At 42.0% G+C, this 54,182-nt stretch overlaps 2 protein-coding genes and 1 long non-coding RNA gene across 3 annotated transcripts; 1 reads left to right on the top strand and 2 right to left on the bottom strand.

Moving 5' to 3' along the window:
- Window positions 1-16,359: 16,359 nt before the first annotated feature.
- Window positions 16,360-22,813, bottom strand: LOC137093157 (fructose-bisphosphate aldolase B-like). Its single transcript, XM_067457901.1, has 7 exons — window positions 22,550-22,813; window positions 22,327-22,381; window positions 19,631-19,791; window positions 19,383-19,466; window positions 19,122-19,296; window positions 18,839-19,038; window positions 16,360-16,745 (listed from the first exon to the last, which is right to left on the bottom strand). The coding sequence occupies exons 1-7, from the start codon at window positions 22,796-22,798 to the stop codon at window positions 16,650-16,652; spliced, it is 1,020 nt and encodes a 339-aa protein (XP_067314002.1). The 5' UTR covers window positions 22,799-22,813; the 3' UTR covers window positions 16,360-16,649.
- Window positions 22,814-27,357: 4,544 nt separating this feature from the next.
- Window positions 27,358-28,927, bottom strand: LOC137092409 (uncharacterized). The gene is made up of 4 exons (XR_010908272.1): window positions 28,793-28,927; window positions 27,936-28,041; window positions 27,665-27,789; window positions 27,358-27,544 (listed from the first exon to the last, which is right to left on the bottom strand). It is a non-coding gene; the product is annotated as an uncharacterized lncRNA (long non-coding RNA).
- A 6,725-nt stretch (window positions 28,928-35,652) lies between these two features.
- On the top strand, window positions 35,653-39,935 carry LOC137092093 (uncharacterized). The gene is made up of 7 exons (XM_067456367.1): window positions 35,653-35,769; window positions 35,859-35,933; window positions 36,020-36,094; window positions 36,211-36,279; window positions 36,387-36,446; window positions 36,706-37,078; window positions 39,922-39,935. The coding sequence occupies exons 1-7, from the start codon at window positions 35,767-35,769 to the stop codon at window positions 39,933-39,935; spliced, it is 669 nt and encodes a 222-aa protein (XP_067312468.1). The 5' UTR covers window positions 35,653-35,766.
- The last annotated feature ends 14,247 nt before the right edge of the window (window positions 39,936-54,182 follow it).

The raw sequence follows: 54,182 nt of genomic DNA, 5'->3' as shown, positions 1-54,182 counted from the left end.
TGTTGCCTATGTCGCGCATTTCCTATGTCGCGCGCATTATGCGCGAGCTCAGTTTTGAATCGACTCCTGACAGAAGAACTTCACGATGAGTGTATCTCTTGTAGCACAGGGTAAAATCAGTATGTACATGGAGGATTTGAGGGAAATATAATATAAATGTAATACATCGTGCAGCTCTTCTGTCAGAAGTCGATTCAAAACTGAGCTTGCGCGTATGTGAGCGTCCAGTGTGAGATCCTGAGACGCGCCCATGAGCTTCAGTCCGGTGTGCGGCTACGTTACTATGCTCACTATATGTTTAGACGCGCAGTGAAGAGACTGAAGAAAGCGGCGCGCAAAACAGAGGCTGAATCAGAAATTGGCCCCTTAACCCTCATCCACTATTCCCTACGTTAGTCCACTATTACAGTTCACTTGAAGGAGTGAATGAAAACGAGTGCGTGAAGTCGGACAGCTGTTGTGTGTATGTAACGCACGTTAGATAGCACTAACCTCACAGAATTGTTCTTTTTTCGCACCACAACTATAGGAGATGAGAATGGGGATTCTGACTCTCTAATAACCCCAGCTTGAAGCAGCTCTTGTAGATGCTTCCTGACTGCATCCACATCTTGGGGGTGAATTGGTCGGGCTCGGTGCTTGGATGGCGTCTCATCACTGAGCTTGATTCTGTGCTTTACTTTGTCAGTTTGACCATAGTCCAGATCATGTAACGCAAAGACGTCAGGCATGGATTTCAACAGGGATGTTATTCTCTTTTTCCACTCTGGCGACAGAGGAGAATCTCCAAAGTCAATTGGAATATTTGATGGAATATCTTTCATCCTCTCACTTTCAGCATGAACTTTGGATAACGGTTTCTCCATCACTTGCTGTACTGCATGGACTTCAGCTATCACAGTTTTTGGGAAAATCACTAGATCAGTTTGAGTATCATTCCTCACTACAACTGGTAACTGAGCAAAGCGTTGGCCTGAAGGTAGACTGTGCAGAGAGCTTGCCACTAATAGACCACCAGGTAAAGATGTTGTGGTAGGCTGTTCCACTGACACCCACTTATCAAGGAAAGGGCCTTTCAATTGAATAAGTCCATTCAGTACTACAGTGTGCCCTGCTGGTATAACTTCTTGTTGGTTTCCCTTCAGCTTCACACATGCCACAGTTCCACTGGAAGCTTGTAGTTTCCTCTTCTTCAGTACATTTATCACAGCTTGATAACCATAGCAAGTTGACTTGAGAGGGGTTGTGTTCTCTTGAATGCAGTTGGTGTATAACACATCAAGTGAATTGGTACCGATTAGGATCTGTGGTATGTTCGTCAAGTCAGGGACTACCAGAGCTAAGGTTGGGACTTCTGCTTCCACCCCAAGAAAATTTTTGGGAAACTTCAGGTTAAGCTCGACATACCCCATATATGGCACGACTTGTCCGTTAGCTCCCTCAACTTCTAGAAGATGATCCAAGGATTTCATGGGATGCTTGCACAAGTATTTATCATAGTAGGACTTAGGAATGGTTGTCACCTGTGATCCGGTGTCTAGGAGGCAGTTCACTTCTCTCCCTTCAATTTGGATTTTGGCGGTGCACCTTGTTCCTATTAATCCGGTAAGTAATACACAACATGGAGACTCGTGAGCATGCTGGTGAAACAGATATCCATTCTTCTTAGGGCATTGTTCTCTTCTAGTCTCCGTCCGCCCCGCAACAGAGACCGACTTCAGTTTAAAGGCTTCGAGTTGAAAGCATTCTGAAGGTCCCACTGGGCTTGTCGCTCTCTCAACTCACAGCGTTTCTCATTCACTTTGCGAGGGTTTGCATCATTCTCACAGTTAACAGCGAGATGTCCATCCTCTCCACAATGGAAGCAATAACCAGGACGGGGTCGGTTGTGCGATTGCCAGGTGGATCTTGGGTTCTTGTTCAGCTCAGGTTCTCTAGATTTGGGGTGGTATTCCACAGGGAAAGTGCTCAAAGCTGGAGGCTTCTTTTGATATTCTCCCTGAAATCTTGGGACAAGATGAACTTGGAGCTCAGCAATCTTCTGTCTTAGTTCAGAAATTTCATCCACCTTGGGGCTACTTTCTTTGCAAACAGGCTCAGTCTTCATCCTGGTTATCTGTGCTTGAAGTTTTGCAACTTCTTTCTTCAGACTTTCTACTTCAGACTTTTCAACTTTGCTTTTAGGCTTGACTGACTTCAGCTTTGCACTTAACTGACATGGTAATTCATCATTGGGCTCACCAGGTATGTCGCTGCAGTATACAGACTGTTGGTGAGTTGCTGGCCGTAACTTAAGTGGAATTGAAGCATGTCTGTTTAATCCAAGATGCTTCCTCATCCTTTCTTCTTTCAGTGACTGCTTGTCTTCTGCAGTACGAATAAGTACTACAAGTTCGGCAAAAGAAGGGGGTGCATCTTTCTTTCCTTCAAGATGCAAATCAGCGATCAAGCTGTTGTCCTAGCAACCCCTGCAAAATTGCTTGAGGAGACAACGGTTCCGTTCAGCTTCAGCAATACCATCTCGTCTAATCGCAGTGCTCAGCATCACATGAAGACGGTGCAGGAAAGTGGAAGGTTTTTCACCTTGATTTTGCAGGGCACCAATGAACTTTGCAAACAGTTCATCTCCGTCCTCCACTGAACCATAGACAGACTCCAACAGCTCCAAACTCTCTGATGGCAAGGCGTATGAACCGATGTGCCTAACAACATCTGAGGCTGGAGGCAGCAGACTGTCGAGGTCTTCCCAGTCTTGTGTAGATCAGAGAGGGACTTATCGTTCAATAGGAAGTCCACACTCGCACGCCAGGTGTCAAAATCGGGTTCATGGCTGGGGCGAGGGCTTCTTCCAGAGAAGACTTTGAGACGAAAGGCAACATGCGAAGAGGACATAGAATCACTGGACCTTACTACATGCTCCATGACTACTCGCTGAATTCCTGGTGGATTCAAAGCACTGGTTGGTATGTTCAATGACATGGTTTCAGAAACACTGGCATCAGGACTCCTCATATGATAATGTGACGTTGTCTGTGCGCTCTCCTTGGCAGGGTTTTCGACTTCTCTTGTATGCATGTTACTGTCATTCACAGGCTGTTCCAATTCTGGCTCAGTTCCAGAGGTTTCTTTTTCTGGAAACATCAACGTGGAAATCTTTTGCAGCTCACATTGAAGCACTTCCTGAAGTGTTTTTCCACTGGCTCGGGCAATGGCCTTCAGATTCTCCAAATAACCTTCCGTAACACTGCCACCTGCTACAGGTGTGTACACGCTTTCCAGGCTGCGCACATGAAAGACAATGTTAGCATCAACAGTGCTTGTGAGGGTCATAGGCAGTGAGGACTCCAAATTGTGGATGGCAGAGTCATAAGAAAATTCCACAATGGCGCTTTTGTGGTGTTCTGAGCTGGGATCATCAATAATAACATTGCGCTTAATGGATCCATATTTCATTAAGCAGGCTTCTAATTCTTGATCTGGCTCAGAGAGAGTTAAGCCACTTACGATGACTGATTTCTTGACATCAATGTTTTCACGTTTCACAACTTCCATCTCTGCTTGTAGAGCGGATTCTAAGCATAATAGTATAATCTAATAGTCTCTGTTAATCACACAGGATAAAGCAGAATAAATAATAGAGTCAATCAATTTGAGGGGGAAAAAATTATATTATAATGTTTTGGCTGATTCTCTTTCTCTGACGTCCGTCAGTGTTTTTTTCTTAGTTGGCAAAGAATTAACAGAACTAAAACACAAAATGACAATAAATGGTTTGAATAATAAAGACCCAAAATAACAAATAATATTACAATTCAAAAACCCAAATAAAAGTTCAGAATCAAAATAATAAAACTGAATTTCACATACAGAGTTCAAAATCAGTGTCTCAGTTTGGTTTCAGTTTCACAAAATCTATTACAGTTTTGTGTTCAAACTCAGTCTCAATGTCCAGTTGAGTTTCAGTTTGAGTTCAGTGACTCAATTTCAAGTTCAAAAATATAGAACAATGTTCATCAATAGTGAGAAGAAAAAAATTGAATCCAGGAAGGACAAAAATTCCACTGAAGATCCAGGTAGAAAAAAAATAATAATTTGATCCTACCAGTTCAGAAGATTTCAAACTCTGTTTTTCTCTGTTTCCAGGCACGAAACGATGGGATGGCTCGCCAGTCCAAAACGGAATACGAATATTCAGCGAGGACACGGTTCAGGAACACAGTTCTCAGCAAAGGAAACACACACACAAAAAAAAAACCCGGCCTTGCAACAACAAAGCCAAAATTAAACATTAATGTCATTGTCCAAATAAATGATTTACAATTAAATCAAACTCTCTCTCTCAATCATTTGCACATACGTGAGGACACACACGCTAATCAACATGTGCTCAATCGAACACTGTGGCCTATGCACAGAGTTAGCAAAGCTAGCACCGCATGGCGCATAGTTCACTTTAAGAGATGATCTCTGCCCAACACGTAAAACATTTTACAAACCTTTAAACATGACTATATATACACTGAAACACATTTAAAGCATTTTTGAAAACGTTTACATCGCTTATTACCCTTTCAAATTCCTTTTCCACATTACAATTCACAGTGTTTACAAGCAAAACGACTAAATACACTTCTTATAACAAAAATTGTACTCACCAAGGAGATAATGTAACTCAGACACAAAAAATACAGTTGTTTCTCCCCAGAAAAAGACGTTGGTTACATCTTATTGCATCCGTCTCGTTACTCCTGTTCAAACTGCGTCACTCACTCTACTACTCGCAAACGTCAGCTTTTAAAAGTGTCGTTTCACAGATTTAGGTTTCAATGGTTTCAATTAGCTAATAATCCATTGCTGGATTACTAAACCGAGAATTCGCGTCATGTATTGCGCAACTGCAGCTGTGTCCCAAAGTGAAGGGTGCGCACTTCGAAGGCCATGCACTTCGAAGGCCAGACCAGGCCACGCCTTCAAAGTGCACGAAGTGCACGAAGGGCGAACCGAGAGGCAGGGTTGCCAGGTCTGAATAATAAACCCCTCCAATTGTTATTCAAAAGTATCGGAATCACGGTCAGAATGGACCAAAATATCCCAAAATGCGGGGCGCGGGCAGTAGAAATATTGCTTAAGTAAAGACAACTTAACCTGTGGACTATAGGCCACAAACACCCCAAAGCAACAGTAGCCTAAATGCAACCCCATTCCAGACTTGGCAACAATGAACCAAAGCGCCGTTAATGGACTAGTAGGTTCTGACAACTGACAGCGGACGTTCGTGAGGAGATTTTAAAAAGAGAAATGGAGCATATACTACTACTTAGATTATATATGATCAGATAAATGAAGCATGTCAAAACCCAATAGAAAGTTTATTATATATATATATATATATATATATATATATATATATATATATATATATATATATATATATATATATATATATATATATATATATATATATATACTTTTTTTGAGCTTTCTATTGGGTTTTGACATGCTTCAAAGCCTGCGACGATGGGCTGGACCATAAGCATGTAAATCTGTAGCCGGTTAAATATTGTCAAATTGCAAATATTATTTAACAGTTTATTTCTTATGTTAAATGTAACTGTTACAATATATTTTAAACATTTAGCCTATATACGTCCAAGTTTTTTTTTTTTTTAAGTAGGCCTACTTATTTTTATTCAACTCATCATCTCAGATGCATTTTTTATGGCATGCCATGCAGTCGTCGACCGATTCCGCCCCGCAAAGCTGCGGACAGTGGAAATATGCACTCATCCCAGAAGATGATGTCCCGCTCAGGCCTTACCAGAGTCTCTGTGCATTATTCCCCATCCCGGTCCAGCTCCAGCTTCTCCCGCTCAGCGCAATGAAAGTGTTGAAAAGTGTTTTCTTGTGGTTTGGCTGATAATAAAAATGTGTTGTTTCTAATGTTAAACTTAAGTTATTTTATTGGTCTATAAATAGGCTATAGTTGTAAAAAGCCTACGTAGGCTAATAGACCAATTTATTTTCATTTACACATTTTAAATTACATGACAAGAAAATATATGTATAAACATTTAATGTCTACAAATTATAACGTGCATTACAAAAATAAACAATAGCTAGGCTATAGAAAAACCACTTCTCTTTAATTTAGCCTACGTTTGAAGTTAACGAAAATGAACAATAGACAGCAGTTCGTTTAATTTACAAATAACTTGCATAAAAAAATAATAAGCTAGCCATTTAAATTGTTCTGTGTCGGCCACGCATTCAGCCTTTGGAGGATCGATGTTTCGTTGACAGTCGTCAGTGAACATTCATTCAATCATTCATTCATATATAAAAAAAAAAACAACAACTTTATTTTAGCATCTAAGTCAGCAGTTTTCGTTTGTTTGTATTTTTTCTTATAATTCTGAGTGACAAATGTCACATTTGATTTAGCCTATTTTTCTGTGATATTTGTTTTAGTTACGGTGTTGACATAGGCTAGCCTGCTGTAAGAAAAATAAATGATTGCACGGACAATTCCTATCCAGTGTCTCTCTTTCTGTAAGGGAAATTTAAAAGATAGATTCTGGAAACAACATCTAAATTTAGCTGGATCAGTCGGGTCGGGAATAAAATAATTTATAGCGGGTGAGCACGGAGTGAATTTTGCGCGAGCTGAATGGTGCGGAATAGCGGGAGCGGGACGAAAATACAGCGCTGCGCAGATTATATTTTGAAGGCTATTTAAAGAAAGTGTATGGGGGAAAAAAGAAACAGCGAAAAGGGTGATAATGGACTGATTCCTCTTCTAGATAATGGTTGAGAAATAAATAGCATTTAAAATTGGGAAATTAAAGTTTATCTTGCTCGGGGCAGGGAACTGGGAACTGTGTGAATGCACTAACGTTGAACGTTTTATTTACTTCAAGCGCTTGCGCTGTTGTGTTCAATAGTACCCAGGCTACACTTGAGTTACCGACCGCTGATCGGAATCTGATCGAGTGCCGCGGGAATGCGGACCAGTCAAATCCTGTAGTCACCAGTGTGCTATGAATTCTGGGATAGGGAAGGCTGCGAAGTTATGGGAAGGTCCCATCTGCTGTACCCTTCCTTTGCCTGAGAACCGAAGGGCGCATTTTGAAGTCGCTCATGAATTGCGGCAGCCTTCGTCGCACCGCTGTGACGCAATCGCACTTCAAATGCGGCCTTCAGAGCGCTTCAGAGGTGCAGCTTTCACTTTGGGACAGCCTACGTAGTGCCGCTGTGACGTAATCGCACTTCAAATGCGGCCTTCAGAGGGTGCAGCCTTCACATTGGGACAGTCTTCGTAGTGCAGGTATGACGTAATCGCACTTGAAATGCGGCCTTCGAAGTGCGCGCACTTCACTTTGGGACACAGCTTGCGTCTTCTTTCCTTCAAGTTCACTCTAGTGATGTGTCGTTCATGAACGATTCGTTCATTTTGAACGAATCTTTATTATGACTCGGGACTACCGAGTTGTCTCAGATAGTGATTCGTTCATTTTGTGTTGAACGCGCATGCGCATTACGCAACATATGGCCTCTGAATGAGCTATGAATCTCCGAATTATTAGTTCTTTTGAGTCTCGGGTTTGAGTCTTTCGTTCTTCCTGTTAGTCCCATAGAGTGTATGCTGTCAGTAACGGAAACAGAAAAGATTAGTTCTTTTGATCGAGTCTCGGGTTTGAGTCTTTCGTTCTTCCTGTTAGTCCCATAGAGTCTATGCTGTCAGTAACGGAAACAGAAAAGATTAGTTCTTTTGATCGAGTCTCGGGTTTGAGTCTTTCGTTCTTCCTGTTAGTCCCATAGAGTCTATGCTGTCAGTAACGGAAACAGAAAAGATTAGTTCTTTTGAGTCTCGAGTTTGAGTCTTTCGTTCTTGCTGTCAGTCACATGCTGTGTGTGTGTGTGTGTGTGTGTGTGTATATATATATATATATATATATATATATATATATACACACACACACAGTTGATTCAAAATTAGTCTAATTGAATTTGTGATGTTAGACTTGAATAGTCAATATTCCCATATTTGTATATGTCTGATATTAACTGAGAATAATAAAAAAAATAAAATAAATAACTACGTGCTTTTTACTAAAAAGGTTGTGAACTTGTGTTCTATACGGTGACAAGTCACGTGACAAAAGAACGAACGACTCAAACCCGAGACTCGATCAAAAGAACTAATCTTTTCTGTTTCCGTTATTGAAAGCATAGACTCTATGGGACTAACAGGAAGAACGAAAGACTCAAACCCGAAAGACTCGTAAGAACTAATCATTTTTGTTTCCGGTGTTACGAGATTTTCGGTTTCTGAGCTTTTCGGTTTCAGTGGGCGGGGCTTACATGAATATTCATGAGTTTCCCGGACGTGAAACTGAGAATTTTAGTTCACGCACATTTGTTACTCAGCATATTTAATGGATTATCTCAAAAAAGGTAAATAATTTCGGCGCGAGATTATGGCTAAACTATTTATTGTTTCAGAACAGTTCATTATTATTATTTGCACGTTTTGTGCAATTGTCCCTGATGAATGCAGTCATTCACGTGTAATGTTAGGAGAAGCAAACTTCAGGCAGCCTAGTCGAATACATTTAGAAATTTCATTTCGTTGTTATTTTCCTTTGTGCTCTAGTGTCTTTTATCAGATTATGAACTGCCTGTAACAACTGAAATAAACCTATTATATTGTATCTGTGGACATTATATTTTTTGTAACATATAGCCTACTGATGATGTGTTACCTTTACCTTTTCATGAGCATAACAATTGAACATTCTCCATGTTCTCTGATTGTGAACTGTCTGCTGTGTGGTTAGTCACAGTCCTGAAAAATGTTGCTGATTTGTTTTTTTCATGTTTCCAATTAAAAAATGTATGAATAAAATAATTTTAAAGTTTGAAATTAATTGTTTTACAAACAAATATAAATTTACAAATAAAAATTATGACACTGTTTAAGGTTCCACAATATACCAAATATTCCAGAACACATATCCGATTTCCAATAGAAGAACAGATAAATAATATGCTTATGAACAGATTATAATTTTATTTATTGTTATACACTTCTGTTAGCTTTAAAACTGTTATCCCTCTGCAAATGATTGAAATAACACCCACAACCATGTCAGTGGCCTAATAAAGATTTTGCAACCTATACTGATATTACTCTCTGTCATCTGCTCTTTCTTTGACCATTTCATTTAATCTTTCTTTCAGTTGCACTGCCTGGATGATACACATTGATGATCATTTATATCTGATCTGTTTTGATGCACAACAAACACTAATTTATCAGTCATAAAGTCATAAAGGCCTGGTTTCACAGACAGGGTTTAGATTAACTAGAATTAGGCCTAGTTAAATTAGGAGGACATTTAGCTTTAACATTAAACATGCCTTAGAAAAAAAAACATTAATGGGTGCATCTTGAGACAAAATAATGGAACTGATATATATTTAAAGATATGCTTTCAGTTAAAACAGCTAGACTTTTCTGTGAAACCGGATGTGTTTCATAAACATGTAGGTTCTTAATTGGGCTTCATAGAAACACTTTTGACTTTAAATCTTGAAAAATTAAACATCTTTAAACTATTGAATCTATGTTAAAACATTTAGGACATTCTGTCATCTTGACTTTTTTTAATCACTCTTAAGATTTGCAAGGCAAAAGTTTGGAATCACTATGATTTAAATGTTAACTTTTATTCAGCAAGAATGGATTCTATTGGTAAACAACAACAACAAAAATACAGTAAAGACAAAATGTTACAAATAATTTATATTTCAAATAAATGCTGCTCTTCTAAACTACCTATTCATAAAGAATCCGGAAAAAAGCAGCAAAAGCAGCACAACCATTTTCAACTGTGATACATGTTTCTGGAGCAGAAAATCCCCATATTAGAATGATTTCTGAAGGGTCATGACTCATGTGACACTGAAGACTGGAGCTCTGCCATCACAAGATAAAAAAATAAAATAAATATAAAGAATACATTTGGTAAAAATAGTTTTTAATTTTATTAATCAGATAAATGCAGCCTTGGTGAACATAAAAAAGAAAGACCTTTGAACAGTATTATTAGCCTAAAGAAAAACAGGCAGACTTTTCTCATGACACTTTTAATTCAAATTGTACTTCTGTAGACCTATTAAAGCAACACATTCATGCTTGTGTGTGGTTTTAAGTTATTTGATAAATAAAAATGAACAAGAATTTAAGAACAAATCACACCAGGATAGATTAACTTTTTAGTCCACATAAACAAATACAGGTTTATGAAAAATTATGACAATTATTAAAATACCGTTTTAAAGCATCATGGTACAAAGAAAGGAAAATCACAACGAAATGAAATCAGTAGGCTACGACTAGTTGAAGTTTGCTTAAAGCCTGCAATCTTTTATTCAGGTATAGCTACTACCACTGCACAAAACATGCTAACTAATAAATATTTCGTAAACGCAATAAACAATTGAAGTTTAGGCATAAATTCGCGCGACATTGAAACGATTTACCTTTTTTTGAAACAATAGATTTTATCTGCTGAGATACAAGGAGGAGCAAGCTAAAATTCTCAGTTTCACGCGCATGTGCGGGAAACTCATGATTATTCATGTAAGCTCCGCCCACTGAAACCGAAAATCTCAGAAACCAAAAATCTCGTAACACCGGACCTGTGTCACGCACGGTCCGGGCGGCCCAGCCCCCAGATCTGATCAGAGTCAGACACAGACGAGTCGACAGCTAACGTCTCGAGGAGCTCGAAGACACAACCGGAGGCTGCAGTTTCAGGACCCCAGTTCTAAGACCGCAGTTCTAGGACCCTAGTTTTTTGTGACAGCACCACCTACCGAATTTAATCACCAAAACACTAATTTAAGATGGACTATGGACACCGATCAGACTGTGAGTACTGATATTCAATCAAATTTTATTTTATAACTTTTACATGAAACAAAATGTACGTAAGTGAACTGCTATGAATTAAGAATTAATTCACACGAATTAAGAATTTGTGTGCTAGTTTTATTAATTAGGCTAGGATGTTCTTGATCGTGGTGTGGCTGAGATTTATTAAATCCTTTTTGATTTTTAATGACTATAATGCATCTAGCCAGCTGCCAGCACATTAATTAAACTTAAAAAGATGACAAAAGCATGTTGCTAAGGGTGTGTACGATTACCTGTAGCTTACTGTATTAGAGGGCAGACTTGCTGAATACTCATTGTTTTACCATAGTTAAGAATAAAATATAACTGCGCTGACTGCCTGGTTGCACTACAATATTAGTCTGTCTAAATGATGCATAATGTTTGACAAGTTTAGCCATTTATACTTTGGCTACGTTCTTATAGCCTGTACTGATATCTGTGAAGGATTAAAAAGTTGAAAATGAATCCTTTAATTTTTTTTAAATAATTTTTCTGTATGAATCTTGCACAAATGTTTTTTTGTTATCCTTGGAGCTAGACTGAAAAGACTGGGCATAACATTGCAGTAATTAATAAATGCATATTTAGCCTCTCCAAATAAATATTATTATATTCCATTCTGCATATCATGTAAATTTCATAATGTAACCGAGATGGCAATGGCTTTTGACGTGTTACCTTTTTTTTTTTTTTGCTTTTAGGGATTGCCACGCCATCACTGTAGAAATGACTGCGGGATAAAGTCTCATCAGTGTTTTTTTGTTGTTTTTGTTTTGCCAAGCATATGCTAATATAGTATCTGTCAATGTCACACATCTTTCAGATGGACATGCCTTTCATTAGAAACTGGTGGTGTCTTCTTCTGATGGAGCGCTTCAAAATAGGATGGTTATAACAATATATATTTGTATATTCATCTCTGTAACACTTGCTGGTTTTTATAACTTGTGCAGTTTTTTATTAATTTTATCTACAGTTCATTTTGTGCCTTGGCTCATTTATCAAAATTACCATGTTCACCAGATTAGTATAAGGACTGTCAGTCATCATCCAGCTTAGTAAAATGTATAGGAAATGTTTACAGTTGTGAGTTGCCTCACATTGTATGCAGCTTCAACTGTATAGCACCATGGTCTCAATTGGTGGATATAGCTCTTATATACTTACACATTTGGAGTTTGGAATTAGACATGAGTAACATTAATATTCTGTTTGGCTTTCTCTCTCTACAACTCCAACAGTGCAGTGCAAAAGTGTTAACTTAACTCATATATATATATATATATATATATATATATATATATATATATATATATATATATATATATATATATATATATATATATATATATATATCATTCTGTCTGTGCAGCAACTGATGAAAAAGGGGTCTTTTTGGTGCTGTTGTTATTGCAAAAATGACAAATATATATTCTTCAATCATTCTTGAGTCTTGCCTTGCCTCTCTACAAACTTTAAAATATCTGACTGTAATTTAGTGACTGCATATACTGATTCCATCTTTATTTTCCCTGATAATGAACTAATTAGTTAAACTTAAGGAGGTTAATCAATACAGAGTATAATTCAAGAAATTAAGATTTAAGGTACTCAACTTTTTTTTAAAGATTGATATACATTTTTTATTTATATTTTGTGTTAATTAATTTGTTTAAATTTAAAATTGTGCATCAAAGCAGGTATTACACACTTTGTAATTAACCTCTGATGCATTTTGAATTTAAAAAATCACATAAAATATACTCCTGAGATTAAATATCTTGATACTATGTAGGCTACTAACTAAACCACCTGGGTCGTAGAACTGAGGTCCTGAAACTGCAGCACACCGCTATATCATCCAGTTCTGTAGGTGGCGCTGTCACAAAAAACGAGGGTCCTAGAATTGGGGTCCTGAAACTGGGGTCCTGAAACTGCAGCCTCCGGTTGTGCAGGAATATACTACTGGATAAATATGAAGTTGCAAGAGAAAGAATGTTTTGGATCAGGAGGTGAGGTGAACTAACAGTGAAACTGCAATAGCCTGACCCAACAACTAATCAATTAATTAAACATTTCGGTTTCTTATAATTTGGCTTTGGTTGCTGTAGCCTACCCTATAGTTTATTCGTATGTAGTTTTAAAATGTAATCAACATTTTCATAAGTACTAGATGTGTTGGGCTATTTAACATGTCATTTTGGTGAAATGAACGAAATGACTCGAAAAAAGATTCGTTCATTTTGCTGAACGAAACTCAAAGATCCGAGTCAGTAAAATGATCCGAACTTCCCACTACTAGTTCACTCTCGTTCTCCTGCTTATGCACGAACTTTTTGAGGGGGTGGGACTAACCTTTGACTTCACCAATAGGTGATTGGTTCAAGAGCATTTATAATTTTAATTTACAGAGCAATATTTCTGTAATTGTTTCTCTTTATTTCATATATATATATATATATATATATATATATATATATATATATATATATATATATATATATATATATATATATATATATATATATATATATATATAACAATAATAGTTATATAAGATTGTCAAAAAAAATACTAAATGACCTAGGTTAATGACCTGGGTTACATGTACATCGGCTGTATACTCGTTATTGCGGTGCAACATGTGAGTACACTCAAACATGTCCACTGTGACATGTCCACGCCACTACAAATGGCTGTCCCCTCAAATAATGCCCTATTTAGGGTATAGGGGCGATTTCTGATTCAGCCATACACATTTTAAAGACCCCTTTATCCTCAGCAGTCTGAGGTAAGGACGCAGAAAATAAATGAGCCAATTTCTCACATGCACTGAAGTTCAGACAATGTAGCTATATTCACTTTTTTATTATTATTATTATTTTATTTTTTTGGAACAAGGAATGTTTATGCTTCCATTCCATCTTTAAGTTCAACTCAGCTCAGCCTTTTGAGAGGTTATTTACGTTTTTCTGGATTTAAAGGAACAGTTGAAATAAAGAGATAAAATATTTTGTGGACTTTTTCATTTTTCCAACACTGGTGGCACCTTATTTTTGCCTGTTTGTGTTTCTGGATGATATTGCAAATGATTTTTTACCAGTGCAATTTGAAGCACAGAGAGAGCAGTGCTGAAGATAGTCTCTACCTAACTAAATGTAGGCTATACATGTGAATGAACATAACATTATGTTATGAGATTTCTGTTTTGTTTTTTTAACCAGGAGGGTTTGTGTTCATTGATTGTTACTGTTTATCTCAGTTCAGCAGAAAAAGCACTTTAGTTGCTAGTAATGTTGAAATTAATGTATTTTCAGTGCAGATTTAGAGATGAAGGCATTTTTTCATTCATCATATTTTTGTCAGACATGGCTACTGGTTGAATTAGATATTTTGTACCAAAGCAAACAGAATAACCTCAAAATTAAATACATTTTTTGAAGGATTACCTATGTTTGCTTTAAAAAAATGAAAAGACATACTTTATCTATATGAGAACATATTATATTTTGTTCAATAAAGACATTTTAATCTACACTGATTTCTTTAGTCTGGCAAAAAGACATCGATTCATGTTTTTAGGTATATAACTGTCCGGACCTCGGCCGGTGAGAAGGTTTTTTTTCTGGACCCCAAGCTATTTTAGTTGAAGACCCCTGCTGTAGAGGCTTGTTTCGTCGCACGATCACGTTAGGATGAAGCACATGATCGTTTTCTGGGCCTGGTGTCTATAGAAGCTTTTCTTTGACTAACAAGGATGTTTTTTCAGCTCTGTAACTTACAGGATATTCTTATATTACCATGACCTTTTATATATCAAAGCTCAAGCGAAAGTAGATTTCTCAATTCATCACCCCTTTAAGTTAGAAAATAGGAAGAAATTCTCAGTTAAGAAGAAATTTATTCTTAAGAATTTTTTGTGAATCCGGCCTCTGGTCTACAGTCAAAAGTGCAGTATTTGTGTCTTATATGTGCAGTAATATGCACCTATTTGCGCTGCGGTGCACACCACACATACACTCTGCACTGCACAACTAGCTTTTAAAGGGAATGGGTGATAAGACTCTGATTGGGTTATTGCACGGTATGCCCAAAACACACCCATGACTCATTAAGAGACTAGGTACAACCCTTCTGGACCATATGCCTGGACTACACAGACCATTTTTCCCATCGTTAAACTAACGTGTGTTAGTTGTGTATTCAGTACTCGGAAGTGTATTCGGACACACGTCCTAAGTGCACCTGCGTCATGCACTTCAGATCATGCACTCAGTTCGTTAAAATAGGGCCCTGGGTGTCACTGCCAACCCCTTGTGGAAAAAACATATAACATGATATTGACTTCTGCCACTAGATTGCTTTATAGCTCTATATGGAGCTAACAAACTGTTCCTCTGTGTCCTGAAGTCAGTTTTTTTTCTTCATTATGCATCTAAAAATAAAAATAGACTAATTATATTTGACTACCCCATTACAATAGTCACTTTAAAAGTAAATGCTATCATACAAATACACTTGTTGTAGGTTTACAAATCTACTTATGGCACATGTCCAACAACAAATATTTTATTATGTATATTGACAAAGTTCTGCATTGTAAACGTGTTAAAATCTAACCTCTTCATATTTGTAGTCTGCAATGTGATTGATTTTTATTAGAAAAAAAAAAAGAAAAAGCTTTGCCCCAGTTATATGACCCCCCCAATTAATTGTAATGGGAATTCCTCGGTGTGCATGTATGCATGTGCATGTCTCATGTCTTCATTTGTGGTGTGTGGAGTTTACTTTTTTTGACAACTCTATTTCACATTCATACCTATTTTGGTCCAAATGATGGGATGGGAGTGCTACTATTTTTATTACAACCACATAAACTCCTCGAATCCAGTAAAAATGTTTGTGTATTTCGAGATTAAGTGTAACAATAGTCCTAAGGTATTGGACCACTCCGATTAAAAGCATTTTTTTAAACATTTTTTAAAGAAAATTTAAAGAGAGCATAAGACTGTCAACATCCAACATGTATAATTTGTCTTTTCCCTACCAGATTGCTGATATTTGGGGAAGGACAGCAGCAAGTGAAGCAAGAAAGAATAACCTGCATGACATATTGGTGCTCTTCAACCTTCCTATTTGAAACTCACCCTTCAGCATCTCTTTTCAGTCTGCTGTGTAGAAACTCAAGTCGGACCAGTTGACATCAGGTGCAAAAGCACAATCAGTTCAATCCCCCCTTAATGATTAAACAAAAAACAACTCAAACAAAATGTATCATTTATTTAAAATGCAATAAAGCTCAAACTAATTCAGAGTCTGTTTGAGTCTGGTAGAACATTCTTTCTTGTACAATTAAGTGTACACATTGAGTGGTCAGTAGGGGTTGAACGACTTCAGATGTTTCTTAAGTGGACATTTATTTGAGTAAAGTCAAGTCAATGTCGACTAGTCGCTGATGACATCATTAATGAACAAAATTGTGCACAGTTACTTATTTGTAATTTTGTTGGAAACAGGAGCAATCAGCGACAAGTCGATGTCAAGCTTAAAGCGTCATGGCAGAGCATTAAAGTCGACTAGTGAACTGTGCAACCCCTAGTTGTAAGATCATCTTTAATATCTTTTGGTATCTTTGCATGTACATTTTGTATTATCCAGAACAAGTTGCTGTTTTTTGTTGTTGAGTTTAGTAGACATAGCTGGCGGTAAAGAGGGACTGTGTCGATGCTTGGTCAGCCTGGCCTGAGGGTTTGTATTCGCCTTTTGATGCAAGACTAATAATCTGAAAAAGAAACAAAGAAGCATGAACATTTGGCACTTTATTTGATATGGTAGACCTATAAACTGACAACACGATAGCTGCGTTTCTACTTTTGGGCGAAAGGCGGTGTGCTAGTGCGTGCCAGGGCCAGTCGTGTTTCCACTGCCACTTCAGGGGCTTGATCGGGCCTCTTCCGGGCCAATGGCCAGGGTTTTTTGGCCTGTAGGATACCTTGGTCCAAAGTGGGCCAGCTCGGTGTTGAGGTGTGTTTAAAAACAAAGCTCATCTGTTTATCTGAGACGGCAGCACTGCAGATAATTTCATTCAGCTCAACTCATTTTCAGACAGCAGTGAGTGTTAATAACTTCTGTTTGTAATCTGATGTGATTCTGATCACTGTAATATTTATATGCGATGCAAAAGACTGCACAATTATAGTCCATTTCTATAGTAAATATTCCTATAGCTACCATTCCTATAGTAAATATAATAAATACGACTGCTTGCAGAAAGCAGACAAGCTGTTTCTCTGACTGATAATATAACTATTGGGGTTGTCACTGGAGAGAGTGGCCCTCATTTATCAATCTTGCGTAGAAACTGGTGTATATGTTGGCGTAAGATTATGCTTACACTCCTCTCACCGCCTGATTTATGAAGCTGTGCGTACCTCTGCAATCCAGGTGTACGCAATACCTGCCCTTGATAAATGCGGCGGCTGAAAACGATCGTCATTAGAATAACACGCCCCTATATATTCAAGTCTCCGCCTCCCCCACACCCTCATTTTACACCATGGACAAACAGAAGACGGCAAAGAAGCGAAACTTCTCCGACGTGGAGATCGGGCGCGCTCAATCATCTCACTAGTCCACTAGTCAGGGCACTGATTAGGACATAAGTCAATGGGCTGACTCCCTGATCAGTGCTCTGACTACTGAACTATTGAGATGATTGAGACGCGCCCATCGAGATCACCAGGGAAGTGGAAAAAAAACCCGAAATTGTTTTATTTGGGAGTTTAAAGAGTGGAATTAAAGGCACCAACAAAAACAAAATATGGACCCAAATTACGAGAACTCTTAATAATGTGGGGGTTGAGAAGCGCACTCCAGCAGTTTAAAGCTGTTTGGATGATAAATTACCATCACAATGCATTATTTTACAGCACGTTTTGAAAAAATTAGCATTTAATTTCGTATCACGGCACATGTATTGGGGTGTACAATAGTGATGATGATGTGGAGTAAGATTCATTCACAGATTAATAATTACATGACAATTTGTAAGATTCTTATTCTTATTATTATGATTATTATTCTTAATGACGCTTGTTATTTAGAAGAAGAATGTCGTTTTTATTGGTTTTATTATTATTTAAAAGAAGGAGGTCATTTTTATTATTTTGTCAGTCTGAATTATTTTAGTCCCAGTCCGTGCGCAGCTGCCGGGCCAGGCGGGCCTGAAACGTCAGATAAAGCGGACAGGCTCGCGACTGGAGGAAGCATAAGCCTACAAATCAAACGCTTTGGTAAAGTCACAAAAATTAAACATTGACGTTCATGTTGCACAAAAATAAACACTGAATGTTGTTGTTGTGGTTTTTAACAGTGGGTCAAATTATAGCATATCTTGCAAGTGCGTTTTGTGGTGTTAGGAATTGTTTTTCTGCGCATTTTCCCACTAACTCAAACGTGCGTACACCACCTCCTGAGCTGGCGTAGGATTTGAGCGTGCCGTACGCCAACGTCCATATTGATAAATCTCAAAGTCACCGTGGGTTTGGGTGTACGCAAGGTGTACGCTGGAAATTTGGTGTACGCACTTTTGATAAATGAGGGCCAGTGTACTTTTGGTGGGAAATTTGTTGAAATGATAATTTCGCTAGTTTCCAGTGATATCTTTCTGATTCGTTCCATTTGTTGGTGAAACGATGGATTTGCGTGATGTTGTTCCAGAGATGCGTGTTACAGGAGGGTTTTAGTGAAGCTACAGGTCTGGCTATTTGCCCAGCCTGGCCCATTGAAAACCCTGGCTCGCACTGGACAGCGGAAAAGCGGCTAATGAGGCACGATATTTCCCACATGCAGTATTTTAAGTTTGACATTGGTTACCTTCGCACGTGTGACGAAGGCATCCTGTGCAGCCTTCTTGTTCGCTGCTTGTCCCTTCCATGCAGCAAGAGCTGAGGCCTGGAGGGCACGGCCATAAGAGAAGCTCAGTTTCCAGGGTCTGTGCAGGGGAAGCTGATTCATGGCATTCAGATTCCGAGAGGCCTCCTCCTCACTTTGACCACCAGAGAGGAAGCAGATGCCTGAGAACCAGAAGAGATGTTCAAGGATTGAAGAGCACTTAAATGGACGACTTCCTCTAATGACCTGGCGCTGACTGACACACCTGGTACAGCAGCTGGCACAGTGCGTCTGAGAGCAGTTACTGTTGCCATGGCAACCTCCTGAGGGGTGTACTTCTTGGTGCAGGAGTGTCCAGCGGTGACCATGTTTGGTTTGAGCAGAGTTCCCTCCAGATACACATGGTGGTCAGAGAGAGCCTTGTACACAGCCGCCAGGACCTTGGTTTGCAATTAGTTGGGAGTTATTTTCAATGGATAATTTTGCATTGCTCTGCTTTAATCGTTTATTCTGGAAGGACGCTTACCTTCTCAGTGGCGTACTGGCACCGTTGCAGGTCATGATCTCCGTCTGGGAGGATCTCAGGCTCTACAATGGGAACCAAACCATTCTAAAGGAATTGAGGAAGAATTAATCAGAAGAAAAGATCTTCTAGCCAGTTATAGAAACAAAATAGACAAATGGCACGCTGGCTATCAAGTGTTCAGTCATGTAAAGGCTGTTCATGAACAATAAGTAGGATCACATGAGCCAGCCGCATTCTGTTGGACATACCTGTTGGCAAATGCTGGCATATCTGGCAAGAACGTTAGCATTTTCAGCAATTGCGAGAGCAGAGGGGCAGCTCTCAGAGATCTTAAGTACACAGCGCCACTTGGCAAAGTCACAACCATCCTTCTTGTACTGGGCACAGCGTTCAGACAGACCATCCAATCCTGAGTGAAACAGATCAGGCAAAAATACCTTCCTTTAAAAGGGGTCCTATTATGCTTTTTAACGTTTTCAACTTAAAGGTGCTATTGGTGATCTGGGTAGGCTTGGGCGGTAATACGGTAAAATGGTATACCGCGGGATCTAAAAATAGCAACGGTATCAGTTTCAATACCGTCAAACCGTCAAAAAAAAAAAAAAAACAGATCAACTTACATATTGCTGATCAACAATTAATTATTAAATATTTAATAAGTTGAACTAATTAAACTATTTACATATTAAATACTGTTTATTTATTAAATGCCTAAATATGTGTATGCGTTGTTGTGACAGCGTGGATGAGAGAGAGAGAGAGAGAGGGGAAAAGACGGCGAGTCGGGCACTGAGTTATTATCGAAAAAGAACACAACTTCTGCAGTTTGGAAGTATTTTGGGTTTGGACGGTAAATACAGACGAGGCAATTTGCAAATTGTGCAACAAAAAGATGACCGCGAGAGATGGAAATACCTTGAACCTAAGGGCGCATATCCGAAACCACCATCCTCACTGCTGCGTGGATGAACAACCGAGCGCACCCTCGGACTATGCTGTAATATTGCCGAAGCCTTTTGTCACACAGCTGGCAATGTAAGCAATAAGCATGAACTCCACAAAAATCAAGTGGACATGGGACTCACAAAAAAAAAGTCAATTGTCTGACAATTGTCTCATAACGGTAAGCATAAAACGTGCAGAGTTTATCTTAAACTGAATATATATATATGCCAAGCCAACAGTTTGTTGACGCTGTCTGAGCCTTACATCATAATGTTTTAATTATTCACGGTAATACCGTATACCGAGGTAAAATAGGGAGGAGGTTTGACGGTATCAAAATTTGGATACCGCCCAAGCCTAGATCTGGGAAATGCTAACTTCAGCCTGCTGGCATCGAAACCATACGATCCCACCCTCCCTGCGAATTGCTGCCCAAAGCCACGCCTCATTTGTTTGACCCTCCTAAGGCTGACAAACTTAAACTGTTCCTGAACATTCAAACCCAAACGTTTATCTGTGTGCTGCACATTTTATGGAGAACAGCTTGTTTTCTGTACAGCTTGCTTTTGTACAGATGGTTCACCGCTCCTTAGGAAAGTTACCCATGGTTTTGTGATCGATAAATGTTTGTATTACCATAGTTTTCCAAAAAATACAATTAAATGGTGGATAGCACCGTATCTATAATGTATAATAAAATGACACACACAAAAAAAAAAAAACACTCTAAAACGTACTGGTGAATCTCTGGCTGCAAAGTCTTTCCATGAAATCAGTTCTGCACACTTTGAATTGAAAATGTTTTTTTTTCAATGAATACATTTGGATTTATGAAAAATACATTTGGAAATCCAAATGCCATTCAATGTATTATTGAAATTATTTATTGCATTATTGGTATTAATAATTAAACTGTTTATTGATTTTATATTTTTAAGTAATCACAGTATAGTTAAATAATTAACATTTCTAGGCTTTGTGGGTCTGGGCTTAATGAAAAAACATTCCCTTCATGCAAATGACATGAGACTTTTCCAGTACTTCCCATCATACTTCAAAACAATAAAAGTACTAAAGTTTGCTATAATAGTAATTTAATAATGTAAATAATTATGGCAAATGAGCTCTTCAGCCAGGTACTGGTTATAATGGTAATTTCATGCCATTTTCGTTTTAAAAGTGCTTGTTTACCAAAAGGTGGCATGAATCATCCACTATGCATGGCATATTTTCCATGTAATCTTCATGAATAAAAAATGTATGTATTCTTTAAATTTAATTTTATTTAAGTGTAATGTTGTTGTGAGGTTGATTTGTGAATGGATTTCGTTTGGATTGTAGTCGGAGATATTGGGCTATATAAGCAAAATGTGTTATTTTCCAAATGTTTGTCTGGAAATTTTTATTTTTAAGGGTTGCATTTTGCATGTCCTGTACAGCCAGTCATCTGCCTGTTTAAGCGATGAACTGTGCTACTTGTGGTTGTTTTATGAGATGTAATGTACATTACAATCCTGCTGACCTGCACTACAAAACATTTAACCGCTAGCACCAGTGCTATGTGCAAACAAAATTAATGTACAGCCCTGGTTAACACTGCCAGGCTCTGAATCAGGCTCAAATTGGTTTGAAATGGACACCATCATCAATATTTACACTAGAGAAGAACTTATGCAGTTATGAAGGGGAAAGATATTTCCCAAAAATGCTAGGTGGCGCCAATCACAATACACTGGGCCAGCGAACCAATCACAGCACATTTAGTTTTTTGGAAGGAGGGGCTAAATTGAAATTGGCATGTTTGAGCCAGACTCGAGAAAGAGGGGCTATAATATAAAATGTGTGAAAAATAATGCATAAATCAAGCATGAAGGCATATTCTAGAACACCCCAAAAACAAATCAAGACTTTGTTAAGGGGCATATAGGACCCCTCTAAAATGGATACAAGTCAGGATAGATTACTGTCATGTTAAGAAGTATTTGAGTAAAAAAGTTACCCTGCCTGGTTGTCTCTCCATCTGTACCGGCCAAGCCGGCTGTGCCTTTGTCCACCTTTGTGCACAAAAACACAAAACTTTCATTTAATAACATCACTGCCAACATTAGTGAGAAGATCTTACGTTTGCAGCTTTGCACACCATTCATTAACTACATCATGAGTAAATGCATAAAAACATGTTTAACTAGGAAAATATCTTCAAAAATGCACCAATATCTCACCTTGATGCCAACTACGATGCCCTTGTCCTTGATGACTTTTGGAAACAGAACTCCTTTGTCTGATTTCTGGTACAGAGTTTCATGGAAAAAGATGACACCACCAATACTTTCAGAGATAGAGGTGTCTACAGAGAAGAGCAGGTCACGGAAACTACGACGGTTCTCTTCAGTGTTCTTCCTCCAGAGGGCGCTTACCGGCCTTCGAACTGAATCTTCCAAAGGGCTAAATTCATTTTGTTTTCTGATCATTTTAAGTCTTTAAAATGATTTCTGTAACTGTTGGTCATTACTAGGCTCAGTACTAACGCAAGTGCTGTGCCAAGTGTGAGACTGAACAGGGCAGGCACGTGCAGAGGGGGAGCTTTGGGTGCTCGAGCCCTACCCTTACGAAACAAAAAATATATTGCAATATACTAGAATTTATATTGCAGACATTAGAAAATATATTTCAATGTATCAGAAACTTCCTCATATATTTAAAAATATATAGCAATATATGGATGGACAACCTATTGCTATATATTGATTCATATATTAAAATACATTGATATACAAACAAAACTGAATTATTTCATGTATGTTTATTGAAAAAAAGTATTTTTTGTGAGTTAAGCAAGCTCCTGCATATGTTTACAGAGGTTGATTAACAATAGCCCAAATCAGATGGTGCATGACATTCAATATATTTTCTATATTTAGAAAATATGATGGTGCATGACATTCAATATATTTTCTATATTTAGAAAATATTTCTATTAGGGCCGGGACTTTAACGCGTTAATTAAGATTAATTAATTACGTGACTTTAACGCGTTAATTACGTGACTTTAACGCGTTAATTAATTACGCAAAAAAAAAAAAAAAAAAATTTTTTTTACCACACTTATTTTTGCACCGCGGAACGTTTTTCAATGAATGAGTTTCGACGGACCAATTATACTGGAACACCAACTAGCGCTCCGGAGCTATGGAACAAGCTGATGAGACCGCTTTGCTTGGCCCCGTGGATGGGAAATTTTGTTTTAAAAAACGAAAGAATGGAAGCGTCGTCAAGAGCATGGTTGTGTGCAAGCTGTACAACAAGGAATTCGCGTATCACCGCAGCACATTGAGCCTCAAATATCACAAAAATGCTTTTGCTAAACTGGCAAACATGCACTGGTCTGCTGGACTGAAATAAATAAACAATATTTTGTTGATTAAGCTTATGTATTCAGTCATTATTCAATGGTATACTAAAAATACATGTGAAAAATTACTTCTCATTGTTCTCAGGTCAAATATTTATATGCAATTAAAATGCGATTAATTAATTACAAAGCCTCTAATTAATTAGATTAAGTTTTTTAATCGAGTCGCGGCCCTAATTTCTATATTATATTTTAATCTGTTATATTTTAAAATATATGACAGACAGTGTACATTAGATTATTTCATATTTACCATGTATACAATATATATGATAATTATATACTATGTAATATAAATCAATATATTTAAGACATATGTTCCCATATAAATCTGATTATATTATCCAGTACATTGAGGTATATTATCTCATATATTTTTACATATATATTTACATATATATACAATGACTCTTCCAATATATAATTTCATATATTGTAGGATATATTTCAATATACATAGCAATATATTGAATAGTATAATATGTATTTAGTCAATATATGAAAACGGCAATAATTGCAGTATTGTCCCATATATTGCAATATATGACTTGCATATATAATATATTATTATATAATATATCATATGATATATTACCATGTAAATTTCACAATATATGGAGACACATGAAATATATTGTCAACTAATATATTGAGAAATATATTGTCAACTAATATATTGAGAAATATTTTTGTTGCGTAAGGGTAGCCCTTTTTCAAAATAAATCAAAAGTGCCCCTCTCAGACAAATATCAATGATAATATTTGTGGTCAATAAAACACCAAACTCAGGAAATATCATAGCCCAGAATATGAACGCAAGGCGTTTTATTACACGTTAAACGTTTTTCTCCCATAGAAAACCATTATAAGAAAATGCTTAACGTGGCTTAACTTACTGCACTAAGACAGTGTTAAAAACACACCAAACTCAGGAAATATCATATTAATACTGGTAAATAGGTTGCTAGGCAACGTGGGGGAGAGGACGCTGGCGTCGTCTGTTCGCCGCTTCTCCACCCACAAATGATCATGTTAATGTACTATTAGATTTAGATTTTATTTTATTTCCTTATGTTTGTGACTAGTCTAACAGTCAGAGCTACAATTGGGGCTGTTGCTGATTGCTGGCAGCCACTGAGAGGACGTTGTTCCTCGTTTCGCCGTTTTCCACCGCTTCTAATGTTTACGTTTGAATTGCTGCGGTTGGTTCTGGTTTGGAGGACATTTGATGTTTCTCGCCGCGACTGCTCACTGGTGGTCTCCCTTGGGCTTAAGCTGCATGGTGGCTGAAGTTTGCACCGGGCTAGCGTCATCTGGGCCATCGTAATCGGCGTCCGGCATGATGTTGGGATGTTCCGCTTCTCGGCTGCGCCGCTGTTCCGTTCTGCATTGCGGCCGTGGAGCGGCTTGGACATCTGCGCCGGCCCCGGTGTGTCCACAGAAGTGCCCGAAAAAATGTTCTGCCTCCTGCATGGTGCTGCGGCGATCCCCATCGTTTGAATCGTCATGAAGACCCATCATCTGGTCTTCAGCTGTCCTGCCTCGGCGATGTCATCGGTACACTGCCGCTGGGGGAAATCTGAAACATGGAGTGGACCACAGTGTGCTGCGGAGCTAACAGAGACTTCCACCATCAGCTGTTTTTTGTTCACCATCAGCTCTGTTTCTGTTCACCATCAGCTCTGTTTCTGTTCACCATCAGCTCTGTTTTCTGTTCTGATTTCTGTGTTGGTTGACTGTTTGTAGTATTCTATATTTTTACTTGTTATTCATTTTTTGTTGTTATCCCCCCCCCCCCCCCCTTGTTGCACTTTGAGATTCTTCGGAATGAAAAGTGCATTATAAATAAAATCTATTATTATTATTATTATTATTATTAATACTGTCTTAGTGCATTAAGCCACGTAAGCGTTTCCATGGTTTTCTATGGGAGAAAAACGCTTAACGTGTAATAAAACGCGTTGCGTTCATATTCTGGGCTCACCTGATTTTTTGTGCATAGTATACTCAATTAATATGATATTTCCTGAGTTTTGTGTGTTTTTAACAGTCTTAGTGCATTAAGCCACGTTAAGCGTTTTTCACGTTAAGCGTTTTAGCTGTGGAAAATCAGCCAGTAAATCGCATGCAACCCATAGCAACGCGCTATGGCAACACTTAGACCGACTGATAAGAAAAAATAAACAGACATTTTCCGACTTTTGACCCATTCGTTACTATTGTACACATTGTCATGGTATTATAAGTCAAATTTATTTTGTTTTATTGACCACAAATATTATCATTGATATTTGTCTGAGAGGGGCACTTTTGATTTATTTTGAAAAAGGGCTAGGGCTCGAGCACCCAAAGCTCCCCCCTCTGCACGTGCCTGCCCTGTTCAGTCTCACACTTGGCACAGCACTTGCGTTAGTACTGAGCCTAGTAATGACCAACAGTTACAGAAATAATTTTAAAGACTTAAAAGCTTTCCTGTTATCCGAATGTTTTTTTTTAATAGGCTATATTTTCTGATCTCATGTTGAAGAATAAAAAAAGGTTTGTTTTCTATATTTCCCTTACAAAAAAATCCTGCAGGAAATCCTGAAGGAAAAATCCTGCAGGACCTGCACAATACATTCCTGCAGGATCCCACAGGATTTTCGTGATCATTTTCCTGTGGGACCTTTGTAGGAATCCTATAAGAATCCTGCAGGAATCCTACAAGAATCTTACAGGAATCCTACAAGAATCCTGCAGGAATCCTACAAGAATCCTGCAGGAATCCTACAAGAATCCTGCAGGAATCTTACAGGAATCCTACAAGAATCCTGCAGGAATCCTACAAGAATCCTATAAGAATCCTGCAGGAATCCTACAAGAATCCTATAAGAACCCTGCAGGAATCCTACAAGAATCTTATAAGAAATCACGAGAATCCTACAAGAATCCTGCAGGGCTCCTAAACAGGAATTATACATGACTTTTAAGCTGGGTGCACACTGTGCAATTAAAAGAATAGTCAAGCAATCTCAAAATAGATAACCATATAAGAAACAACCAAGCCATATCTGAAATAACATATATTTATTTATTTATTTTTTACAAAAAGGAACAAAAAAAAAAGGGCAAAGGCAAATGACCAATAAAAACACTGCTGACAGTAGGCCTACTCCAAGAACACTGCACAAACGTTGTATTGTGTAGAAAGAGAGAACATGTTACAATATAATAAGCCTAGTGTAAACTAACAAAGCTAACAGTGTGATGGTGAATTTTTGTGCTCACTTTTATTCATGATTCATTTTATTCATTTTATTCTGATGCATAACAGACCCTTTAAATCAAAACTAATATTCGGATTATAAATATCTAACATTATGATATATACTGTGAAAATATGTACCTTAATAGCATTTTGTGTTCGTCGTTAAGCTTTTCCCGGAATGAAGCCCTTAGAAACTTACGTGGAGTATCTGGGAATCGACCCTGTACAGTGTCTGTAAAAACAAAAATAAGAAAAATGAGAAACGTAAGAGATACTCAGGGATCAGGATTATTAAAATTTTAGATATATTTTAATAAATATATATAACCCTTGTTGTCCTCCTAAAATAAGCTCCACTTTAACTCGATCTAAGAGTGGCTTGGGTTGTGTTCCTTTGTTGGCATTGCCAGGTTTACCTGATAGGCCATGTGTGGCCAGTATACTCCTCCCAAAAACAGCCACTGCTAAATCTTTTATCATGGCTGACCATGAAGTCCCTCCTCTCCCACATGCCTGGAATGTCTCTTTTGTGATATTTAATTTTCTGTGGATTTCAACCTGTGCAATATATGGCAAAAAACTTGCAACACATTTATATTCATTTAAAAACATGAGAGTGAGTAAATAAGTTTTTTTTAATGAACTATTCCTATGATATCTAAAAAATAAGGTTCTTACATGAGGATGTGATTGATTAGCTGGATGAGGAGCATTTTTAGGAGATGTAGCTGGTAGACAGGTTGGGGCAACAGATCTGGTTATATTGGTTTTTGGCAGCAACTCCTCAAATCTGTTAATAATATCTAAATATGGAAAAACAATGACAACAAAAAGTTCACATGACATCTGTAATCAGCATCAAAAGGAAGTGTTTTTTATTTTTATAAGAGAAACGTGTAACTACCTTTTTGCAGTTTAAAGTTCAGCGCCTTTAGCTCCAGATTTTCACCTTTTAAGACCTTGACCTCTCTTCTAAGGTCAACCAGTTCACTTTTTTCTTTGGCTTTCTCTTCTATTTTTTTGAACAAGAGTATGTCTGCATGTGGTTCTTCAACCTAAAACGGTTATAGTTTGAAGCATTTGTTAACAAAATACATTGTTGATATAATAGTAACACTTGAATCTATAGGGTCTAATTTTTACTATTCACTATAGTTGCTTATTAGCATGCATATTACTATTATACTGTCTGTTTATGAGTACTTAATCTGCATTATCATATTCAATATCCCTTAATCAAACCCAATACCTAAACTTAACAACCTACCTTATCTAACTATTAATATGCAGTAAATTTAAGGAGTTTATTTAAGTTTTTCTCAGTCACTTTAATACATTTCTCGAATCATCCTCGACATATGCAAAAGTAGAAATGTGAACGTCTAATGAGAATGTATAAAAAATATGCTTGACATATTATGACAACTTGTTCAACCATTTTGCATGTAAAGACTTATTATATGAGCTTGTGCGGGTTGCTTCAACAGAGACCCAATATAATACATTTTGATCAACATGACATAAGCAACTGATAATGAAACAGCAGAGAATTGGACATAATCATTTGCATGGATGTACAAAAACATTTGCAACTTGTTCAAATAAATAAGGAACTGCTTTTTTGATGTGCACAAGTGACACAGTGATGTGAGGATTGAACAGGTAGTTTGGAGAATTTCAGTTTAGTTCTGAGAAATATAACAAAGCAACTGAGAAAAACTGCAAAATAAGTCGTAGTTAAAAGTGAGAAATGGGCCCTAAACTAAAGTGTGTCTGAATATAATTTATCAGGAAGAAAGATTATACTTTTCTACGTCTCTTCTGTGGACTTGGTGATGGGCTGTTTTCTGGACTAAATATTTCTTTTCTTTTAATTGTTCTTTTTTCAGGTAGCTTGCTCTCCAGTTTTTGCTTTCTTTCTGACTCTATCTGTTGAAGACGTTTCAGCAGCTTGTCCTTATTTTCTAAACAGGAATAAAAAAAAAAACATTTTCCTTGCCTTAAGTTACATAATGCATTCATAGAAATATACAAATAATTACATTCTGAAATGTTAACTGTTTACCACTCAGCTTCAGAAGAATTGCTGGAGAGCTTTCATCTTCATATTTGACATCAACGACATCTCCCTCATTAATTACTTTTTGAAGTATGTCCTTCTTTTTTTACAATATCAAGTGAAGCATCAATCTCTGTCCATTCAATTAAAGCCCACATCTTGTAGGCCTACTGTAAAGAAACAATATTTTAGATATGACTTAATGTAGATAGATAGATAGATAGATAGATAGATAGACAGACAGACAGACAGACAGACAGACAGACAGACAGACAGACAGACAGAGAGATAGATAGATAGATAGATAGATAGATAGATAGATAGATAGATAGATAGATAGACAGACAGACAGACAGACAGACAGACAGACAGACAGACAGACAGACAGACAGACAGACAGACAGACAGAGAGATAGATAGATAGATAGATAGATAGATAGATAGATAGATAGATAGATAGATAGATAGACAGACAGACAGACAGACAGACAGACAGACAGACAGACAGACAGACAGACAGACAGATAGATAGATAGATAGATAGATAGATAGATAGATAGATAGATAGATAGATAGATAGATAGATAGATATCCTTTTCATAACTTCTCTAATAATAATCTATAGTTAAGTAACCTCGTCAAAAAACGTTATTTATGAGACATTTTATGTATCATTATAACTTGTTTAAACCCCTATGCGTTTTTATGCTGTTTCTATAGAAACACACAGTAATGCGGTTTTTATTTTTTATTTTTAAAGTAGGCTAATGCCACTTAATTAATTAATTAATTAATTATTGTTATTTTTTACTAGACAGTTTGTCAGTTTTGGGGGTTACAATTGTACATTAATCTCAATCTGTTATACTTTATATACAATGACTATATGACGTAATTTTTTTAAGAAATTAGAAACCATATAACGTTACATTTCTTAGTTCAATTAATGAGAATAACATTTTTTGACATTGTAGCAAGTTCGATATAGTGAGGAAGGAAGAGGACACGGGGGTCGGCAGGACTGTTGATGCTCTTTATTTTCTCAATAACTCAAATCACAACGTGCACACTTCAGCGTGTGTCTGTTTCTCATATGCTCAGTTTCGCTTCCGGGTCACGCACTTCCGGGTTCCGGATATCTCAGTGGGCCGCATCAACAGTCCGACTCTCTCTCTCCCTGGTCTCCGGTTCCGCTGGTGTTTTATCCCGTCTCCGCGCTCATTACTAGAACAAGAGACAGGTGTTATTAATCTGCGTCCAACCCACTCACTTACCGCTCGTCCCGCGGCCCTCTCTCCCGCTGCAGACCTCGCTGAACCACGCCCCCCTTGCCACATACCCCCACCGCCCGACTCAGGCCGGGGAGCCGTCCGGCCTGCAGCCCCCCCCCCCCCCCCCCCATTTCTGGAGAGGAAATCGGCCACAGCCATCTGAGCACCCGGCCTGTGGACCACCTTGAACTTAAACGGCTGAAGAGCCAGATACCAACGGGTGATCCGCGCGTTGGTATCCTTCATGCGGTGGAGCCATTGGAGAGGAGCGTGGTCCGAACAGAGAGTGAACTCCCGCCCCAGGAGGTAATAGCGGAGAGTGAGAACGGCCCATCTGATGGCCAAACACTCCTTTTCTATGGTGCTGTACTTAGCTTCCCTCTTGGAGAGCTTACGGCTAATGTACAGCACCGGCCGCTCTCCCCCCTCCACCTCCTGGGCCAGGACTGCGCCCAGCCCCCTGTCCGACGCGTCAGTCTGCAACAAGAAAGGGAGAGAAAAGTCAGGGGAGTGTCACAGCGGCCCGCCACATAGAGCAGCCTTTACTTGGGTAAAAGCCTGTTGACACGGCTCCGTCCACTGGACCGTATCTGGTAGCCCCTTTCTAGTAAGATCAGTCAAAGGGCTGGTGAGGTCCGAATAATTTGGTATAAACCGTCTATAATATCCCGCCAGCCCCAAGAACTGTCTTACCTCCTTTTTGGTCTTGGGCCTCGGACAGGTTGCAATTGCGGCAGTCTTATCAATTTGGGGACGCACCTGTCCATGACCCAAGTGGAAGCCCAGATACCTTACTTCCACCCGCCCAATCGCACACTTCTTCGGATTGGCCGTGAGCCCCGCTCTCCTCAGCGACCTCAGGACCGCCCTCACATGCTGCATATGCCGCTGCCAATCGTGACTATAAATCACTATGTCATCTAGGTACGCAGCAGCATATGCAGCATGGGGACGCAAAATCCTATCCATGAGCCGCTGGAAGGTTGCGGGCGCCCCGAACAAGCCGAAAGGAAGCGTGACAAATTGGTGTAATCCAAACGGTGTGGTGAAAGCTGTTTTTTCTTTGGACAATGGAGACAAGGGGATCTGCCAATAGCCCTTTGTTAAGTCCAGTGTCGAATAAAATCGAGCCGTGCCTAACCGATCAAGCAATTCGTCAACCCGTGGCATTGGATACGCGTCGAACTTCGACACAGCGTTCACCTTGCGGTAGTCCACACAGAACCTGACCGAGCCGTCTGTTTTGGGGACCAAAACTATCGGGCTCGCCCAGTCACTGTTGGACTCCTCGATTACTCCCATGTCGAGCATTGCGCCTAATTCGTCCTGAACTACTTTTTTCTTGTGTTCAGGCAAGCGATACGGCCGGCTGCGAACTACCACGCCCGGCTCGGTCTCGATATGGTGCTGAATCAAGTCGGTACGTCCCGGTAGGGGCGAGAACACGTCCGCGAACTCCGCCTGCAATTTCGATAAATCAGCGAGTTGTAACGGTGAGAGGTGATCTCCCCCCGGGGCCAACGCGACTGATTGCGCTTTAATGCTCGCCTCTGGCCCGAGATCATCCTCTCCCCCGATCACCGTTGCCAACAACACCGATTCCACCTCATTCCATTTTTTAAGCAGATTGAGGTGGTATATTTGACGTGCCCCGTTCCTATCGGATCGTATCACTTCATAATCGAGCTCTCCTATCTGCCGTGCGACCTCAAACGGCCCCTGCCACTTTGACATTAATTTTGAGCTCGACGTTGGGAGTAGAACGAGCACTTTTTCTCCCGGTGTGAATTTGCGTAGTTTAGTACCCCTGTTATATGACCGGCTCTGGCGGTCCTGGGCTTGCAACAAATTCTCCCTAGATAGCCGCCCCAATGTGTGGAGTTTTGTTCGCAAGTCCATGACGTACTGAATTTCGTTTTTGGCCAACGAAGGCCCCTCCTCCCAAGTTTCTCGTAGGACGTCCAGCACCCCCCGTGGCTGTCGCCCGTAGAGAAGCTCGAAGGGGGAAAACCCCGTGGAGGCTTGCGGGACCTCGCGCACAGCAAATAAGAGGGGTTCTAACCACCGATCCCAATTTTTGGCGTCTTCCTGTACGAATTTACGGATCATGGATTTAAGAGTGCGATTAAATCGTTCGACCAAGCCGTCTGTTTGTGGGTGATAGACGCTGGTTCGAATGGATTTAATGCCCAATAATCCGTACAATTCGCTTAACGTGCGTGACATAAACGCCGTGCCTTGATCAGTGAGGATTTCTTTCGGAATCCCCACCCGGGAGATTAAACGAAACAGTGCGTCCGCAACACTCTTCGCCGAGATGTTGCGGAGAGCCACTGCTTCCGGATATCGTGTTGCGTAGTCCACGATAACTAGCGCAAAACGATGTCCGCGTGCGGATCGCTCTAATGGCCCGATGAGGTCCATCGCAATTCTCTCGAAGGGGACCTGCATTAATGGTAGGGGGCGCAATGGCGCTTTTGGGGCGGCCAGTGGGTTCACCAACTGACATTCAGGACAAGACGCGCACCACCTGCGCACATTGTCATGAATGCCTGGCCAAAAAAATCGGGTCATTAAACGATTCAGTGTGGCCGCCTGTCCCAGGTGGCCCGCCATCGGGTTAGAGTGAGCCGCCTGGAAAAGCATTTCCCGGCGGCTCTTTGGTACTAACAACTGGGTTGTATCCACTTTTGTCTGAGCGTCTTGGGTCACTCGATACAACCTATCCTTAATTATGGCAAAATAAGGATACATGACGGGCAATGCGGGTTGGAGGGACTGACCGTCGATAGTGCGGACCTGTTGGAAAGCATGTTTTAGAGTCTCATCTTGGGACTGCTCCAGAGGGAAGTCATCGCGGTCCGAGAGAATCAGTCTCTCAACCCCGCTCGGTTCCTCTGAAGCTGTTCCCAAGGGTCCCGTATCAGTCTCGCCAACCTGCACTCGCACCGCCCCGTTCCTAGCCTTGTTTCCCCAAGCGGCATCCGCGCATAACGACCCCAATAACGCCGAAAAGGCGGGCCAATTCGTCCCCAGAATTAGCGGATGCCGGAGGTGGGGACTAACCGCCACCTCAACATTATGCTTTTTCCCCCTAAACTGTATCGTGACTGGGACAACCGGATATTCCACCACATCCCCGTGCACACACCGCACCTTAACCATGCGGCTTGTATCCAATGCCCCAGGCTGCATCAGGCTTTGATGGATCGAGGTTTGGTTACATCCTGAATCCACCAAGGCCTGATATGTACCCCCCTTGATACTTACAGGAATTTGGTACTCTCCTGCTTGATCGGGGGTGGTCCGCTGGACGTCCGGGATCCGGATCATTGTTCCGATGTCCATCATCGGACATCGGTCCACAAAATGATCCGGATCGCCGCACCGCCAGCAGGCCAGCCCAGGCCTACCCGCCGCCCCGGCGGCGGGGAGTGGGTTGGAGGATGAGCGCGGAAAGGGGGCGGAACCAGAGCCATTGTCACCACCAGCCCCCAGCGGCCCCGCCCCCCTGGGCGGGACCCGCGAACTCCCAGACGGTCCAAGGCCCATCCCACCCCGGCCTCTGGGGGGGACGCGAGGAAGGCCTGGAGGGCGGGACCTGGGGAGAGGGACAGGTCGAGAGAGAGAGAGAGAGGGGGGAGAGAGAGAGGGAGAAGTTAGTGGGGGTTCGCCGACCCCCGGGCACGCCACCAGGTGGTCCTCCGCCAGGTGGATGGCCGTCTCCAGCGACGTGGGCCGGTGGCACTGGACCCACTCGGCGGTCTTCCTGGGGAGCCGAGTGATAAACTGCTCCAGCACCACCAGATCGACAACATGGTCCACGTCGCTGCCGCCGGCCAGCAGCCATCTGCGGCACTCGTCCCGGAGCTGTTGGGCCAATGCGAAGGGTCGACCGGACTCACCCCACTCCAGGGAGCGGAAACGCTGGCGGTGTTGTTCTGGGGTCCGGCCGACCCGCTGAAGTATGGCCCTCTTCAGGTCGTCGTAGTCCAGGAGGTTCGCGACCGGTAGATGTTGCGCGGCCGCCTGGGCTTCGCCGGATAGAAGGGGGATGAGGCGCACCGGCCACTGTGCCCGGGGCCACCCGCAGGCCTCCGCGGCCTTCTGGAACAGATCCACGAAGGCCTCCGGGTCGTCTTCCGGCCCCATCTTCTGTAGGGGCACGTGCACCGGTGCGCTGGCCCGCCCAGCGGCCTCGGCGCGAACCTCCCGGTCCATCCAGCTCCGGAACCGCTCGCGGTCCTCTTGCTGGCCTTGGACGATTGCCTCGAAGCGGCGCTCCTGTTCGGTCCGAAGGTCCAGCAATGCCTTATGGTGTTCCTGGTGGAGGACCGCGAGGGAGTTGATGATTTCCGCAAATGGCGAGGCGGAGGGCGTTGTCATGGCGGCGGCTCTGTCCTGCTTCCTTCCCGGGTTTCGGCACCAGTGTAGCAAGTTCGATATAGTGAGGAAGGAAGAGGACACGGGGGTCGGCAGGACTGTTGATGCTCTTTATTTTCTCAATAACTCAAATCACAACGTGCACACTTCAGCGTGTGTCTGTTTCTCATATGCTCAGTTTCGCTTCCGGGTCACGCACTTCCGGGTTCCGGATATCTCAGTGGGTCGCATCAACAGTCCGACTCTCTCTCTCCCTGGTCTCCGGTTCCGCTGGTGTTTTATCCCGTCTCCGCGCTCATTACTAGAACAAGAGACAGGTGTTATTAATCTGCGTCCAACCCACTCACTTACCGCTCGTCCCGCGGCCCTCTCTCCCGCTGCAGACCTCGCTGAACCACGCCCCCCTTGCCACAGACATATTTAATAATTTGCTGAATAGAAATTCCATTGTTAAAAAATGTGTATATCATTTAATTTGTTAAAGAAGCTACATAAAAGCTGTTATTTGTTACTTGCAGTGAGTAAAAATGGAGTACAAGTTGTACCTACAAAAACAGACATCAGTTCCAACTGCTACTAAGAGAAGGTGGAGTGGTCATGTTAGAGGTATAAGTTAAAAAGTTGTTCTTCTTTAAGTTAAAATATATCAGTATGTTGTTTTATGGATCTGAGGCATTAACTTCTATTTATTTGACGGTCTGTTTTGCATTTAGATTTTAGGAAAAAAAACTACAAAACATGGCTGCAACATCCAGTGTGTCAAGTAAGTAAAAGTAATGCACATATGACATACCACTAGATGATACTACCGGTACATTACTTTCATCCTATTAGTGTCAACACAGTGACAAATATATATATATATATATATATATATATATATATATATATATATATATATATATATATATATATATATATATATATATAATTTTTTTTTTTTATGAGCAAAAGATTAATCTGTGCATTGACTTTTTTTTTGCTGTTCTGATGATAAGGATGACAATTCTGAAGAGGAGATCAGTTACCTATGCAACTTTAAACCACCACCACCGCCAGACCATACCATGGTAGGACACTAATGTAACTATCCATCATTTTTTAACATAACCTAGGCTATATTTGTATTATTGTTGTTCATGGTTCTGATTGCTAATAGATGGATGACAGATCTGACATTGAAGAGGAGATAAATTACCGATGCAGATTCAACACATCACCAGACCATACTGTGGTAGGAGACTGCTAGTCAAATATTCTCAGGTTTTACCATATGGGATATCTTTTGACTACAGTTGTTCATGGTTATATGATTGTAAGGATGATGAATTGGAGAGTGCAGTGGAGAACTGGGACCAGCACAGCACAAATGATACAGTCACAGATCATTCCATGGTAAGGAAACTACATGTTGAACCCTGGATTAATATTGAGGAATTAAGATACATTGGGAGGTGATTTCTGCTTGTACAGAATACAAATTAGACACATCTGTCTGTCTGTGTGTTTAGGATGAAGAATCGGACAGTGAGAATTATGAACTGCAAAACTGTTCTATGACTCCACCTCAAGACCCCACAGTAAGATTGCGCACCATAAGCATTAGCAATTCTTATGCAGTTTGTTAGCAGTGACAATATCCTTTTTTCATGTCATCTTCCTAATCTTTGCTCTTTTGCATATCAAGGACAATACATGTGACAGCGAAACGAGCAACAATGTAGAAAATGTGGCAAATTTGCTTTTGGTAAGATTTATAGTAATAATGATTTGTTATTTAGATAGTGAATCGATTTCAAATTCCCATTAATTCATTATAACTCACATACTCTAATAATATATTATATATTATAATATGTAATATATTATTAAATTAATATATTATAGTATGTAAAGTATTGTTTTGATTTAATTTTATCTATGTTTGTATGAGTATGAGAATAAAATTGATATGTTAACAAAATAATTTGAACTGGCAGTATTTTATTTTTTCACAATTCTTGTAGATGGATGCTGCAGCAGGTGGTGATGCACAAGATTACAGTGGAGAGAAGCCAAACTCAGTAAAAGAGAAGATCTACCCCAATGCTAAGATTAGTCATGAAGAATCCTTATTGTCAATTTTATGTTATGCTCTTAGGCACACCACAACAAAATCTGCCCTTAGTGATTTACTAGACCTAATCAATTTACATTGTCCAGAAGGAACTAATGGAGTACCCAGTAGTTTATATAAATTTCTTAAAACATTTGATTGCAACTCTTTTGAAATGATGTACATCTGCCCCAAATGTCATCATTACTTTGGTAATGAGATCCCAGCTTGTTGTGCCTCATGTGGTTCTGAACCTGGGGATAAGAAATCACTTGTTAAATCAGGTGACATTTTTATGAAAGTATCCATTAGAAAACAATTGGAAGAAAAGATGTTAGATTCAACATTTAGAGCAGCGTTGGATTACAAATGGACTAGGGGCAAAAGCAGTCCAGACAGTGTCCAAGATATATTTGATGGTGCCATGTATAAATCTGTCGGTCCCCTGAATGACCCAGACCAGTTGAACCTTTCACTTACTTGGAATGTTGATGGTGTCCCCATTTTTAAATCATCTCCCTTCCACATTTGGCCAATCCAAATCATAATCAATGAACTCCCCCCAGATATGAGAAGCAGACATGTGCTGCTGGCTGGTTTGTGGTTTGGTCCTTCTAAGCCCAAAATGAATTCTTTTATGCAGCCATTTGTCGATGAGTGCATTCAGCTAGAGCAGGAAGGTCTAACAGTAATGCACAGCGGACAAAGCTTGAATGTCCGTGTGTTTAATCTTGTCTGTGTGTGCGACTCTGTTGCTCGTTGCACTGTCCAAAATATTAAGCAATTTAATGGGGAACATGGATGTAACTGGTGTTATAAGAAGGGAGAAATTGTTGCCAAGGGAAATGGTTTCACTAGGGTATATAGTTCACAAAGTGGCGGTGATTCAAACACACGCACGCACAACCAGCATCTTGATGATGTGAGAACAGCAGTTAAAACAGGCACATGTGCTCGGGGAGTCAAAGGGCCATCACCTTTAATGCTTTTAACGTTTTTTAATATCATACTAGGATTTTCTTTTGATTACATGCATGGGATTTTACTGGGTGTATGTCGGCAATTGACAACTCTATGGTTTGATACAAAGTACCATGGAGAGAGTTGGTATATGGGAAGAGAAATCATGGCCATTGACAAACGGCTCCTTGAAATCAAGCCACCAGTTAATATAACAAGACCTCCACGATCTATAAAGATACGCAAGTTCTGGAAGGCCTCAGAATAGGCAAGGCAAGTTTATTTGTATAGCACATTTCATACCCAATGGCAATTCAAAGTGCTTTACATAGAAATTAATTAAAACAGTGGTAACAAATGCATGAGAAAAAAAAAAGAATACCATATGGACGAATAAAGAATTAAAAACAAGCATAGTTAAAACAGTCGTAAAGATATAGTAATTAAAAAATATAAAAAAATAAAATAAAAATAAAAATAAGATAAAATAAGATAAAATAAAATAAAATGGTCAGATCCACAATAATGGTCTGATATAAAAATAAACATTCTTCAGTTTACTGCCTACAAACATGTACCATCTTAATTAGAACACCTCTCATTCATTTCTTTCTCAAACACGTTCATAACATCCATTTTAATCACTATTCCCTGATTTTTACTCAGAAACCTTCTTGTTAGGACCCTTACTCACTCATCATACCCTCCACAGATTTACACATACTCAAACCTTATTGTCAAACTTACTATTTCCATCAAACCCAGTTTTCACTCGTCATATTCAACTCAAAAGAACATATAAAATAAACAATAACCAGAGATAAGAACAAAGGTAAACTAAAACAATTATAAAAAGAATAAAGAGATAAGATAGGGTGCAATCAGTCGGACATACAGTGCTCAGAGCTCATTCAGTAAATGCACAGCTGAACAGATGTGTTTTGAGTCTGGATTTGAATGTGGCTACTGTTGGAGCACATCTGATCTGTTCAGGAAGCCGGTTCCAACTACGGCTGGCATAATAGCTAAAAGCAGACTCTCCTTGCTTTGAGTGAACTCTTGGTATTTCTAACTGACTTGATCCTGCTGATCTGAGTGATCTGTTGGGTTTATATTTAATCAGCATATCTGCGATGTATTGGGGTCCTAGCTCATTGAGTGATTTATAAACAAGTAATAGTACTTTAAAGTCGATCCTAAATGTAACTGGAAGCCAGTGTAAAGACCTGAGGACCGGTGTGATATGGTCATATTTTCTGGTTCTGCTCACAATCCTGGCAGCAGCGTTCTGTATGAGCTGCAGCTGTCTAATGGTCTTTTTAGGAAGGCCAGTGAGAAGGCCGTTACAATAGTCCACCCTACTGGTGATGAAAGCATGAACGAGTTTCTCTAAGTCTTGCCTGGAGACAAAACATCTAATCCTTGCAATATTTTTCAGATGATAGTATGCTGATTTAGTTATTGCTTTGACATGACTACTGAAACTCAGGTCTGAGTCCAAAATCACACCAAGATTCCTGACTTGATTTTTTGTTATCAGGCCTTTAGCCTCAAGATATGCGTTCACTTTGAGAATTTCATCTTTGTTTCCAAATGTAGTGATTTCGGTTTTGTCTTTGTTTAACTGAAGATAGTTTTGGCACATCCAGTTGTTAACTTCATCAATGCATTTGCACAGGGAGTCAATGGGGCTGAAGTCATTAGGTGACAGTGCTAAGTAGAGCTGGGTGTCATCAGCATAGCTGTGGTAAGCAATATTGTTCTTTTTCATTATTTGGCTCAGTGGCAGCATATACAGGTTAAACAGGAGTGGTGCAAGAATGGACCCTTGTGGGACTCCGCATGTCATGGATGTCCACTCAGACTTATGGTCTCCTATACTCACATAATAACCTCTCCCTTCTAAGTATGATCTGAACCATTTGAGGACCATTCCAGAAAGCCCAACCCAGTTTTCCAGCCTGTCTAGAAGTATGTTGTGGTCAACAGTGTCGAATGCAGCACTGAGGTCCAGTTGTACCAGAATTGATGTTTTGCCTGTATCAGTGTTTAAGCGAATATCATTTATAATCTTTATGAGCGCTGTCTCTGTACTGTGATGTGGACGGAAACCAGATTGAAAATTGTCAAAGTATCAGAAATACAGGAATTTTCTTTTGTTTTATAGTCTTCCATGCCTGAGTGGCATTTTACCACGCCAATTCCTTGAACACTTACTGTTACTTGTACAAGGAACGTATTGTCTGTTAAAAGATAATATTTCTTCACATGACATAGATGCAGCTGAATATCTGCTGAAAACTTTTGTGAGCCGTTTTGAGAGATTGTATGGCAAATGTCATGTCAGTTTCAATGTGCACATTTTAGAGCATGCTCCACAATCTGTCAGAAACTGGGGTCCACTATGGTGCCAGAGTGCTTTTATTTTTGAAAGTCACAATGGCAACTTGCAAAAGCTCTTCCATGGCACACAGGCAGTTCCAGAGCAAATTGTCAATGCATTTTTTCTTTTTCAAAGTGTTCCAAGACTTTTGACAAGTGTTTACAACAATAGTATTAATCCACTAAGCAAGGACTTTGTTGAGCGGATGTTACAAACTTGCCAAAAACTGCATAATTAAAACAAATGTAATCTTCCTTGGTTCACCAGTCATAAGACCACCAACACCCAGAGAGGCATATCTTCTCAGCAATCATGGCATTAATGTTCACCAGTGTGCATTTTATGCAAGGGCTATAATTAATGGAAACAGAGTTCATTCAAAAACAAGCACAACACTATCTAGAAGAATTAACCATGCAGTTCTTACAGAAAACGGGGCAGTGGCACTGGTGAGGTCATTTGTTGATGTGGGGCTTGACACAGGCTACACATTTATCGATCCAGTAAGTACAGCCAAATTTAGCATGGTTAAAGACAGACAAACAGGGACTATTGTCTCAGGGATAGTTAAGGAGTGCTGTATTTCTAGTGATGTCAAATTAATCAAGTGCACTTGAAAAAATGTTTCTAGATTTAAGTGGCTCGTCACTCTATACGCCAAGTTGCCGGCTCAGGGAACTGACCCACCAAAGACGGTCCGATTAGAGACCACACGAAGATTCAGGTGTTTCCGGGAATAACCCATTTATTTCCACCACTCAACAGACTGGCTGGTTGGGCCGTGTTAATGTGTTAATCTGTGGTTTTCTATAAAATACAAACAGTAACATAAACATGAATATACATAACAATAATAGCACTGAATTACAATAATCAAACATATTGACCATAATACAGGACAATAAATTAAGATTAATAACTAAACATGAACATTAGTCCCAAAAACTGGAAGCAAAATGTAAAGCAGCTATAACTTCTACATTATTGCCGGTGCACAGCTGTAACCTGACACCTTGTTAGTGCTGCAAAGCTCGCGCATTATCAGGTCTGAGTGCGCATGCACAAAGCAATTTGTTTACAACAAGTCTCCCGTTATATACAGAGTAACACTGCGAACCTTGCCTCAAATAGGAACATAACATGTAATAATAATGAAAAGTAACACTAGCACTGACGATGATAAAGATTTGTACACAAGCATACTATCTAGCAAGTTATAGACATGAATACACGCATCTACATCGTCACCTCACGTGCGTTTTAGCTTGTTTACAGGAACGAATACAGGTCTCATCGACTATATAATTAAAAAGAGCAAACTTACTTTTGTATTCACGCACAACACTTTGACCAAAAAGGCGATATCAAGTTATTAAACTTCAGCATAACTCAAGCGAGGCGTCTCGTGTGTACCGCTGCACTGGACTGCCGTCTCTGTGAGGGTGGGGGAGATCACCTGGTCATGTGTCCGGCTGCTGATTGGCTCAGGCAAGGTGTGGTGTATGCGTGTATGCCTCAGAATACAGAGAGGAAATTTAAGAGAGAGAGTTTAGTGACAGCAAAACATAGCCTTTTTTACAGCCGCCCCCAGATTTCCACAAGGAAATATGTACATCTGCAAAAGGGCTTCTAATCTACTATGGATTTACAATTACTTTAGTCAGGAATGGCAGGTAATTGTATAAGGCGTGCAGCTGGCCGAGTGTAAGTTTTTTCTCCCACCTGAACCTTTGCTGTTCTCACTCTGGTATCAGCTCCAGGGAAAACTTCTGACACCTTCCCCACTGGCCAGAGAGCTCTGGGTAGCTGAGGATCCACGATCAAAACCGTAGTGCCAACCTTGACTTCTGGAGTGTCGCTTTGCCATTTTTGACGGCTTTGAAGGCCAGGGAGGTAGAATTTGAGGTAGTGCCTCCAGAATTGGTCCGCTAGGATTTGGCTGTGACGCCAGCGTCGCCGACTGACAAGCTCAGACTGGGGGTATACTGTCAAGGGAAGCGAAGCATCTGGCCGCCCCATCAGGAGACAATTTGGAGTAATCGGATCAGGATCAGAGACATCAGATGATGTATATCCCAGTGGTTTGGAGTTCAAGATTCCTTCAATCTCCACCAGCACAGTTTGAAGGACCTCAATAGTCACCGATTGAGCTCCAAGAGTAACCCTCAGCGCGTTTTTCAATGAGCGAATTTCTCGCTCCCAGCAACCTCCAAAGTGTGGCGCATTTGGAGGGTTAAAATTGAATTCAATCTGCTGCTCAGCCAACTGTCTCTGAAGGTCTGGAACAAGAGCTGCAAAAGCTTCCTTTAGCTCTCTTTCACCTCCTCTGAAGTTTGTGCCTTGATCTGACCAGAGCTCATGGGGTTTTCCTCGTCTAGCTGTGAACCGTCTGAGGGCCATAAGGAAGGAGTCACTTTCCAGACTATGGAGGATATCGATGTATACTGCTCTGGTGGTGAGGCATTTGAATATTATCCCCCATTTTTTCTCACTGCGTCGACCCGTTCTGACAGCATAGGGACCAAAGCAGTCCACCCCAGTGGAGTAAAAGGCGGGCTTGAAAAGACGTAGTCTCGCTGGGGGAAGGTCCGCCATTTTAGGTACCTCTGGGTTTTTTCTCCATTTTTGGCACTGCGCACACCCTCGCTGCAGATGCTTTATGGCCTCTCTACCACGCAGAACCCAGTACTTCCGCCGGAGTTCAGCGAACACCCTCTCAGGACCTGGATGGCAAAGTTTGGAATCATAACTTTGGATGATAAGTTTGGTAATGGGATGCCTTTGGTCCAGTACTATAGGGTGTATGTTGTCAGGTTCAAGGTAGGGACTATGTCGTAAACGTCCGCCAACTCTGATCAAGTTAGTTTCTACGTCGAGTTCTGGGGACAGTGCTCTTAGTCTACTGTTGCGGGCAAGCGGTTTACTGGTTTTTAGTTGTTCCAATTCTGATGGAAAGCATTCCTGTTGTGCTTGCTGCAAAACACCAATCTCAGCATTTCGGTAATCACTGGCTGTGGGCTTACCATCGGCCGCCCCTTGAAGAGCCATGGACTCGATTAGCTCCTTCAGAGTCTTAAACTGACTAAAATTAGTTGATGTAAAGCAGACCAGAGTACTAGAATCTGTTTTACGCAATTCTTTATTGTCTAGTACCTTTGGACTGGGGCATTCCGGCCACAGATTGGGTGGATCTTTCAGGAACAGCGGTCCTTGGCACCAGCGGCTTCCTGTGTTGAGCTCGAGTAGACTCTTTCCCCGAGTGATGTCATCGGCTGGATTACTTGCGGATGGTACGTATCTCCAACTGTGTTGCTCTGTGAGATCTTGAATCTCTGCTACCCGGGTCCCTACAAATACTTTGAATCGGCAAGATTCAGATTGTAACCACGTTAGGACGGTGGTGGAGTCGGTCCACAAGATTATTTGCCGTATGGGCAGGTTCAACTCGGTTTTGAGCAATTTGGCAAGTTGAGCTCCTGTCAATGCAGCGCACAATTCCAGTCTGGGAACAGATTGTTGTTTTTTTGGTGCTACACGTGATCTTGCTGTTAAGAAGGCTACCTCTGTTTGCCCATGTTGATCTTCTGTTCGAAGATATGCCACAGAGCCATATGCACGTTCGGAGGCATCACAGAAAACGTGTATGTCTCGTAGGCTTGTTCCAGTGTCTTTGGTGGGGCTACAGTAGCATCGTGGAAGAACAATATTTGGTAGGGCTGGTAGCTCCTCCTCCCATTCAATCCAAGTTTGTAACAGATCTGTGGGCAAGTGTGGATCGTCCCAATCCCGTTTTTTGTCCCACAGTCGCTGTACAATTATCTTGGCACGAGTGGTATAAGGGATGAGGTAACCCAACGGGTCGTACTGGCTGGCTAAGATTCTGTATATGTTGCGCATGGTAGTCTCACTACTGCCCTTGGCACGGTATTTGTAGGAGATTGTGTCAGACTGATGGTTCCAGAGAAGCCCCAATGTCGATTCCTTGCTGTCTGTTTGGCCTTGTGAGATCCAGAGTTCTGCACTGTCTGATATGGCATCTTGGGGCAGGTGACTTATTGTTGAAGGAGCATTGCTGGACCACTGCCTCAACTCGAAGCCACCGTCTGCCAGCAGGTTCCTTATCCGGTCAACGAAACATCTTGCTTCTTCTGCTGAGGTGAAACTTTGTAGGCAGTTGTCTACATAAAAGGATTTTCGCACAGAATTCTGGACATCATCTCCAGGCTGGCTATGGTCAAGTATATGTTTCTGAAGTGCAAAGACGGCACAGCAGGGGCTGCAGGTAGTCCCGAAAGGGAGGACTTGCCATTCGTACACTCGGGGTAGTTCCTGTGTGTTTAAGTCTCTCCAGAGAAAGCGCAAGAGCGGTTTATCTTCTGAGAGCAGTCTAATTTGGTGGAACATCCCCTTGATGTCGCTGCTGACTGCCACCGAATGTTCCCTAAATCTGAGCAGAACAGCAAGTAGGGATGGGCCTAACACTGGTCCAGGGAGCAAAAGCTCATTCAGGTTTTGTCCCTGATATTGGAATGAGCAGTTGAAGACAATCCTGTTTTTCCCATTGTGCTGCACCATGTGATGCGGGATGTACCAGGAGCAGGAAGAGTCTGTCTCAACATTCTGTGGCACTTTCTTAACATAGCCTGCTTGTTCCAGTTTTGAAATCTCTGCAGTATAAGCGGCTGCTTGCTCTGGGGTCCTTGTCAGCCTCCTTTCTGTTGCCCTCAGCTGCGACAAGACTGCTTCTTTTGGTGCTCTGAGTTCGGGCATGTTCTTGACTCGTAAAAGAGGGGTGGCGTATCGCTTGATGCCATCCACCTCAACCCTTACTGTCTTCCTTTCCAGAAGTTCCACCGCCTCCTGATCCAGCCTGGACCGAATGCAAATCTTTTCATTGCGCCAGGGTAGTATGTCCATCTGCCACAATTTCTCCACTTGCTTGTAGAGATCTGATTCGGGGAACGAAACTGAAGTGAAGAAACAGTGTTGTTCAGTCAAGTCCTTCCACAAGTGTTGGACCGGGCCCTGTAATGTCCAGCCGAGACGTGTCTTTATAGCTGCTGGTCCCCCTGGAGGGCCAAGCCTTACTGGTTCCACAGGAGTGATCAGATGGAGGTAATCTGACCCAATGAGCAGCACAGGACAGACCGCTTCGAAATCGTGCAATGGAAGCCCTTTAAGGTGTCGATATCTCTCCTTCAGCTTCTTCACTGGGTGTGAGTGTTCTGCTAAGCTTAGCTGTTGAGCAGTAAAGGCACCTTTGATGTGATACCGTTTAGCGGGCTGAGCGGTAGGGGAGATAGTAAATGAGACTGCTGCTCCTCTGAGAACTTGTAACTCTTGCCTGACTGTTCTTAACGGAAGGTCTTCAGGCTGGCCTTTGAGGCCCAACTGCTGAGCTGCACTATGGAGGAGAATCGTTCTCTCGGATCCATCATCTTGGATTGCGTATGCGTTCATCCTCTTCTTTCCATTTCTGAGAATCACTTTGCTGATTTTAAGTAGAACCTTTCGGCTGGTAGGTGGCTTATGAATCAGGAGAATCTCATTCATGGTGTTGAGCAGACAGGTGTTGGTATCAGCAGTTTCATCTTGAACCGGCCTTGGATTCTCTGGTTTTCCAGTACTGATGTCATGCAGAGCCAGGAGGTGTCGACTGTTACACTGTCTGCAACGCATTTTTAAGTTACATTCTGCTGACTTATGAGTTCTACCACAGCGCCAACATCTGTTGTTGTCTTTGATCCAGCTTCGTTTCTGGTCTTTAGTAAGCTGCTTGAAGTTGGTACACTGGTTGAGAGAGTGCTTACTGTTGTCGCAGTAGGGGCAGTAGGGTCTCAGAGATGTCCTAGATGGTGGAGCAGACTGTGTAGACTCTGACATCACATTCTCAGTGCCCAGAAAGATCGTAGTGCTTTTAGTGGCTGGCTTAGAGTCTCTGATAATCTCTCTTGTACGTGTCGAAGGCCCTCGACGTTGATTGCTTGCATACCTGGTCGTGTCCTCTTGAACTTGAATTTCGAACTCTAACCATTCTGCAAAATCCAGAAGTGTAGGTATGGGTACACGATGCGGATGTGCAAACCTCCGAAACCCTGATCTCAGATCGTGTGGAAGCTTCCCAAGCAGCCGAGACACGTGAGACCCACACTGCAGTTCAAAAGTGCCCTTCCTACCTAATTGCTCCAACATGCCAACCAGGGAACGGACTTTGAGAGCGAAAAGTCTAAAGGCCTTCTGGTCTCCACTAGAAATGTTTGGGCCGTCCATTAACTCTGCAATCCGTTGTAGAGCTAGTTGATGCGGCTGGCCGTACTGCTGATCTAAAGCAGCCATTGTCCTGGTGTAAGGGTGTTGCGAATGGCAGTACGAGTCAGCAACTAGTAGAGCCTCCTCTAATTTCAGATGGTCCATCAGTACCTGAAATTTGAACCGTTCCGTTGCATGAGCTGGGAGGATATTATCCAGAGCAATTTTCAATCGTGAGAACTCTCTTGGGTTGGGATGTATGAAATCAGGAATCGTGGGTGTTGGACCTCGATAAATCAGTTCCTGTTCAGGGGAAGGTGGTGGAGTAAGCGACCGGCGTGGCGTTTGTGGATGCCTGGCAGGGTCTTGAGAGTCTCTGTAAGGAGAATTTGAGGAATCATTTCTGTGGGAGTAATGCACCTTTGATCTCTGACCCCCTTGTGGCATATAATGGTAGGAAGAGCTCGGTTTGATAATGGAGGCAAATGCTGGAGGTGGGGGGTGTGGAAGACTTCGAAGCTTGCCTTCAGTCGGGTGCTCTCCTTGAAGTTTGAAACGAGGAGCTGGTACAGGTCTGAAGCTTGTATCATCAGAACGTTCCTGTTGTTGGGCGCGTGGTGCAGGTATAGGACTGGAGCTAAACTGCCTTGGAGAGGTGACAGGTGAAAGGGGCGGACTTCCAGGACGTTGATGGTCCATTTGAATTTGTAGCCGCTTCATTTGTTGCTTAAGCTGAGAAAGCTCATTTGCATATTGGTTATTTGCACTCTGCACTGTGTCCCTTTCCTGCTGAATCATATGCAGGGCTTGGCGGAGATCCTTATTCTCTCTCCGTACAATGTCTGATGTAGACTCGCACTCCTCATCGGACCACTGTAGAGGGCTGTCGGCCTCGTATCCTGGTAGCAGCGGTGTAAAACCTGTGGCACCTTCATCTTCTTCATCGCCATCAGCCAGTCTGGTTGAATGAGTGAGTGATGACATGGGTTGTGAAACAGGCTTATGGATGGTGAAGCCAGTGAGATCATACTGATCATAACGTGTGGGAAGGACGCTTTTCCTCCTGACTCGCACAGTTGGCTCAACATCTGTAGCATGTGACATCTTCTATCTCTTTGGTAAGTCCACAATCCGGCTCGAAGGACCATGAAAAAATGTTTCTAGATTTAAGTGGCTCGTCACTCTATACGCCAAGTTGCCGGCTCAGGGAACTGACCCACCAAAGACGGTCCGATTAGAGACCACACGAAGATTCAGGTGTTTCCGGGAATAACCCATTTATTTCCACCACTCAACAGACTGGCTGGTTGGGCCGTGTTAATGTGTTAATCTGTGGTTTTCTATAAAATACAAACAGTAACATAAACATGAATATACATAACAATAATAGCACTGAATTACAATAATCAAACATATTGACCATAATACAGGACAATAAATTAAGATTAATAACTAAACATGAACATTAGTCCCAAAAACTGGAAGCAAAATGTAAAGCAGCTATAACTTCTACATTATTGCCGGTGCACAGCTGTAACCTGACACCTTGTTAGTGCTGCAAAGCTCGCGCATTATCAGGTCTGAGTGCGCATGCACAAAGCAATTTGTTTACAACAAGTCTCCCGTTATATACAGAGTAACACTGCGAACCTTGCCTCAAATAGGAACATAACATGTAATAATAATGAAAAGTAACACTAGCACTGACGATGATAAAGATTTGTACACAAGCATACTATCTAGCAAGTTATAGACATGAATACACGCATCTACATCGTCACCTCACGTGCGTTTTAGCTTGTTTACAGGAACGAATACAGGTCTCATCGACTATATAATTAAAAAGAGCAAACTTACTTTTGTATTCACGCACAACACTTTGACCAAAAAGGCGATATCAAGTTATTAAACTTCAGCATAACTCAAGCGAGGCGTCTCGTGTGTACCGCTGCACTGGACTGCCGTCTCTGTGAGGGTGGGGGAGATCACCTGGTCATGTGTCCGGCTGCTGATTGGCTCAGGCAAGGTGTGGTGTATGCGTGTATGCCTCAGAATACAGAGGGGGAGATTTAAGAGAGAGAGTTTAGTGACAGCAAAACATAGCCTTTTTTACAGCACTGAAATCAAAACAACTTGTGTTTACTTAAAAAATGTGTCTGGAGTACTTAATTTACTTTGCATTCAACCTAACAAATGGGAAGTTGACTGAATAGTCATGTATTTATAGTAATGTACTGTATGGTACAGTAATTTCTACATATTTAGTCATTTCTAGCAAGTGTTTTGAGTTTTTTAATTATTTATATTCGTATACTTATTATATAATTTTGTTTAGCATTTTGTTAATCTATTCAGTATGTATTAAAGTTTATAGGCCAGCTGATTTTTTTTTAATTGTGAAGGTATCAATTGTCCTTGTTGATTGGGCAGTTTAACCTTCAATGCATTTTTTTGAAATAGTTCAAAACTGTGGACTGGATTATAGACATGATTGTATTGTAAGACTTACGGTAAACTAAGTTATTCATTTTTGTCACGGTTCATGAATTCATTGTCTCCTTCTCTGTGTCTTGTGAGGTTGTGTGGGAGGCGTGGCCACTGATTATGGGACTCATCACTTTCACCTGCTGCACTCATCAGTCTCACTATTTATACCGCTCTCTCACTGGCACCCATTGTCAGATTGTTACAGGCGTTTCTGGCGTGGCTGGCTTCGGCTTCTGTTTCCCCTGGGGGATTTATCTCTGTTCCTGGTCCCGGATTCGGCCTCTGGTTGTCCGCTGCGTCCCTGCTCTGGCCATATCGTCTGCCTGACCGCCTGCACCTGACCTTCGCCGCGGCTCGCCTGCCTGTACCCTGGAGCCTGTCTCTTTATCACTTTACCTGTTATCTGAGCTTGGTTTATTGTTGACGCTTGCCGTCCTGTGGAACAATAAACTTGTATTTGATTCGCTATTGGATCCTCTCTGTCTCTCATTACAGCCGTGACAGAACAATCTGACCATTATGGATCCAGCGAAGATGAACGAATTACAAGAGTATCTCAACGCGAACAGTCTGCGGATGGATCGCCAGGAGCAACAGGCGACTGCTACCACCCAGGCATTACAGGCGATGGCGGAGCAGGTGTCCGAGCTCTCCAACCAACTTCAACAGCTACGGATTCCCACTGCGCCCCCACCACCGCCGCCGTTTCCCCAGCCACCAGCTAACATCAACCCGGACGAGCCCCGGATTCCGACGCCCGAACGCTACGCTGGTGAGCCCGATCTTTGTAGATCATTTCTAACAAGATGTTCATTGTTCTTTTCTCTGCAATCCACCACGTTCGCTTCAGAGACTTCCAAGGTGGCGTTGGTAATCAACCTGCTCACGGGCCGTGCGGCACGCTGGGGAACGGCGGTTTGGGAGAATCGCCACCCGTGTTGTTCCTCGTTCCTCGCACTCACGGAGGAGATGAAACGGGTCTTTGACCGAGCTGCCGTGGGACGCGAGGCGGCCCGCAAGCTTTCCGATCTGCAACAAGGCAGCAGACCCGTTTCTGATTACATCATCGACTTTCGCACCCTGGCCGCTGAGTGCGGTTGGAACAAGGAAGCGCAGTGGGACCGTTTCCTGCATGGGCTGGCTGACCGTGTACAGCGAGAGGTGTACGCCTTGGATTTACCTACGGATCTCGATGGACTGATGACGTTAGCACTTCGAGTTGACTCACGCCTGGAATCCCGCTCTCATATGCGGAGGACATCTGAGTTTCGTGAGCCCAGTGGCACCTACACGGTCAGCCCCACCAACGATCCCGAGCCCATGCAGGTGGGTAGAGCTCGGCTTTCCCGGGAGGAGAGAGAGCGTCGCAGAGCGGGGGGTCTCTGTCTCTACTGTGGTGCGGCGGGGCATTTCCTCAACCAGTGTCCAGTAAAAGATCGAGCCCGGCAGTAGAAAGGAGGTTACTGTCGGGTGGAGCTGCGTTAGAGAAAGCCTCGTCCGCGACTCTCCTCCCGGGAAGATTGCAGTGGGCAGCCAGTTTTCACATCTGCCAAGCCCTCGTGGATTCGGGAGCAGAGGGTAATTTCATCGATCAGACTCTGGCACATCGACTCAGGATTCCCGTCACCCCCCTTTCCAGTACCATTTCTGTTCACGCCCTCAATGGCCAGACTTTACCCACCATCACCCACATCACTGAAAACATTACACTCACCATTTCTGGGAACCACACAGAAACTATCACATTCCTCCTCACTGACACTCCACACGCACCTGTTGTCCTCGGTCATCCCTGGTTACAGAAACACAATCCCAGGGTTGACTGGGGACATAATACTATCACATCCTGGAGTAATCAGTGTTATGCCTCTTGTCTTGTGTCTGCTCGTTCGTGTATGTCTAGTTCTGTGTTGCAGGAGGAGACGGTGGATTTATCTAACGTGCCCAAGGAGTACCTCGACCTGAAGGAGGTGTTCAGTAAGTCCCGGGCTGCTTCTCTTCCTCCTCATCGTCCCTATGACTGTGCTATAGATCTACTTCCAGGCAAGTCTCCGCCTAAGGGCAAGTTATATTCACTTTCTACTCCTGAAAGGGAGGCCATGGAGAAATACATTTCTGATTCTCTAGCTTCCAAGTTCATCCGTCCTTCCTCTTCTCCAGCGGGGGCGGGGTTCTTTTTCGTGGGTAAGAAGGATGGTTCTCTGCGACCTTGCATTGACTACCGGGGGCTGAATAACATCACGGTAAAGAATACCTATCCTTTGCCGTTGATGTCTTCAGCCTTCGAGAGGTTACAGGGAGCATCCATATTCACGAAATTGGATTTACGCAATGCTTATCATTTGGTGCGCATCAGGAAGGGGGATGAATGGAAGACTGCATTTAACACCCCCAGGGGGCACTTTGAATATTTGGTCATGCCCTTCGGGCTGTCCAACTCTCCCGCAGTCTTCCAGACACTGGTCAATGACGTGCTGGGAGACATGGTAGATCAGTTTCTTTATGTTTACCTGGATGACATACTGATTTTTTCTTCTTCTCTCCAGGAACATGTCCAGCACGTCAGACTAGTGTTACAGAGGTTGCTAGAGAATGGGCTTTTTGTCAAGGCGGAGAAATGCGCGTTTCATGCACAGTCTGTACCATTTTTAGGTTACATCATCTCGTCCGAGGGAATGCGCATGGATCCCGATAAGGTTAGGGCTGTGATAGATTGGCCAAGTCCAGATTCCCGTAAGGCCCTACAGAGGTTTCTGGGGTTCGCCAATTTTTATCGGCGTTTTATTCGCAACTTCAGCCAGCTAGCCGCACCTCTGACTGCCTTGACCTCCACCCGAACGGCGTTCAGGTGGTCGGTTGCAGCCGAGACTGCATTTACCAACCTGAAGAGCCGCTTTGTTTCGGCTCCCATTTTAGTGACCCCTGATCCATCACGCCAGATTGTGGTGGAGGTTGACGCGTCAGAGGTGGGGGTAGGAGCGGTTCTATCCCAGCGCTCTTCCTCGGATGACAAGATGCACCCTTGCGCGTTTTTTTCTCATCGCTTGTCGCCAGCCGAACGCAATTATGACATTGGTAATAGAGAGCTGTTGGCAGTCAAACTGGCATTGGAGGAGTGGCGTCATTGGCTAGAGGGTTCGGGGGTTCCTTTTATCGTTTGGACCGACCATAAGAATCTGGAATACATCAGATCTGCTAAGAGACTCAACTCCAGGCAGGCTCGGTGGTCCCTTTTTTTCGGACGTTTTGACTTTTCTCTTTCGTACCGCCCGGGTTCCAAAAACATCAAACCCGATGCTTTGTCGCGCGTTTTTGACCGCTCCGAACGCCCGTCTACTCCCGAGTGCATTTTACCTGAGAGACTTAGAGTCTCCACACTCGTATGGGAGGTCGAATCGAAGGTCAGGACGGCCTTAGAAGGGGTAACGCCTCCGCACGGTGGACCACCGAACCGATTATTCGTTCCGGAGGGAGTTCGGTCCGACGTTGTTCGATGGGGACACTGCTCCAATGTCGCTTGTCATCCAGGAGTTAATAGAACCAAATTTTTGGTTAAGCAACGATTCTGGTGGCCCGGTATGGCTCGTGACATCCGAGATTTTGTTTTGGCCTGTTCAGTCTGTGCCATGGGGAAGACATCTAACCGCCCTCCCGATGGGCTCCTTCAACCGCTGTCTGTCCCTTCGAGACCCTGGTCCCATATCGCTCTAGATTTTATCACCGCCCTCCCGCCCTCCCAGGGCAAGACGGTTGTTTTAACTGTCGTGGACCGATTCTCGAAGATGGTACATTTTGTTCCCTTGCCCAAATTACCCTCAGCCAAGGAGACAGCGGTAGCTGTCGTCGATCACGTCTTTCGTTTACATGGCCTTCCGATGGACGTGGTTTCCGACAGGGGACCCCAGTTCGTGTCCAAATTTTGGCGAGAATTTTGTAAATTATTAGGGGCGACGGTTAGTTTGTCTTCAGGGTTTCATCCTCAGAGCAATGGCCAGACTGAGCGGGCCAACCAGGACCTTGAGAGAGGGTTACGATGTTTGGCCTCCAGAAATCCTTCCTCCTGGAGTCAACTCATCTCATGGATTGAGTACGCACATAATTCATTACCAGTGTCAGGTACGGGCCTTTCGCCTTTTGAATGTAGTCTAGGGTACCAGCCACCTATCTTTCCCAGTCTGGAATCCGAAGTCGCGGTCCCCTCCGCGCACGCCTTCGTCCAGAGGTGTCGAGACACTTGGAGTAGAGCCCGTGAGACTCTGCTCCGGGTGGGTAGACGCACCAAGGCCCAAGCCGATCGCCACCGGTCTAAGCCTCCCGTCTACGTCGTGGGTCAAAAAGTGTGGCTTTCTTCTAAGAACATTCCTCTCCGCTCCGTGAGTAATAAGTTAGCTCCTAAATTCATTGGCCCGTTTACTGTCACCAAAATTCTTAGCCCGGTGACAGTCCGCCTCAAACTACCTCCCGCGTACGGGAGAATTCACCCCGTGTTTCATGTTTCCAAATTAAAACCTGTTTTTCATGCTCCTATTAATCCGCCTACCCCGGTTCCCCCCCCCGCCGCGACTCGTAGATGGGGAACCAACTTATACGGTCAATCGTATTCTGGACGCTAGACGGAGGGGACGCGGATTCCAGTACTTGGTGGACTGGGAAGGTTACGGTCCGGAGGAGAGAAGTTGGGTTCCTGCTAGGGACATACTGGATCACTCCCTTATCGATGATTACAATCGACAGGTAGGTCCTCCTGGGAGCTCCAGGAGGCGCTCCTAGGGGGAGGGGTACTGTCACGGTTCATGAATTCATTGTCTCCTTCTCTGTGTCTTGTGAGGTTGTGTGGGAGGCGTGGCCACTGATTATGGGACTCATCACTTTCACCTGCTGCACTCATCAGTCTCACTATTTATACCGCTCTCTCACTGGCACCCATTGTCAGATTGTTACAGGCGTTTCTGGCGTGGCTGGCTTCGGCTTCTGTTTCCCCTGGGGGATTTATCTCTGTTCCTGGTCCCGGATTCGGCCTCTGGTTGTCCGCTGCGTCCCTGCTCTGGCCATATCGTCTGCCTGACCGCCTGCACCTGACCTTCGCCGCGGCTCGCCTGCCTGTACCCTGGAGCCTGTCTCTTTATCACTTTACCTGTTATCTGAGCTTGGTTTATTGTTGACGCTTGCCGTCCTGTGGAACAATAAACTTGTATTTGATTCGCTATTGGATCCTCTCTGTCTCTCATTACAGCCGTGACAATTTTGCAATATGCTGTTTTCCTAAATGTTGATACAAATGAACAGAAATGCTACATGTGATAGTACTG

The sequence above is a fragment of the Pseudorasbora parva genome, chromosome 11, assembly GCF_024679245.1.
Source record: "Pseudorasbora parva isolate DD20220531a chromosome 11, ASM2467924v1, whole genome shotgun sequence".
Lineage (NCBI taxonomy): Eukaryota > Metazoa > Chordata > Actinopteri > Cypriniformes > Gobionidae > Pseudorasbora > Pseudorasbora parva.
Note: the sequence above shows the minus strand (reverse complement) of the source record. Positions and strands in the feature narration are given on the sequence as shown.

Coding starts and splice junctions, on each gene's coding strand:
- LOC137093157 (XM_067457901.1), bottom strand. CDS start 22,798: ATGATCAGAAAACAAAATGAATTTAGCCCTTTGGAAGATTCAGTTCGA. Junction 19,467..19,630: donor ATGCCAGCATTTGCCAACAG/GTATGTCCAACA, acceptor CAATTCCTTTAG/AATGGTTTGGTTCCCATTGT. Junction 19,039..19,121: donor TGTGCCAGCTGCTGTACCAG/GTGTGTCAGTCA, acceptor TCTGGTTCTCAG/GCATCTGCTTCCTCTCTGGT.
- LOC137092093 (XM_067456367.1), top strand. Junction 36,280..36,386: donor CTCCACCTCAAGACCCCACA/GTAAGATTGCGC, acceptor TTGCATATCAAG/GACAATACATGTGACAGCGA. Junction 36,447..36,705: donor ATGTGGCAAATTTGCTTTTG/GTAAGATTTATA, acceptor CAATTCTTGTAG/ATGGATGCTGCAGCAGGTGG.